At 34.8% G+C, this 72,089-nt stretch overlaps 6 protein-coding genes across 15 annotated transcripts in view; 1 reads left to right on the plus strand and 5 right to left on the minus strand.

Moving 5' to 3' along the window:
* Window positions 1-19,015: 19,015 nt before the first annotated feature.
* Window positions 19,016-22,461, minus strand: LOC118275520 (odorant receptor 46a-like). Its single transcript, XM_035593514.2, has 5 exons — window positions 21,689-22,461; window positions 21,507-21,606; window positions 21,339-21,440; window positions 20,767-20,922; window positions 19,016-19,171 (listed from the first exon to the last, which is right to left on the minus strand). Exons 1-5 carry the CDS (start codon window positions 22,459-22,461, stop codon window positions 19,115-19,117), a joined length of 1,188 nt encoding a protein of 395 aa, XP_035449407.2. The 3' UTR covers window positions 19,016-19,114.
* A 1,311-nt stretch (window positions 22,462-23,772) lies between these two features.
* LOC118275510 (odorant receptor Or1-like) lies at window positions 23,773-26,522 on the minus strand. Its single transcript, XM_035593502.2, has 5 exons — window positions 25,744-26,522; window positions 25,117-25,216; window positions 24,936-25,037; window positions 24,444-24,599; window positions 23,773-24,192 (listed from the first exon to the last, which is right to left on the minus strand). Exons 1-5 carry the CDS (start codon window positions 26,520-26,522, stop codon window positions 24,133-24,135), a joined length of 1,197 nt encoding a protein of 398 aa, XP_035449395.2. The 3' UTR covers window positions 23,773-24,132.
* Window positions 26,523-28,432: 1,910 nt separating this feature from the next.
* Window positions 28,433-31,078, minus strand: LOC126910622 (odorant receptor 2a-like). The gene is made up of 5 exons (XM_050699086.1): window positions 30,281-31,078; window positions 30,013-30,112; window positions 29,610-29,711; window positions 28,730-28,885; window positions 28,433-28,562 (listed from the first exon to the last, which is right to left on the minus strand). Exons 1-5 carry the CDS (start codon window positions 31,054-31,056, stop codon window positions 28,506-28,508), a joined length of 1,191 nt encoding a protein of 396 aa, XP_050555043.1. The 5' UTR covers window positions 31,057-31,078; the 3' UTR covers window positions 28,433-28,505.
* A 7,050-nt stretch (window positions 31,079-38,128) lies between these two features.
* On the minus strand, window positions 38,129-42,062 carry LOC118271014 (odorant receptor 67c-like). Its single transcript, XM_050698772.1, is given in 5 exon segments — window positions 38,129-38,242; window positions 39,547-39,702; window positions 40,403-40,504; window positions 40,594-40,693; window positions 41,069-42,062. Coding segments are annotated over 5 exon segments (1,230 nt in total). The 5' UTR covers window positions 41,827-42,062.
* Window positions 42,063-55,872: 13,810 nt separating this feature from the next.
* On the plus strand, window positions 55,873-66,208 carry LOC118276768 (queuine tRNA-ribosyltransferase accessory subunit 2). The gene is made up of 7 exons (XM_035595300.2): window positions 55,873-56,103; window positions 56,674-56,942; window positions 57,102-57,283; window positions 57,694-57,863; window positions 60,343-60,545; window positions 62,483-62,608; window positions 63,353-66,208. Exons 1-7 carry the CDS (start codon window positions 55,987-55,989, stop codon window positions 63,600-63,602), a joined length of 1,317 nt encoding a protein of 438 aa, XP_035451193.1. The 5' UTR covers window positions 55,873-55,986; the 3' UTR covers window positions 63,603-66,208.
* A 630-nt stretch (window positions 66,209-66,838) lies between these two features.
* Window positions 66,839-72,089, minus strand: part of LOC118276760 (low-density lipoprotein receptor-like) — a 186,582-nt gene continuing 181,331 nt past the window's right edge. For 8 of the 10 annotated variants that reach the window (XM_050699066.1, XM_050699064.1, XM_050699065.1 and 5 more), the window contains 3 exons: window positions 70,252-70,367; window positions 69,035-69,193; window positions 66,839-68,255 (listed from right to left, as the gene is read on the minus strand). In XM_050699066.1, the coding sequence (XP_050555023.1) occupies window positions 68,211-68,255; window positions 69,035-69,193; window positions 70,252-70,367 (320 nt within the window). In that variant the 3' untranslated portion in view covers window positions 66,839-68,210. Of the gene's footprint in view, window positions 68,256-68,401; window positions 69,194-70,251; window positions 70,368-71,794; window positions 71,989-72,089 lie in introns of those variants that run through there. The other 2 variants (XR_007706032.1, XM_050699068.1) reach the window with 2 other exon arrangements.

The raw sequence follows: 72,089 nt of genomic DNA on the forward strand, positions 1-72,089 counted from the left end.
TCTTAATTGAAGTTTTTAAATATTCGACATTGGGATTATTATTTGTTTATGGCTTTATATTCTTTTTATGCAACTGTAATAAAAATCGTTTTAAATGGATACCTTTTTCTTATCGCTTTTATCAAATATTATGCACAATACTAGTTGTATATTTAGCACTTCAACAGAAAACAGGTATAAACTCATATTACGAGCAATTTTAACATTTTATGTGAACATATTTTAATGGCGATTAGGTCGTAAATGGTGTTAATAACTAATACTATAACATCCATTAAGCATTTCAAGTGAGTACTTAAAAACTTAGTGTTCGATCCAATTCAGTTATTTCATTGGTTCAGAACCGTTCACACGCAACTTACATCGTAAAACCTTTCATAAAATGGCTGAAGTCATTAACAATTTTAACGTGATAATTATAAAAGTTAAATCGTAAACGATATTAATGTTAAAACTGATATAATTCTCAAATCGAATTTATATCGAAGAGGAATAATATTATTATTTTAATAAATGTATGACTGCTTTTATTGCGTGGGTGAGTAAACATGTATTACTTTAGAGGCATTATGAATTCTTAGTACGACTTTCACGAAAAGTGGAGATGAAGTTTGACGAGAAGACTTTCATGCTTATTCTACACATTTGTGCCACTTTTTTGAGGGAAGAAAATCTGATAAATTCTTCCGCCTTGGGCGAGGCGGGAGGGATGGTCAGACTCTAACTGACTGAAAACCACCCGTTTTCACTCTTGCTTTTCGAGCTGGAGCCCCGATAACTCGCTAAGCAGTCCGCTGCTCCGGGTCGGCATCAGCCCTACTGGGCCCCATATGTGGTGGTCTGATGGATCTTTGAGGCACGGATTGCGACTCTCCATTCCCTGCGGCTTTGCCTAGATGATCAAGTGAAAAGAGAAGTATATCCATATTATAAAATCATAATTGTGTAAATAAAGAAAAAATAAACAAAACCTTTAACACATTTTCATACAAAGTAAAGATAGTAAGGATTTAAGAACCGAAGCGTGTGAACGGCGAACTATTTTAATCAACCCCAATAGCTTAAGTGGTAATTCTTTAGGAAGCGCTCGTGTGCAGTCAGGTTATCTAGTGGCTAAAATAAAGTAGAATCACTGCAACTTGTTACACAGTTTCTCGCTTAAACGCTGAGCGTAACTTGAGGCAAGGATACACGTCAGTTAGACGGAGGAATATATGTTTAAAGCTTTAGTTGCCAACATAGTTATAATCAGGTTTACTTTTAGCTTGTGAGGACTTAGCTTTAGTAAGCTAAAAGTGAATTCAAGGAGGTTTGATTGTGTTCAGCTTAGCGGACTTTAGTTGGTGCATATTGATAATAATCTTTGCACTATGTTCAAATTCCAAAATTATGAGGATATAAGAAAGTAAACTTTTTCCGTCCTCTTTTTTTGAGAGAGAAAGTCATCCAATGACTTCTCGCGCCTTGAGCGAGGCGAAAGAGAGTCAGACTTATTGCTAATGCTTTGTTAAATTATGACTGTATACATTAAATCCAGATAAGATACAGAACTACCAAGTGTCCACTTATATTCATACCTAATGGAGTAGACAGAGACAAAAAATAACAGATAACATCCACCTGTTAAACTACCACTCATCTCACCTCACAGTCCTACAGAGAAGAAATTCCAGCGGCTTAGTAACAAACAGTTAAGCTGTAATTGAATGGATGTGCCAAACTGGTATTACATTAGAGGGTAATAACTGTCGCTTCAGATCGTGAGTGCACGCCTTATCTCTTGTCACCGTCGAATTGATGCCTTTAATAACGGAAACGCTTCTAAATGGATCCCTAAGAACTGGATGGGACAAAGTGATTGATATTTTAGTTTAGTTTGAAGACAGTCTCAGATTGCTACGATCAATTTCGTCAGAATGGACCGTGTTGCCGATCTTTTATCTGATTGTGGAAAGGATTAGGTAATCATATAACAACGTTTTCTATTTAAGAGTAGTCATGAAAACATTAGTACACACAATTTACTCATATTCATAATATGCATGCTACGAGACTATTGCTACGCATCGTCTACGAATAATAGTTCGTAGCGGCTACGAACATGTTGCCTACGAAAAATCGTAGCTCACTATTCCATTGTTTGTGTTCAGAAAACCAATCCTCAAAACATACAAAAATACCAACCGTGTACATAGCAACATACCTTTCAGGTTCTTCCTATTTATTTTGAATTAGATTTTCAAATCAGCACTCAGTCCCCTATAAAAACACAAACTGCCGTATTCAGCAAGATTTTATATCAACAAGCCACAGGCAGTAGCGAACTCTATTAGAATGCCTGCGGGGACGTAACAGTCTTCGAGCGATTCTTTAATGTCCCCAACAATCGACGTCGTTTGCCGTTCCCGATCTAATATGAAAAATCAAAAGTTATTACCTACCGGAATAGGGCCGTTTTCGATGACAATCGTTCTACTGCCTCCTATATGATTTTTCTGGACAATTTCAAAAGAGATCTTGCGTCACAAATGTTTCATAAATTTTAAAATTAGAATCACGTATTTTGTTTTAGACGTTTAAGAAAATTAAGGTCAAAAGTAGAATTTGTTATTTTTAAATTTCCAATTATTCGAATGCTGCTGTGTTAAAATGTGAAATGTCATTCTAAAATTGGACACCAAAATAGCTGGAAAAATCCACTATGTTAAATTAAATTGTGTAGTGTAGAGAAAAGTTCCAAAAATAAACATGTGTTTCAATATCAACAGTAGAAAATCGACGTGAAACAACGTTTGCGTTGTAATTCGTTATGTGAGTGAGGTTACTGAGGAAGAGGCCCAATTCCCAATACCCCTTCTCAACAACCTAGATAATGATTAACATGCTAAATTCCTTTACTCTTTACTGTGTCTCATTCACTTTGTTAACAAAACAAGGTTCCTCGCCTACAATATGGATAAAAGTTTAGTACCTACTTCGCGAAACAGAGCATGGAGATAGTGCTCATTGATTTTAAATCACCTTGCATACTGCACCTTGAACTTACCTCCTCCGAATACCCATAAAAATGTGCACTTCATTTACTTTAAAACGATTATATTCTGTTATATTGCGTTCCTGTGCGATGAAAGTATCTTATCACCTAAGTCAGCTCATACCCTGTCTATAAAGGTACCAAATATCATTAAAATCTGTTCAGTAATTTCAGCGTGACTGACGGACAAACATCCAAATATCTAAAGAAGCAGACTCATATTTAAAATAATAAGGTGATGTTCTCTTCAAACAATTAGTTCACAGATTTTAAAAATCACATAATCGTGTGAATATTGCTTTCTGAGACGCAACTTATAGTGTAGCTAACTTTTAGTATTTCGTGATAGAATAGTCTTTATTGCTTAATATATCCAAAATCCATATTCTGTGTTACCATTCGGAATATATTCAATGAAAAGCAGTATTCCTATTTTCATTCATAGAGCCATGCTTGGCACAAATGGAGCGGCTCGACCGGAGTGATACCACGGCCTCATAAAAAGCCGACGTGAAACAACTGTTGCGTTGTGTGAATGAGGTTATCAGAGGTACCCCTTCCCAATTCCCCAACAACCCTTAAATACAAACCAACACACAATCTCAGCCTTAACGGCACTGGTGTTTCAAGTGTCCATGGGCGGCGGCGATTACATACCATCAGGTGATCCGACTGCTCGTTTACCGGCTTATTGCATAAAAGAAAAACCAGATCTTGTGTGCAATCGTTACTCTTACCAGTAAATCATTTTATCTTTCGCTCTTTTTACGTTACATATGAATTAGATTTCTTCTTTATCTATGAGTGAAGTTGATGAGTTGTCGTCGGGGAGATGGGTGAGATAAAAATGGGTCAGTCTTCGACGCTTTGTCAACTTAATCTAAGCGACGATTTTTCAACTTTCCTATCAAACTTCTACGTCAGCGTAAGTGTTTTTAGAGATACGATTTGACCCTCTGATGGACTTTTGTTGATCTAATCACATATTGATGTGAAACGTTCTTTCCTTTTAATTTTGTCTCTTTTCATCGCGTTTAATTATAAAAGTCTTTTGACTTGTTAACTGTTCAAGCGTGAAATTAATTATGTTCGCAAATACAGGAACTCTCTTTTACCTTGAATGGGATAGCAATACGAGAGAGCTCAGTGTTTGTGTTGAAATATTTTTACAGTGAAATAAGACAAGACATCGTTCTTACCACTAAAACAAGAAGAGTAGAGGAACGAGAGAATAAGTTTTGGCTAGTATGTATCTTGCTTCTAGCAAAATTGTTTTCTTAACATTTTAACTATCATTTTAGAATCTACTAAAATTGCAATTGAAACCTAAAAACACACCACTACCCAAAACTAAACCATCCTAAAACATTTAAAGCAGAACTAGAGGCAAACATCTAAAAGGCGTAGCGAGCGAAATATAGCAAAAAACAAAAGGTCTCCACAATGAACCATTTCTCGGCGAGCGAACACTTAGCGGGTTGATATTTAGTGGTTCATTTCGATTCTACTTCCGAAGCTTTGTTTGGTGGCTCTTTTTTCCTAAAGGATGTTCGGTGAATTGCAAATCTGTTCGGTTCAGTCAACTTCAAGGGAATAGCTTGGCCCGAGGCTCTGTAAATATTTAATGCATATTTCATGGAGACCCGACGTTTACTTTGTAAGAGATCGGATAAAACAACTTCTCTGCTGTAATGCTAGCACTTAAGTGCTTCATTTGCTTGAAATTAGGCGATTGCCTTTAAGTTGTGGAAAATGTGAGCGGTAGTATTTATTCTTTGACTTTTGTAAATTAAATATCTGTGAGAATTGTATTAGGCAGGTGATGTTTTTCTGAACAGTAAGGAGGCTTACCGTAATAGGCAAATAAATATTTTATGCAGTAACTTTATATACTAGCTTCAAAGTCAGTTCATACCCTGTCTGTATGCTAAATTTTATCAAAATCTGTTCAGTAGTTTCAGCGTGTTTGACGGACAAACATTCAGACATCCAAACAATATTAGTGTAATGTATATTTACTGATCTGTCCATACGCACTAATATATCTCGCCGGAGAATAAAACTTGACTACAGTTAGTAACTAGACCAAGAGGTAATCATTTAATATTTACCAATAAATCGTCTAGCACTCTACAAGCTGTACTCAACACAAGAAATGAATACCTATAGTAGTAGAGTACCTGAGGCTAACAAATTCTTCGAAACTCCAATACCTGGCAAGAAAAAGTAGATTTAATTTTTTCTGACCCTCGATAGGTATGATGGATGAAATGAAGCTGACCGTTTTATTTTAGAGCTCCCAACGACGGCGGACGGTGCATTCTTAATAGACTGCAATCGCGGTATGCATATAAATTTGCTGGCAATGAATTAAATTTTTCACATAGCCGCGCGGTGATACCAAAGCCTCCCGGGGGCACTGTTACCCTGGTACCGGCCAGCTCCGAATAGATATGCTCTTGAATACTAATTTGACATTTAATCCTCTTACATTTTAGATAGAAACATTTCAGTCTAATTTACTCCAGTAACTCCACTCGTTTTTAAATAAACACGAATCATATGCAAATAAAATGTAAATATGTACACTTTTTTTTTTATTTTTCCAAGGTAAAGTTTTAAACGCTCACCTTTTTGAACGTCAAAACGAATACTTCATTGTTACGTAAATATTTTTAACTTAATTACTTTGAGTTTTCGACTCAACGTAAACAACGTTAACATAATAAGTGCCTATTTCGCTCAGCCGTGCATTAACGTGAAAAATTACTCGTGCTTCAGAGTTAAAAAAAAAACGCTCGTTTTAATCAACCCGTTAAAAAATCGCATTCTCGAAAATAATCGCGGAGCCCGTTACTGTGCGGAAAAGTTAACGAGTGTTATTTAAACCGGGCCGGTCGGTTCGTTTCGTGGAAAAATTGTTCCGCTTTGAAAAATTTGCCCAAATGACGTAAAACTCATATGTGAGCGGACGGTTTGAGCGACGAATAACTACAGCGGACCCCTGGATGTATTAAGCCCCTCCGTCAGTTGGAAAGCTCAGTAATTGCAGGATATTACGTATGAATATGAATCCACAGCATTTTTGGATGGATCGTCCACTTGCCTTGATAGGTACACGCTCGTAAGCGCTTTTATTGTGCGCCACATGGTCTACTGTCTAGACGCAATGTTATGAAAATGCAATCTGAATAATAAAATATAAGTACACAAGTGACTGCTTCTCTTGCTATAAATTAACTGCTGCGCTTATCTAAAACGTCCACAGCATCCGCGGGGCAGGGACGGGCTGCTTTATTATTTTCAATTTGTACGTTGCAGCCTCATAAAGTATTTATAATTATTGCCCTCGTAATCCTATTTTCCTTGGTATCGCAAAAAAGGTAAGTAGTGGCTTGTATAAGCTTGAATTATAGCTAAACATAACACTAAATCTAAATTTGGACAGAAGTGTGTGATATAAATCTATGAGATGTTATGCGTGACCCGCACGCTGCGCCTTTATGTACAATTTATTGTGGGGGAAAATATCGACGCTTGGCTGGGCATCGCTCGACTGAAAACCAATCCCATAGTCTGACTTAATACAATAAATATTTACGTTTGACAGAACAAAAATTGTCGAGCGGGCCAATAACTAAATAACGTCTGTGACCCAATTCAACGGTAGAATTACAATGTACAAACGTATTTTTACTACAAAAATGGAATAAATGTCATATTTTTGTATGAACGTGTAAAAGTGCAGTGCAATAGCGTCACTCAGATGAATAATATGAAATTCCATATTCGCATAATATACTAAAGTTTATGAAGTCGTCAAGTAGACTTTTAATATTTAAAGAGGGCGCCAAAACGCTAGTAAATGCTTCGAGTGTCCGTACCGTAATATATTTTTATGTCTTAATGTTGGGTTTTTATTTCGCGTTTTTATTAATATTTGTTTAAATAAAATCGAACTATTTATGCAGTAGGTACCGAAATATTTAATTCGGTCATATTTTAAAGTACAATGTCATAATACTTACTTAAATATATTTTTAAGTTTCTGTACTAATATAATTTAAAAGTGTGATGTAAAAAAATATCACTACCCAATAGGTAGTCATTATAATTCATAATCTTTTAGCATTCCAGCTTATGTACCTACCATGCCCTATATGTGTACCATGAAACAAGTACAAAGAGAAGATACCATAATGTGATTGTGCACTGTGACACAAAAAATCGATATTATAAGTAAAAATGTGTAGATAGTTTATAAGCACTCAGAAAGTAATATAATAAAATGTGGACTATGGCAACGTTTTTGTAGTATGGGGCAGCATGATGGAAAAAAGAGTGGGGCGTGATTTGTAACGTCTAGCGCTCCCCGTAAAGAATCACGCAATATGTTACAGGGAAACCCAGTATGAGATCTTTTATTTGTATTTGCTTCATAGTCTTCACCACTCTAAAGTAGACCGGCAAAGAATGCACTTGGCATTAAGTCCGTCTTTTTGGTATAATTATGTGCTAAAAGTATTAAATAAATAAACAGAGTAGATACTTTATTCTCATTTTTCTTTACTATTGTTTTATATCATGACAAATCTTTTTTTTATAATAACTATCGTTTAGCTAGCTTGGCTTGCTTAGCCTTCTGTACATAATAGGTTGTGCAACGTCGCCGCATCTTCGCACGCTGCCATGAGGAAGAGCCCCTTAGTGACACGAAACTAGTAGGTATAGCTTTTCTCAAGTAATTTCCGTGAGTAAACCATAACTTTTAGTTAACCTAAAAAATCTACCTCAAGACAGATAAATATACCAATACCATAATACCCAAAATCTTCTCCCAAAACACAGCTGGCATTACCACTACCCCTATCGTTCCCCACAAAATTAATTTCATGATAATTTTCAAGTAGCCAGCCAACATGGGCGCGTGTAGTCGTTTACCGCACCATTATCCATTGTAGATTCCCTAACGACTAGGTTCATGCTTCCTTTAGATAATGTGCTGTATTCCTCGGCCTAAACGATGACTCGTTTAGATCTGAGAATAAACATTTAGGTCTTGTAATACTGGCCTCGTTTATAGTTTTGGCTGTTTTGAACTAAGATTGAGTAAGGTTTAGTGTAAGACTGTTTGAACTGGCTTTAAGCTCTAAAGATTATTATTAGGTGATTAAAGACCAAAGTCTGTGGAACTGGTTTAGTCGTATTTGATACTTAGCTAGTTGACATAACCGTTGACTTGTAGGTACATTTTAGATGACTGCCTCGTTGGTCGAGTGGTCGCAATCGTTCTCGGATTCGATTCGTATTGCTGGGCATTTTTCGGCTTTACGAAAAGTTCTCAGTAGTAGCTCGGAGTCTGAAATTGTGTGCAATAGGCTCACATCCTATTTCATTGGACTTATAACACAAATGGTGAAAAGTGGGTGTACATTGAACAGTGGCATTACGACCTACGGATAAAAGGCGTGACAATGTTACTAGTTGGCATTATTATTCTTGACTTTTTGTTTAATCGAGTTTGTTAGGAAATCCCATCTGCATCTTTATACATACATTTTCCTCTACAAACAATACATTATGCATAAAAACAAAATAAAGATTTAAACAGATAGTAGTCTAGCAGATACTAAAACAAACATTTAGAAATTACCCACATAAACAGAACCAGGATAAATTATGAGTTTTCACTATTTTCGTATTTAGGTCATATAGCTTAACTGGATTAGTCTCGGGTTAGCTCAAAGTATTAAGAGCATGCGCTATTTTCAGAAACTTTAAACATGGTTTTTTTTATTTCGAAACATGCTAGTTACAAAAAATATAATGAGTAAAATATTTACAGTAAACTACGTTTCAAAAAACCAACCTCAACCTCCTCTTTTTGCAGTCGATTAATATACTAAAACAGAAAGAGATTTTCTGATGTACATACATCAGAGAATCTCCTTTTTAAAGTCGGTTAATAAACGTAAACTTAAAGCATGATCTAATAATGATATCTACCATAATCAATCATTGTAATTATTATAAAAGCAGTGGCAACGACTCATAATTTTATTATTAAAGACTCCACGAGTTAATTACGAGTCACTTCACCCTGTCTGTATACCAAATTTCATCACAATCCGTTCAGTAGTTTCAGCGTGTTTGACGGACAAACATCCAAACAAACAAACTTTCACATTTATAATATTACACATAGGTGTGATTAGTATGATAAATGCACTAATCAACAAAACAACTCTTCAAGCCCATATTCATATATTCCCATTTGATATCACATTTGCGACACCGCTAGATTTGTGCCGCATGCGTGAATAAATACGTAAATCGCATTCAGTTTTGTGCGAACCGAGCCAATCTAATTAAACTATGTCCGCTTTATATAAATCACTAACTAAAACTGGAATTGTTTGCACAACAAATTAGTTTGGTACCTATGTATTGATGTGGTTCAAAACTGAATTCAATGTCGTTTTGCTTTGAATTGTTCTGAGAAAAGGAATACTACCTGATGATTACCTATCCAGCTTTGGCGATACATAAAACAATTGGCAAATGACAAAATTGGCACATTGACGATTGAAGAACAAATCAACGGATAACGTCACAAGAATCTTACATCGCACATGTGAAGTTTACATGTGAATTAACACAGATAGCATATCCCAATGAGCAACTGTCGGGCAGAAAGCCCGCCAGGCGTGATCACCTCGCCTGGTTGGAGGATCCTACTTTTCTTAGGGAATTTTACTCTCTGTTTCCTAAACATATGTCATAGCTAGAAGTTATATTAATATTAAGGTTGAATCATCATCCGGTTTTTCCTAAAATAGGTATGATTTTGATGACTCATTCCACCCAATTTTCGCTATGTTACGTTATAAATCTTATGTAAATAATGTGAAAAGACCTACAACTCCATTAGCTTATTTTAAACTCGTCGTATGCCTTATAAATAGCTGTTTTTATTCTACATACATCTACATACAATTGCAACCCCTTAAGCAAAGCAAACCTTTGCTTACCTTAGTTAAATCAACAAAGAATAAGCAAGGAAACAAAAAATAAACAAAAGACTACTGCCTACCTCGTTACGAAGTCAGCACACAATTCCGATTTTTAAAAACGAATAATATTTTCATATCTCAGCTCGTTCTGGCAAGTTTTGTGACTTTTGTGAAGAGAAAGTAACATCAGGTGTGTTCCCGAACAATCGTGTTTCATTAGTGTAAACTCTTTAAGTTCTTGTCTTGCGATATTCCTTGTAACTTTTATATATTTCTTTCTTGATTTTGAGTTCAAGTTGTGAGGAAATAACCATGTGTTTTGTTTTTTATGGAATAAGCCGGTAAACGAGCTGACGGATCACCTGATGGTAAGCAATTGCCGCCGTCCATGGACACTTGAAACACTCGAGGCGTTACAAGTGCGTTGTCGGACTTTTGGAGGATAGGAATTTCAGGGTTGTTGGGGAATCAGTGATTGGGAGGATTGGGAAGGGGGGCAATTGTTATATCTAATTTGACATTCTTTGTAACTAAGACATAATTACAAAGACTGTAAAAGTGATAACGTCGAAACTATTAAGACTAGAATTCCATGGTCTGTTACTTTATTGGTATTTTATCATTTAGAACTCCTCGCTAAGCTTGAGGGCACGCATTTGCGTACTTACTTTAAGATTTAGACATTCAGGGTCCTATAGTATTACTAGTAATATTTTATTTTATATTAAAACTTAAGCTATAGTAATAACGACACTCCTGAACTCCTGATATCTGGTTGTTTACCGACTCTACTTAGATGTCTATTTAACTCTGTTTGTAAAACCAGAAACGGAGTATTCAACAATGACTCTTAGAAACAACAAAATAACGTATCAATTCCCATATCAGAAAACACAAATACAACTAAAATATACAGATTAGCAGTTACAACAACATAATCCGTGGCCCAGCCACAATTTTATTAGAACTAAATTGAAACAAACAGTGGCTCGTCCAATTAGTAATAGCGCGATGACAAAGCCGTTAATATATACGTTTACAAACTTGTTTGTACTGCATTTATTAGTATTTACTTAGTCTATTTCAGTACGTGCAGTATTTTGTTTAGACTTAGAGCTCTGTTACATTAGGATACTGTAGTCGCACGACAAGTCGCGCAAACAATAAAATGCTGCTACTTATTTTTTTTTTTTAAGGGGGAAAATCATCCATTGCCTTCTCACGCCTTGGGCGAGGCGAGAGGGAGTGTCAGACTCTTACTGACTAACTGCTACTAACAGTAGCAGTACCAGTAGCAGCGCAACAGTCGCCGCGTCGTCTGTGGAATACTGCTCATGAATATGATCGTCTAGCATGGCTTGAAATGAATCAAGTTCCTCGTCAAATAATTACGTGAGTAAGCTAAAAAACAAAATAGTTAATTTGCAGACTTGTATAAACTGAGGGCATTTTAGTAATGATAGATGCATACGAGTACTCCAACTTAGCTGGTGTGAACAAAATCAACTCTCTCATGTTTGTTTTGATATCTCTCGTTCGGTAGCTGTAGATACCTACCACGAGTAAGTGTCGTGCGACCATAATGTCCTAATGAGATAGGGTCCTTATATCGAGTTAGGCTCACGTTCCAATAATCTGCAATGATTGGGAGTTGGTACGCATTGTTTAATTAAAACATTGTCCTTTGTTTATTATTTGTAATTTATACTAACTTTAATCAGTGTAAATACGAAAATACGATTATTTGTTTGTTAAGCTCTTAATGTCTAAACTACTGAACTGAGTTTAGTGTATTTCGATAGAGAGATAGATGACTTATTAACTTGAAACATGAAAATAAACAAGCCATTTTCTTTTCTTAAAAATCAAAATAATTAATTATTAGATGCTCATATCCTATTATTATATATACTCATATATTATTATCCAGCTCCGCGTCGTATGTCGCCGAATGCTCTCTAGCATGGCTTGAAACTAGTCAAGTTCCTCGCCAATCGGTTACGTGAGTAAGCCGACAACAATTCATTAAGTATGTCTCACGAAAGTTATTACAAAATTAAAGCAAAATAATGCTGATGCTAATCAATAATTTTAAACTACAGCGTCAAAATATTCAATACTGACCCTAACCTAGTTGCGCACACAGGACAAAGAAGACCTCCCCCTAAGCTGCTTCTTTTGCTTCCAGTTACAAGTACGAAACACTTGACCTTTTTAAAAGAAAGCAGCAAGGAGGTCAGTCCTTGTAGGGCGTCCGCTCTTGAAGGAGTCTCCACTTGGCGGTCATTTGATAGATAAGTAGTGCTTAGTTTCACACGTCTCTGGTTAGATTGATTTTGAAGTATCACGTTAATTATAACTTTTAATAGAAGCAAAGTTTGGGGAATTGCACAAAATAATTCAAAATAAGATCCAACAGACAAACTAAGTATATAGTTTTGTTGGACTATTCTATAGATTATTAGTTGTACCGTGTACCTTTCTTAATATTTAAATGAATAATTATAAATGATAGAATCAATATCTATAATCTAAAATATCTCGGCAAGAATAGTAGATGTACCTACATTAATGTATCTGAATACAAATAGTCAATTATTATAATAACTACTACATCAGTAGTCTAGAAAGAAGTCAGTAGACAGAAAATTTGAGAGTGAAGCTATGTATTATATCAAATGCAACAAAATTCCCGTCTAGACGTCCACGCCAATATCCAAAAATAACTTCAATAAATTCTTCGCACTTCAACTCCATAACTCAAACAGTAAAATCATAGCCCCTAGTCGGTATAATACACTTTCTGTCTTGCGAGGGAGCAGTACTAGTGCGAGGCTACTCAGTACCGTGATGAATCACTCCCTAGGGTGATACGAATCGTATTTATCCAGTGAAAAACTAACGGCACAGGTCAACTAACTTGGGGCGAGTTTTTTCACCGATAAAATCGTGGCTATTTCTTTAAACATGAGTCGAGGGGTGTGTAGAAAAATGATCCGCTATTAAAATAATATAAAGCTATTAGCCTTGTTATTTACGTTGCAGCGCTGTAGCGCTTTAAACCGCTGAAGCTATTTTTTTTATACATTACCTGACCTCGTAAACACAGAGCAAATCGCACTTCAATTTTCCATGATAATGTTGTAAAGTAATTTTCTTTAAATAAGTGTAAATAACACAGAGGTAACAACCATTAAATAAAATTCTTTGACGTTTAAAACATTCAACAAAAAGCTAAACAGCTTACTCAATAATTATTTAATCATAATAAAGGCTGCCATAACGGCATAATTCACCGGATTCTATGTTAATAAATAAATCATAAGCCGGCTTTTAAAACAATTTCATTAGGGCGGCTAGTCCCTTTGAAATATAAATGAAAGTCACGGCTGTAAGAAAAGTAAATGCTGTGACATTGTCACGGAATGGAGATTTCCTCATACTAAATTAATTGTGAAGACAAAGCCGAACGGGGGACAGGCGAAATGGACTCTTAACAGGAAGAAATTAAACTTGCAATTTTCGTGGAAATTAAATTGACCTGAAATATTTGGACTGCGGACCCTTTTATTTCGACTGTAGTTACGTTGTGAATGCTAATAATGTGAAGGGCGTACGTTTGAATTTATGGAATAATTAAAGTTTATTTCGAGAGTAAATTATGCAAAGACATAATTTGTTTATTGTTGTAAGCATTTCAGATGTTTGGTAATCGCTTTACTGGTGTTATTTGTATTAATTTTATGCGAGAATTATTACATTCCGGCGCTTAAATAGTGATTAAGATAAAATATAACAATGCGAAATTAAACTTGTTCTGAAAAAGAAACAGTGCAAGTAATAGTATCGGGCGATTAGAAGTACCGCAAGACTTGCAACACATTACAGCAATTGGTGGCACAAAACAATCGATCTAATGCATCGGGCACAAAGAGTCCCCCGCTGAAAGGAGAACGCTGTATGTCGTGCCACAAAATGTTTGAACTGTTGTTGAAAACTTTTAGTTGAACGGATCAACTCAAAGCTTTTCTTCTACCCCGAACCAGTTTCAAGAGACCATGTGTTTTAAAAACATTGAATAAATGGACTTGTTCAATGGCTTTTGTGGGAATATGTTGAACGTCTCGACTTTTTATTACTATTTGCCCGCATATAAATAGTTCCGCAAGTTCACAACGATGTCTACTCTACTTTTCTAAACATGACTATGCTTTTAAATATTATGCAGAATTCTTGTTTCTTCTCTAAGTAATAGTAAAATTTAATTAGCTTATGAAAGTGACCCAGATATAACGTTTCTGGAGCGCTGCTTTCGAGGAATCGCGAGTCGATATCCGACGAACTTGAACTAATTTGCACTGGTCAGCGCTGACGTCAGTTTCGCGGTTTTAAATAAGCACTAATTTAATTAGGTAAAAATAAAAGACGTGAATTACTTATTACTTTTACTGACGTATTTTTTTAATAAAATTTGATGGTCAGCGCTTGGCTATTTTGCCTGCGATAGGCGATAATATATGACATTAGGGGTGTGTGTAAAATTAAGTTTTACTTATAATAAAAACACCAATTGATGACAGAAGTAATATGATTAGCCTAAGAACATATACATACAAAGTTACGGAAAGAGCTATCAACTAAACACGGACTAGCATCCTACATCCATCTAATCTGTCACCAATTTCCACTAGCAATCTTGATCACAGCGCAAACATGGCTCGCTCCTATCTAAACCAACCATTGCCGCAACTAACTAACCGACTGAGCTTAGTTGACTCTTTAGATAAATAGAAAACTCATTCCCTGCGACTGGACCAGCTTGCGATCACTGGACCCGGCAAATGTGACCATGAACGTAGAGATACTGGAAGCATGAACATAATTTTGAGGGAATACCTAATAAATAGAAGAAAAAAAAAGGAAAGTAGGTGCAGAGGATTTGAAATTAATCACTTTACTACCTGTATATATTACGTTATAATATTTTATAATAGCTTCAAAGTTGCTTTTCCACCAGAGTTAATTTACATTGGTACACATAGCATAGCACTTATGGAAACGGATTCAGTTAAGCTATGTTTTTTATACGAAAAGGTGCTTGGTATGGATGGCTTCCCTACTATCGATACATGGCATACTCAAGCTGCACATCTTCGTCGCACAGCTACATAGCTTAGGATCAGTGGAAACGGTCACATAGTTTCACAGCTTAGCTATTACATATTCCTTACACAGCACATTTCGGGTACATGGAAAATCACCCTAATAATTGTTTTAAGCTGAAGGTAAAATTTCAATAGAATTAAGTTGGTTGGTTATACTTTGTCATGTTTACTGTCCTTTTGTAAAAAAATAAATCACTACTTATTTTATCTGTTAAAGTTCCTCATGTCCAAAACGAAAAGGATGCATCTTCCATTAATTCTCAATTCCGGGGCAACAAACCGTGAGAGTGCAGCAATGTTGCAGCGGCCGCAACCGCAGCCATTCGCTACTAATCAGCGTCTGTACATGACGACGTTCAAACACAAATGTTTATTGTCATTATAAGGATTTGTCACTGATTTACGAGCTAACAAGGTAGCTTTGTTCTGTTTTGTTTCTTGTTTCACAGAGATCCGATTTTTGTAGTCGTAGTTTAAATAAGAACGTGTTTGTTTATAAACTTTGTTGACAGTGTATGTTCAGTTGATATTAAAACGATAGATTGCACGGTTGGGCAACTGGCTGCCACGCAATGTGTAGCAGGCTCGATTCCTGCACGGAGCAACTCTTTGTGTGATCCACAAATTGTTGTTTCGGGTCTGGGCGTCATGTGCATGTGAACTTGTATGTTTTTAAACGCACCTACGACACAGGATAAAATCCTAGTGTCGAACGAAAATTTATTTAAAAAAAAAATCGTAGATTACCTCGCCATGAGTGACAAATTTTATAGCCATACAAAGTTATAATAACAGAATTGGTACGGTAGCACAATGTCCAGGATCTAAATATATTTTTATATCTACAATACTCAATATACAAGACCATATTCCAACAATTACACCCAGTTAAAACCACACAGGTACTTCAGTACTAAATTCTAAGAACTTAATAACAAGACCTGATTGGTATGAGCCATTTTGTCAAGAAATACGCCTCAGTGATCCAAGAGACGGACTGAAGAAATTAACCACACAAGTGTTTAGACGGGCAAGTCACACGAATGACACAAACATTCAAACATACAGACGCTTTGAGCTTGCAGAATTAGTGAGGACCGAGGACTGAGGACTGAGGACATTGAAATTCTCGTGTCGTTCTATACCTAGTCTAAACATGTGTTTGTCTCGTGTATCTATTTGATGAATTGAGAAGTTTGTTAAGGAATAGTTTTGTTAGAGACTAAATTATGGGTGATTAGCTAATTGAGATGTTTTAATAGATGTTGAAAATTGGAAATTAAAAAGATGGGTGTTGAACATTCATACTTAATTTAACATCTATATGTTAAACACATTGATCGATACTATTAAATTATAAAGAGATTACTTTAAGTTAAATAATTAACAAATATTAAACTGATAAAACATAGGTACATTTATTTCAATTTTATTAAAATAATTTGAGAATACTTTATAAATAGCCCGTATTAATGAATGTTAAATAAATCTGTATGAATATTAATGATACATACATTTTACGCCTTTGGGTTAAAGTCGGTTCATTTGATATCGTTATACAACTTATTTCTGGCACCGGCTCAACACTGAACAACAATGCTTTAGTAATTTGTAACACAAACAAACATAAATTTCAGTTCACGAACAATGTTTTTTCTTAATTAGCCACAGTACGTAGATTAATTTAGAAAGCGAGCTTAATGTGTGCAAGTTTGCTAGTCTAATTTGCTCGGGTTTAGAGCAAAGACGTGTTTCCATATAGAGAGTGAAGATTCCCGGGGAGTTATTTAACTAATTTTACATGCGGGGCAAGTTTTAACCCCACTACCATATGTTTGCGTTGCCGCCGCGGGTACATCTCCCAGCAAGTGCCGACTACGCGACTCGCTAAGACAAACTGGTACGTACGCCCTTCGGAATTAGCTCGGCAAATTCAAACATCCAACTCCTCCACTTGTACGCCTGACAACTAGCGACGATCGCTGTTGTCAGAATTTTGAAAGCCACCAAGTTAACGTACGGTCTTGATTACCGCCTGCACTTCGCAAGAGAATCTTATGCATGAGGCTTTCTAAAGACATTCGTGCTGCGGAGCGCTAGTTCGGTTTACTTACTTTAACTAATTCTGTTACGCTCAACACAAAAAGGATTTAAAAATGTTACACATTACATAATCCCGTTTGGCTTACACTTAAAGCAAAATATAATAAAGTCAGAGGATTTATAGCCAAACGAATTTCTACAAAAGTATACAGACAATGTCATAAATAATCTTAGAGTAATAAAATCCGAAATAAGAGAGAGCTCCGCACAGAATAGTCGCAACAAGGAGCGTATTATTCAGTGTCACCGTCGGGACGTGTCCTGTAATATATGTTTTAATAAAAGGGTTTCAATTCTCACCCGAACATACATCACACGGAGATACCCGAAGTATCAATAATATCGAAAAAGATCTTCAATTTATTATTCATTGAAGTCGCTGGGCGGGGCGGGCCGCTCTATAAATCCAGGGATCGCCACTAAATCATCGTTTGCAGGCGGCGCGGCGGAAGGACGTGTGCGGGCGCAATTTTTATCCATTTTTCATCGATGGAAACAAATGGATACATTACTATTGTGTGCATAATTACAATTCAGATGCTCGCGACAAATATCAGAACAATTGTTACGAAATCCATACTAAATGTAACATTGTGCGACAATCGAAGTGGAACAAGGTTTTGTAAGCTCTATACGTACATTTACTCGTACAATGTGGAGACCTAAACAAAGAAAGCAGGTGGACCGGCTGGTGCTGTACCCAGTGAAAGAATCCATAAAAACTGTAATGGTACCCTCGTCACGTGCGGACATCTTATTTATCTAGTCACGAGCAAAATCATTGTTTCCTTTTTCGTTGTGTGTTCGGGCAAAAACACGCCTTATTACCACCACCGGCTAACAGATGAACTGCTGAACGGGACCATTGTCCCCAAGCCTTGTGTGTGACGTTTGTTCCTGGCAGACGCGAAGAAAAAATTGTACTCCCTCGTCGAGAAGCGAGTATTTATTCATGTGTTCACTATATTTGTTTTGTTTGCTTCTCAAGTAAAATAAAGGAAAATTACGCGAGTTACGTATGTGGGTTAGTAAGTAGGAACTGGACGTTTTTGTACAAACTTTGTAGTAACGTTGTTTATTCTGAATACCAATTTATTCAAAAATGAAACTTAATAATTACTAGAGAGATCTACTTTTGCTTACAATCTAAAATGTTATGGGTATAATAAATTAAGCCTTATTAAGTATTTAAATACAAATTGATGGTGTTTATTTGTACCTACATTTCTAAAAGCTTGATTAATGGTAAATTAATTTTGGTACATAGATTTCCTCTACATTTACAACTGGCCTTTCTAAACAGCTAACAAATATTTCTAATTGCAAGCACATCATTGCAATTTAGGATGCTTTTCCACCAGAGATGTGCTATGTGGCTATGCTACGAAGATGTAATAGCTAAGCTGTGAAACTGACCGTTTCTACTGGTACAAAGATCTGTAGGTAGTTGTACGAGGAAGATGCATCCATAGCACGCATCTGTCCATATAAAAAACATAGCTTAGCTGAGTCCATTTCCACTAATGTCTATCTATGTGTATCAATGAATATGATTGGTGGAAGTCAAACGCATCCACAGCAATGTAGTATAGCACATCTCTGGTGGAAAAATACCTTGCCTTAATACATTTTTTTTTGTTGTAGGTTCAAATTGAACCTAAATCATAGTGGCTTATTCATTATAATTAATGATAGTAAAAATTACATGTTTTCTCATTTATCTTAGGACAAATTCTTAAAAAATAAATACAGTCACAATGGATACATTTCTTTACTCGATACAGACACTTGGCACCTCTTCAACGAGTCTGCACGTTACGTAGTAGAGCGAAGAACGAATACGAAGAATTCATTATCTGCAACAATAAAAAGAACATTTGGTTTGTGTTGTGTAAAGACAAATACATTATATACGATGCCAACGACTGATCCTCATTATGACATAATTTTACACCTTCATATGAATTTACTAAAGAGTTAAATATTTTAATTTGAATTATATTTGAATTTCGAATATTGCACCAGACACAACCGTTAAATTCGAATGCCTTTTTAAGGGGGGTAAATCATCCAATGACTTCTCCCGCTTTAGGCGAGGCGAGAGGGAGTGTCAGACTCTTACTGACTAAATACCACCCCGTTCCTACTCCTGCTCTGAATGCCTAGACAGTCGCTGTTGCCACCACTTGATCAACGAAGCAGACTACTCTAGTACTAACGAGATAAAAAAAAAGAAAAAAGTCTTAAAATCAAAATTTATTCTTAGTATTTTAGCTCAAGAAATCAATATTCCTAAGGATAAATGTTAGGATTGGATGATCAGACAATCCCTCAGTTCCAAGTACTGTCAATTCATCGGCATATGTCTACAAAGATTTCTAGAAAATTCCAAAAAGGTCAAGCTGAATAGGTTTTTGTTAGCGCCTTATATTTCTGAGTAAATTCACTTGCCGACTACACTGAATTGATTTGGCTATTACGAAATTTGACGTTGTTAGTTAAAGAACAACGTTTTAACAGTATGTTTAAGTGTGGGAGAGCCATGCTTCGGTATGAATGGGCTGGCTCGACCGGAGTGATACCACGGCCTCCAGGTTACCGGAGGCCTAATTACCCCCCTTCCCAATCTTCCCAATCCCCGATTCCCCAACAACCCTTAAATTCCTAACCCCAAAAGGTCGCACTTGTAACGCCTCTGGTGTTTTAAGTGTCCATGGGTGGCGGCGATTGCTTACCATCAGGTGATACGTCTGCTCAATAATCGGCTTGTTCCATAAAAAAAAAGAAAAAAGAAACTAGTTGATCATGTAGGCTACAAATAAGTAATGTTTTTGTATTTAAGAGTAAATCGTGAGTAAAATGTATTACGAAATTACTCACGTGTGTCTAGTAAAAACACCTTTTAAAACTAAAACACCCACAGTTTCCAAACATATTGTGAGTGGAGGTGTCATAAGATATCACCCACAGTATGAGAATTTTCTTTTTGATCCCACGTAGTGTAGGATGAGCCTATTACCACCTACATAATATGTTGTAAGATATAAATTTCAAATCAATCATTTATGTCTATTAGGTACTATAAGTTAAATGTTATATTATCAGCTACTCACGTAACTGTTTGACGCGGAACTCGACTAGTTTCAAGCCATGCTAGAGGCCATAGCAGCATGACTGCGACACACGACGCGACGATTGTCGCGCTGCTACTGATTGTTCTGAAAGACCTTATTAATTCATATCGTTATATTAAATTTCTATAATTAAGGTTTTGTTATGGTTTGAATCTAATCGTGATACCTCGTCAAATAGTTACTTAAAACGTGTTAAATATATTCCACGATAATTAAAATATCTACTAAAAAGATTACTTATTTTCCTTTTCAAAACTGTTATTAAACAATAATAGACTTTACTCAAATGAGAATAGATATATTTTTTTAATACATACCGCTGTAAAAGTAGCCAGTGAGAGTAGAAACATCTTGCCTCCTTTTATGATAATGGGTCTGTTTGCTCTCTCGACCAACAGTCGCAAATTGCTTTTAAATCTACGACATCTTGGCGTCCAGTCGCAGTCGTACACCGCAAATGTTATTTGACTACTCTGTTAAGAGAAAAAATATAGATAAAAATATAGAAAAAATATAAGATAAGAGAAAACTACTACTAAGTAAAAAGATAGAACTAAATAGGTCGCATAAATTTAATGTTAGTCATACTTCTATGTATGCAAAATTATATTATTAAAATGGAAGATTATTTAAGTATTTTTTTTTTTGTAATTTAGCAATGTAAATTAATTAGGTATACGCAACGTCACCCACTTTTAGCATTCGAAGCCCCTTCGGGGATAAAAGGCAGAGGTGCATATACGACACGTAATGCTGCTATACAATGTACACCCACGTTTCACCATTTGTTTTATAAGTTCCTATAATAGCGGGCGAGGCTATTGCCATATACTGGGCACAATTCTAGACAAAAATTTTTTGGAAAATCGAAAAAGGAAAGTCAATTTACCTTTTCTATGAGACGAGAACCAAACCAGCACGGCACCATTACTTGGAGTGTCATAACAACGATGTAAAGTGTTAGGAACACGAAATACTGAGTTTCTGCGGGCTAGTAAAACAAAATCAATTAATTTTAATGCTAAGAATAATTTACTCGAAAAAGAACAAACCTTACCATTGTAAATCGAAATAGGCACATGCATATCTTGCAAGAGCCAGAACTAAATAGCACAAACAATATCTCACTAAACGCTTCTTGAATTAGTTTGCAATACCTGAAAATAGCGCATGAAAATTAAAATCATCATCATTAAAGAAAGACTTTAAAATAAAAACATTAACAAACGAAGAACTCACTCGCAAACCGCGTCGTAATGTTTGATACATTTATTGATCTCCAAAACGGCATTCTGATCATCTATCATCTTATCAATAGATCCCCGAGGCGCATCGACATTCACACAAACATCCGTCACTTTCCTCAATTTCCTATCGAGAATATCCAACTGAGCCATAGCAAGAAACATCACTCCCAAAAGAAACGTATCGATGTTCACGTTGTACAACATATGAGAAGTGATCCCTATACTTTGATACAAGTACGCTGGGTACAAAAATATAGCCTCGTATTGCTCCGGTATAAAGGAGTATCTACACACGGGAAACTCCAGCTTAATTGAGAAAATTAAGTGCAGAACAAATGGTAGGAACACATTCACTGTGTTCGCCGACACAGACAATCCGAACGTAATCTTCCAATAAAACAAAGATTTCTCTTTGGCTTTTTCTATTAATTTCACTTCTTCAGGATTATCAGTTTGAAACATTTCGCTTTCTAACATATCTAACATTTTTTTCACTTTATCACGCAAAAAAATAAACGCTAATGCTTTAGACAGAGCGCCGACGTTAGTAAAATAGAATATTAGTTCTTCAGCGAAAATTTCCAATTGTTGAGGCAAGAAATAGAAGTTCATTGTGTATATAATAACGTACAGAACAGTGAATATAAACACAAAAATTCTGGAGAAATATATGTAACAAATACTTGGATTTTCCTCAGGCCAAACGCCAAGAACTCTGAGAATTGTCAAATGTATTTTAAAGCAATCTATTTGATTGTACCCCATTTTGACATCAGAACTAGCAGCCACACGTTTTCCCTGGTTTTTGTAACAAAAGTGAGTTACTACGGCTTATATAGTTTAAGCTGACAAAGGAATGAAACAGCTTGTAATTACGATATTCTTAATTAATAAGCAGAGGTGTGAAAATGCATCGCACGTTTTAGACGCCTTGAAATTTCTAATTTACACCCGTTAGTTCAAAGCAAATTAACAACCTCTAAGGATTAATTCGCAGGTACATTTCCAAGACGTATTGAAATATTTATGTGCAAAGTATATATGGGAGCTTTAATGGATGTAGGTTAATTGCTGGCGTCGTAGTTTTTAAATGAGATGCAATTAGTGAAGGTGACGCACGGCGAGCCATAAAATGATCCAGAAAATTCTTCAAGCAAGTTTTCGTTTACAAATTCTGCTGTAGACTTTCCTAGAGGTAATTTAATGAAGTAATGTCTGCGCACGTTCTAAGTACAAATAAAAGTATTTTGGGCACTTTTCTTTTTAGGAGAATATATGAAATTGTACAGAAGCGGCTTCCTCACAATTGTGTTTTGTTTTTTACCCGACTGCGCCAGAAGGAGGGTTATGTTTTTCGAGTGTATGTATGTATGTATGTATGTATGTATGTATGTATGTATGTATAATTGTTTGGCACGCTCTGCAGCCTACAATTGTGTTTTGGTTTTTTTCCGTCATAAAGTTTATGTTGACTATCTATGTTGGTGAACTGTAATCAACACGTAATAAGCGAGTGTGTTAGTTGCTGATCGTATCTTCACTTGCATTTTATTATACCTTTTTGCTTTAATACGCCATAGATACCTAATGCATATTTTAGTGACATATTATAATGTTTTGAATTTAGGACGTGTTTCATTTCAGCCACTCTTCAAAAACAAGTTTGAATTGAAAATATCAAAAACAAATATTCTTTAATAAATAAATTAGCCTAACTAGAGAATCCAATACAGAATTTACAAAAAACAAACTTTCTTAGCAAAGCTCTACCAGTTTCAAGTCACAGAGGGACTCTTCCTCATGAGCAGCGCCCACGGCTTTCTTGACAAAAAATTTGATTTATTCACGTACAAGCAAACCTCTACTAGTCGTCATAGTCACAGAGGGACTCTTTCATGTAGCAGCGTCCCGCGAAAAATTGGTCGCATAGCCTACTCAGTATATTTACGTGGGATTTTCAGTATACGTCTCACAATAGTTATTATACCTTTCTATAATTTCAAAGAACACTACTGCATCAATAAAAATCAAGTCACTTAACAAAAAAAAGATTTTATTTCAATTAATATTCAGAACTAAAAATTAAGTATTCAGATCATAAATGAAACATTGTGTACATTTGCCTTAATTAAGTTATTCGGTATGAAAGGTAATCAATCTTAAACATAAACTAATTTTAATATCAAACGACGTCAATCTAAATACACAGCAGGCTATGCCTAATGTCTCTAACTTTGAGAACGACTGGGTAATTTAAATTATAATTAATGAACCTAAGGTGCATTATGGTAAAACATGTCATTGAACGTTCTATGAGTCAACATTTTATATACAAAGAAGAAGAAAAAGGGATGACTTTATCCTAGTGATATTCGTCATCATCATCATCATTAGAAGCGAAGATATTGGTTTTGTTTTCTAAGTAGAGACAAAAAGTTATTTTTCTTTTTGAAAGTGCTGGAGAAGAGTAAAGAATGAATAAGCTGAGTTTATAATCTGAAAAAATAATAAAAAAGTAAATTAGTAAGTAAATCAAATTTCAACTGAATTATTACTACTTTACTTCATTAAAACACAATATGATACCTACAAGACACGGGTTCTACAATTTGTTGGCCTTTCTAGAATCTTTAAAATTTTTGGAGACCTTATTATTATCCCTAATTCATCTGCCAATGGCCAACCATTACTACACTGATTAATAAGGAGGAAAACCATAATTATGAATAACATTTTCTAAGACTTACAGAAGTAAACGTGTCCAATGATAACTTGAACATTTTGCCGCCAGTAATAGAGAGAGGTTTGTTAGCCCTGTCCACAAAGAAACGCATGTTGCTCTTGAACTGCCGCGATCGAGATGTCCAGTCGCAATTGTAAACAGAGAATGCAAGCAGCTGACTCTGAAATAAGACGAACACAATTTATATTATTAAATTTCCAAATTGCAAGTTTATAAGCATTCCTTATATTATAAGTTTCGGGAAACATAATTAATTCTTATATTTTTCGGCTAACTCACGTAATTATATGACGAAGCACTCGACTAGTTTAGACATGACTTCGCCGCGACAGTCGCCGCGTCTTGTGTTGCAGAATTCTGCTCATGAATATGAGCCTCTAGCACGGCTTTAAACTAGTCGAGTTCCTCGTCAAATAATTACATGAGCTTGAAACTAGTCGAGTAATTTATTAGTAATTTATAAGCATTAGCAATAAATTTATAAAAATATAAGTACCTTAACCATAATACGAGTACCAAGCCAACAAGGTGCCATTATTTGTAAAATCATCACGGACATGTAAGTACCCAAAAATATGTAATAGCCCATTGGTGCAGGCTGAAACCAGCAAACACATTACAAATTATTTTAAAATGTTTATCCGATTTCAAATGTATTTTAAAGAAAATAAAGTTACCATAGTAAATCTCAACAAGCACACGCATATAATGCATGAAGCTGCACCGAATTGCACAAATAGTGTCACACTGAATACATCTTTAACGAGCTCACAAAATCTGAAAATAAAGAAAACTGTATTACTGCCGTACTTGAAGACATTTAATGATTACTTAAACTATTCCTTAATAACGATTTTGTTTCGGAAACAATTGCTAAGAACCAGTCCTTAGTCAGAGTGACTCTGAGTACGGAGTTACGGAATAGCAGTTACTTCCTTCACTTTGGACATTAGGACGTCAAGTGTATATAGGAATGCTGCGGAATACCTGACGGGCTTACTGGGGCTTCGGTTTGAAAAGCAGGAGTAGGAACGGGGTGGTTTTTAGTAAGTAAGTCTGATACTCCCTCTCGCCTCGCCCAAGGCGGGAGAAGTCATTGGATGATTTTCCCACCTCAAAAAAAAGTGTATACAGGAATAAGGATTACTATCCATACTCAGTGTCAGAGGTTACATAACCAACTGTTTGTCATCGATCAAATTCATCCTAGTTCTGTTAGTCTGTCTGTTCTGGTGTCGATCTCTTCAGCCCCTAGTTAAACAACTGGTCCTATGACCATAGTGTCGAATAAATAAGTATCTTACCTGCACACTTTAATAAAATGTATGATGCATTGATTCATTTTCATGACGTCTTCTTTATTTCTACTATCCGTCCGTAGCCTTGAAACATCTGCGTCAGCTTCTTCAATTTTATAGTCATCTGTAACTTTCCTTAACTTTGTGTCAAGGATATCTAACTGTGCTATAGCCAGCACCATCAAGCCGAGAAAGAATGAGTCTACATTCACATTGTACAACATATGAAAATGTATAGATGCACTTTGATACAGATAAATAGGATAAATGAACATCAATCTGTACTCATCAGAGATGAAAGCGTAACGACAGACAGGCAACAGCAATTCTACGTTCAAAATTAAATGGCTGATCAATGGAGACAGAATGTGTACCAAGCTAGAAAGGTACGAAACGCTCATGACAATCTTCCAATAAGACTTGTTAAACTTCTTAGCTTTTTCCAAAATAATCGAACCTTCATCGTCGTCTGGTTGAAAAACTTCGCATTCGAGTACATCTAAGATCTCAATTATTTGGTCATGCATTAAAACGAAGGTCAAAACTTTAGATGTTACAGCGAGGTCAGTGAAATAAAATATCATTTCTTCAATAAAAATATCCAATTGTCTAGGTAGAAAATAAAAGTTAATGGAAAACAGTAAATAGAAGATAATAACAAAGAACATAATGAATGCTTTACTATAGTAGTTGTAATAACGGCACGGATTGTTACCCGGCCAAATGGCAAGGAATTTGAAAAACCTCATGTTTATATTAAAACAGTCTATTTGATGGAATTTCATGATTCGTTTGTAAATGAATGAGTGAAATTTATTGTAGGTAAGTCTTCTTTCTGTTTTGTGATCGGCTGTGCTATTGACTACTGACCACAAAAAAAGAATACCTGCGGTGAATTGCAGAACATGAATTGAGTAGAGTATCGTTTGTATTATAAAATTTTGTTTGATGAAAACCTGTCATTGATTGCAAAGTATGGAAAAAATATGTGTGTACGACATGTGTTTAGTGACAGGAAAATGCAATTTATTGACGCCTTACTTGAAGAAATTCACTAAGAGCAACTCATGTGGAAAATCACGATAGATTAGAAATTCCATAATTTTTCCATCGTGGTACGGTAACAAAATTGGTCTCAAAATGTAACCGACCGGTATTCTACCGTATTTAGTTTTAATGTATGAGTAAAATTTTGAATTTTGTGGTATGATTTACCTAATCCGCAAAAAATTGAGCAACTAAACAACTCCATACTTTTTAATAGTATTAATCCTTTAAAGGTGTCCAGCTTGTCATTAGAACCTAACTACAAAAATGCATTTCATTGTCTAATTAAAGACTATATACACACTAGTAAAGAAAGTAAATGCTTTCAAAGTGAATAGTGGACCTTTTTTCATGGGAATTTATCAAAGGGGAATAATTACAATAAGTGCCGTTTCTATTACAACAGGGGCCGTTGGGAAAAGGATGTAGGTTAATTGCTGGTTCCGTATTTTTAAATGAGATGCAATTAGCAAAGGTGACGTTCGTCCATCTACGAAACGGAACTAGGGATCCGTCCTAATTAACAGTTTTAAGTGACACAAAAACTCGTGAAAATTTATTTATAAAGGCCTCTCGAAAAGTCTTTGTTGTAGTAATAAGTTAAAGACAAAGGATTATTATAATTAAATCTGTTATTTTAAGATTGAGTTTAAATTGTAGTATTTAAATGTCAATTAATTTGATTATTTATTGGGTCTCTTTTCTATACACTCGTTGTAAGACTGTCTCGTTGGTCGAGTGCTTGCAAGCGCGACTGCCAGACAAAAGGTCTCGGGATAGATTCCCTGGTCAGGCGAAGAATTACCGGGCTTTTTTTGGTTTTTCAAAAATTTCTCAGTAGCAGCAAGGAGTCTGGAATAGGCTCATCCCTATTACATAGGTCTTATAACACAAATGGTAAAGTGGATTTATTTTGTATTTTATAGCAGCATTGGGTGCCGTAATGTGCGCCTCTGCCTACCCCTTTGGGAATAAAAGGAGTGACGTTGCATTGTTTTACTATAATATAATAATATGTAACTAGTCGTTTTTCTTTTTAATAAATGTATCATTTAAATACTTTATGATTCATCTCTGATCGGGCTCTAGGACTAATTCCGATATATTTTTGCTCACCGTCCTTTAAAGGGGATCGGGCATTTTAGGGTGAACTTTAGCTCAATGGCATTTTTTCTGGAAATGAAGTTTGTGGCTTCATGGTAAAGATAGTCATAATGTTGTCCTGTAATTTAAGGGCCTACCCCTTACAATGCAGGACAACATTATGTCCACATTTAGAAAACAATTTTCGAAAGAAATACGAAATATTAAAATTATTGTATTGTTGTGCAGTAGCTACTTCCATACATAAACACACTATACTCGTACGCACACACACATAACACTCGCATTCACACACTCACACAACACGCGCTCACATATACACACTCACATTTATTCACTCTCACATACACATACTATCGTATTGGATATACGTTTAACTAAAATAAATAGTAGACTGGCGTAGGTTTTATTTATTTATTTAAAATACAACACAATCATAATATTTTATAGTGTACATACTTTTATTTTAGTGAAAATAACAATATTACGATATATTTATTATTAAACATTATTTGCTTATTATAGATTTTGTGTGTACCTATGTAACTTATTACTAGAGGAGAGTATGGTAGCTTAAAAGTATTCCAAAGCTTTTCTATTACAAAAAAAAAACAATTTTACTCTTTTTGAAAGTGCTGGAGAAGAGTGAAGAATGAATAAGCCGAGTTCATAATCTGAAACGTAAACAGAACAAAATTAATGTTTTTAAAATTAAACTTTTTGCAATAATATAACCACAAACCAAGTACCAAACAACAGTACTTATATAGTCATATAGAACAAAGTAGTTATATTATAACAAAGAACATAAGCAGTTTTAAATCTCTATAAAAGAGCTTACAGAAGTAAACGTATCCAATGATAACTTGAACATTTTGCCGCCAGTAATAGAGAGAGGTTTGTTAGCCCTGTCTACAAAGAAACGCATGTTGCTCTTGAACTGACGCGATCGTGATATCCAGTCGCAATTGTAGACCGAAAATGCGAGAAGTTGGCTCTGAAATAAGAAAAAAGATAGATATAGATATCACGAAGGAGAGCAATAATGCTTCGGTATGAATGGGCTGGCTCGGCCAGAATGATACGTTGGCTTCACAGAACGTGAAACAACGTATACCTATATCACCAATTCGATGCACATAGGTATTACTGAGGGACATAAATGATGAGGTTTACGACAAATTATGAAAGCCAAGTTCTTAGGTACTACTACACTTTTTTTAACAAAATCGGTTGCTTGCTCGTTTTATCGTTCGTGATTTTTTATCGTTGTCTCTTGAGACGATTTTGCATATTTTCCCACATACATTTTGTAAGACACGTGCTTCCCTCCTAAGGGTCGTAAAGCGGTGTTAGATAGCCTATAACATTGCCACTCACTAAGATTTACTTTTTATGCTGAGAGTGCTTTACAAAAAACGAATTCTAAATCTGACCTAGATTTCGCGTTACCTAATAGCAATACTTACCTGTCAGTCTGTAAGTTATTCAAAAAAATAATATTTTTAACAGAACCATACCAACCCAGTTACGATCTTTAAGAAGAATAAACAATAATAAAGCAGATAATAATAAGCTTTCTCTATATTATAAGGAATCCGAAAATAAAAAACACTCACACTCTTTAAAAATACTTTTACCGACGATACTAAGAAATACTTCAGAACTTCACAATTAGGCACATCTAGATGTAATTAATTTGTTTTATAAATAACTAATACCTTATCCATAAGACGAGTACCAAGCCAACAAGGAGCCATCATCTGTAGAATCATCAAGGACATGTAGGAAGCCAAAAATACGATATAACCCATTTCTGCAGGCTAAAACCAAAAAAAATATATTGTAAAATACTATTCAAAGTTGTCAACCATTAAAATATTTACTAAGTATATTATTATAACTAAAACATCACGGTTTACTCACGTATATTAATGGACAAAAGCTCTACTAATTTCGATTCACAGAGGGACTCTTCATCACGAGCAGCGCAAACGCGGCGACGTTGGCGCGTCTGCGCCAACGTAGAGTTTTCTCCATAAATATACGTGAGTAAAGCGTGATTTTTTAGTTAATTTAGTATGTTTCACGATAGTTATTGCTTATAAAGAATGTTATTATTACCATTGTAAATCTGGACAGACAAACGCATATAATACAAGACGCTGCACTGTATTGTACAAATAATGTCGCACTGAATACTTCTTCGATCAGCTCACAAAACCTGGAAACAATGAAAACTCTATTAATTTATGTATAAAGTAGATGTTAAACTGGAATTAAACTTTGAATTAATTTCTTCATCTTTTTGTTGCCCCTATTCCACGTTTCTTTTCCAGTCAATCCTCCAATCAGCTGAATTAATTAAATTCTCAACGAAGGCTTATCTTACCTGCATACTTTAATGAAATGTATGATACATTGATTTATTTTCATGACGTCTTTCTTATTTTCGTCTATCGGTGTCCTTGATACCTCTCCATCAGTATCTTCATTCTTTTTTTCTTCTGTGACTTTCCTCAACTTTTTATCAAGTATATCTAACTGTGCTATTGCTAGCACCATCAGACCAAAGAAGAATATATCTACATTCACATTGTACAACACATGGAAATGTATGGATACACTCTGATACAGATAAATAGGATAAATGAACATCAATCTGTACTCATCAGAAATGAAAGCGTAACGACAGATCGGCAGCAATAACTCTACGCCAAAAACAAGATGGTTGATCAACGGAGACAGAATATGTAACGTACTAGATAAATACGAAACAGTCATAATAATCTTACAATAAGTCTTGTTAAACTTCTTAGCTTTTTCCAGAATAATCATTCCTTCATCATCTTCGGGTTGAAACAAGTCACATTCAAGTATGTCTAAAATCTCAGTTATTTCTTCATTCATAAATACAAAGGTAAGAACTTTAGACGTCACTGCTAGGTCAGTGAAGTAAATGATTGTTTCTTCTATAAAAATATCCAATTGTCTAGGTAGGAAATAAAAGTTGATGGAAAACAGTAAAATGAAAATAATAACAAAGGCCATAATGAATGCTTTACTATAGTAGTTGTAAAAGCGCCACGGATTGTTACCCGGCCAAACACCGAGAAATTTGAAAAACCTCATGTTGATGTTAAAACAGTCTATTTGATGGAATTCCATTACTAGTCTGTGAATGAACGAATGCGTCGTAGTAAGTGTTCTCTTTCTATTAGTCAGTTATTAATATCGACTGCAGAACATAGTTCAGTAGAGTGTCGTTTATATTAGACATTTTTATTCACGTCATAAATACACGTTTTGTCCAATTATACGATATTTTTTTTCAAACTATGGATATGCGTCCTGCGGACAACCTAGGGGGATTACCGGGGCTCTGGTTTAAAGTAAGAGTAGGAACGGGGAAGTTTTCAGTCAGTAAGAGTCTGACACTCCACCTCTCGCGCACCTGGGCAGGAGAACTCAATTGAAGTGATGTGGCCTACTCAAAAAAAAATGGGGTAGGTATGCATACATTTCAGTTCTGAGGTATCTAGGAAAAATGGTTTCGAATCCTATAATATATGGACGGGACCATTCTTTGTCTAATATAGAAATTGTTGTGATGTGAAGGTTATGTGAAATTATGTATTTGTGAACATATCCACATAATCGGAGAATATCCTAGTGTGGAATTAAGGAAAAAAACAATACACGCAGAACAACAAGCAACTCCACAATTCTTAAAGTATTGATCCTATACAAGTGTCTAGTTTGTCATTAGTACTGAACTAGAAAAAATGCATTTAATTTTTAATCTAATTAAAGACTGTATACACTAGCAAAGAACATTAAAACTTCAAAGTGAAAAGTTTCCAAAGACAAAATTACAATAAATGCCATTCTATTAGAATCTATTGGAAAATGATGTAGGATAATCGCGCACAAACATACGTACATATAGGTCAAATTAAGAACCTCCTTTTGTTTTGAAGTCGGTTAAAAATCTTTATGTAAGTTTTTCAAACTTTTTAATGAAACAGTTGGAAAAATCATTATCAAAAACTGTTCAAAAAGATTGTTCGTAACTTGTTAGCTTGCATAATAAAATGTCAACTAAACTCATAACATGGTTGTGATTTCAATCAAAAGTTAGTTTTCAAATTAAAATACTCTAATTGTCTTTTAAAACTATTAAATGACTTAATCGAATGAATTAAAATCTCTTTTACAAGTCATAATCAAGTAATGTTTAGCATAATAATCACCTGTAGTAAACAAAATTTTAATTGCATATAGTAAAACTCAAGCGCAATGACTGCTCCCGCCTAGAGTGAAGCGAGAGGGAGTGTCAGACTTATACTGACTAAAAACCACCCCGTTACTACTCCTGTTCTCCAAGCCGACTTTTTCCCAAAAATGTTGAATACCTCAGAAACTAGCCACTTTCTGACCAAGGACCAAATTTTGTAGGAATTTAGTTATTTATTTTATTTATTTAACTTTTTGCAACATAATGTACAATGGTGGGCTTAATGCCATAGGCATTCTTGCTAGCCAACCTTTAGATGATGCAGTGAGAATGTGGTCGGTGCAACAAAGTGGTAGATAAGAATAAAATAGGTAACAAATGATATATTATTATTTGTATTATACATATAATATAATACATACATAATACAATATATACAATATAAACATACAAATATATATATACATATATCGCCCTCCGAGGCAACAAAGTTTTTTTGCCTTGATTATACATATTATTATAGGATTTTCTTCATAAAATAATTAAAAAATATTTATTCACTTATCCAAAGATTTTAAAAAATATGTCAACAGTATTAATTTAAAATATCCGACTCGTCTCCTACGAACAACCATGACCCAACATACAAAATTTTATTTCATACAAGTTCGTTTTAAAAAACTGAAATGAATTTTATTTTATTGAGCCCTCGGGCCACTCCGGTCTACGGGGATATTGGGATATCCTTATTGTATCCCAGTTTTTGTATGTTTGTTCTTTTTATTCAATATTCATGAACGCGGTAAGTAAACTTTGTGAATTTAATATTACAACTTTCTTTGCAAATTGGATAAATAAATGCAAATAATAACATGTACATATTGTAATTGTGTAAGTTAATTAACGACATCTGCGTAAAGGTTTCGCTTTTTGGATTGGAACCTGGGCCTTTTTTAACGTCCGTATATTATGTTGATGAACAGACACATATCATAGGGTAGATGACTAAGTTTCATTTGAATGTCCGTCTTGTAGATTATTTTAAAATATTAGATGCGTTTTTTTTTCTTACTTGATTTGAAATGTTGCTTGCCGTCATTTCTTGGTACATTTTATACGTGGAAATTGCGTTTTTCCTTTGTTTTAACTTTGATTTCTTTTATCTAAGTATTGTTATCTTATATGACAAAATATGTGTCTAATATTTTTTCATTATCTAACTGACGGACTAAACAGATTTTTAATTTTCATACCCCGTCATCATCCCTATTTGATACTATAAATATCTAAGCATTGGCCAAAACATGAACAGCAATTTTCCTAAAAGCGTAACAGCTATGTACATAATATGGCAAAATGGCAATTTATCACATTTCCCTCTATGCATAATAAAGGTGAAAACTGTTGTCCCGTTGGCAAAGTTGGAAAGTTCCAGTGTTGTTTTCACGTATGATAAACTTCTGCCTCAACAGGTAACTTTCGGCGTCGAACGAAAATTATTGTTTGAAATCTAGTGATGCTCAGTTCTAGGTGGTTGGAACACTCTCAATTATGAAAAACTTTTATATGAGAACAAAAATGAGAGTAGTTTTTGGTATTAACTTGTTAGTTTCATGCATGTCGTTATGAAAGTGTGCAGTTTTATGGAACGGGTGGTTTTATAATTAGCAACGTCACGCCTTTTTATCCCCGAAGGGGTAGGCAGAGGTGCATATTACGGCAGTAATGCCGCTATACAATGTACACCCACTTTTCACCATTTGTGTTATAAGTCCCATGTAATAGGGGTGAGCCTATTGCCACATTTTATAATTAAATACCTTGATTTATTTAAGAAGATACTAATTTGTATTTTCTTTACAGAAAAAGTGCTAATAACGTCAAAATAAATAACCACGAAAGCAATGATTTTTTTCCTCGCATTTCTTTCCTTTCAACAATGCATTATTACTAAACACGAAATCCTGAGCTACCTAGGTTAAGTACGAGTACAACACATATTAATCCTACACAAACACAAACATTAAGAACTAAACATAAGCCGAAACACATTACCATTGCCCGCAGAAAGCAAACCTAGATAGATTTTTATTTTTCTGTCAAGGAAAATGTATAGCGCCCAAAGGCAGACGCGTTTACAGGTAGTATCAACTGATTGTGTACGTACTGTGTTATTTTTATTCAGAGGATAAAGCATGCCTCGAGGGGTTCGTTACGTGAGCACATCATCCCGGCCCGATGGAAGCTCTTTACCTTCTATTGTTTTGCTTGAGACTCTAGCTACCTGGTGTGAAGTGTTTTGCGTCGCGTTGCGTTCCTCAGATAAGTGTGAAGCCATTGTTATAGGTTACATAAAATATCTGAGTTGCAAAGCGCTAATGATGCGAGGAAAATATTTGAATAGATTTTTGTGGTGTAATGAAAGGTTATTAGGTACTTATACATATTTCTAGGACTCACTCGATTTCTTCTTGATTCAGTTGACGATAAGTAAACTTCTTAAGATAATTATCACTAATCACAAGTCACAAGTACTTATACAATATTTTATAGGTAACCACATATGACAAAACAGCGGGAAATTCTATCACTGCGCCATTATAATCATAGCGTGGAAAATTGTTGTGAATAAAGAGCCCTGATTGGCTGAAACAAATCGACATGATATTTAAAAAAAAAACAGATATATTTTTAAATTTTTGAATATGGAACGAATGTTCTGATAAAACATTGCTGGTGCAATTTTATTTTTGAACAATTAAATTATGATACATAATATTTAATAACTACTAGATTTATTATTATTTAATAAATAAAAAAATAAAAAAAGTTGTTATGATTATTCAATTACATTGAGAATGTTTAATAAAACACGTAAAACATTTTCTACCCGATATTATTAAATACTCAATTCATCTTACACCAAAATTATATTCAGCTATAAATAAACCGCTCCTGAACAAAATCTGCAAGTAAAACCAAGTCTAAGGATCTAAAATTTTAAATATTAATTCTCGTTTTCCGACCGAATTCGGAAAGTAGCCACGTAGAATGGATAATTTGAATTTTTAAATAGAGAGTGATTAATCTCGGCCCGTCGGGAATCTCGCTGTAATGTTTAAATTAAACTTGAAAGCCGGGATGCGACTTGTGATTTTACAAATTAATTGGTTAGGTAAACTATTTTTGCAATGGTTTTATTTAAAGGAAGAATAAATGTAGTGCAAATACTAGGCGAAGAGTAGCTGTTTGAAAATGGAATTGGAACGTTTAGAGTTTGTTTTGTGCTCTGGTTTTTGTTTATTATTAGATATTATTTATACTGTCAACATGCGATGTTATCTCTATTTTTTTAAATTCAACTGTACAATTGTATAATGCCTATACGTACGATATTATCTTTACCAAAAAAAATGAATCCTAATCATTTGCTATTGATTATCGATAACATTATCAAAAAAAAAAATTGCTACAATACAAGAAAATATTTTTATTTATTTTAAACAAAAATTTAGTGAAGTAAAATTTAATTTGCAATTTTGTTGTCGCTTATAAAACGCTTGCATTATCTGTGACAACACGCTGGGCCGTAGTTATGCTCCATTACACGTCAGCTTTTATGATTTCTTAGACCGTTGCTCCTGTTTATTCTGGGAAGGTGTTTAAGTTTCCTTGCGAAACTTGTTTCCGGGGCACGCACGCTCGGTAATGACCAAGCTCATTAACACTAACTGGAGAGCCCTTGTCTAGCCCCCATACAATATTATATATACCTACATGTAAGGGACATGTTTAAAAAAACGAAGGTAAAATAAGTTTTTGTTACCAGGGACACATGAAATTGAAATCGCAAAAGAATTAATCGCAAAAAAATGTCTCAACAATAATACTTTCTTAAAATAAAAATATATTTTTATTTTTATTAAAACGGATTCAATATTAAATTCAATTTCATATTTTTTCGGTTCGAATATCTTGATAAAAAAATATATAAAACGTGGTGACGCGACGGCCAGTGACAGGACTGTTTGGCGCGTTTTTTTAAATAAAAAATAATAATAGTTCTTTTTTTATTTAATTGTGTTTACTCTTTGATTGTTCGATTCTATTTTTGAACTTTAGTTTGATACCGTTTTCTTTATAATGGTGAACAATGTACCTAATATAGTTGGAAAATTCTAGTACTTAGACTTACTTATATCTGGTGGAAGTTGTTTAATGAGCCGAGTCATTAGCAGTGCTCCCCAGTGACGGCCTGAGCGTTACATGATAACTATGTAAATAGACAAAGTTTACACATTGTTCCCAGTCTTTTGTACAACTCCTTTAGCATGACGTTGTTTTACAAATGTGGATTACTTAATACCTTGTGTGTGCAGCTTTGGTCATCTTTTTGTTTTCGTTGGGAACATTTTGTAAGAATCTACCTGCTTGGTACTGAGATTTTCTGTTGTTATTTGGAAATAGACCAGTTTTCCCAAATGCAGAGAAATTAAATACGTACCTAAGCAATATTGTTGATTTTAAATAAAAAAGAATGTTCATTAAAACATTTAATAACAAGGAATACTAAAACTTTCTTAGTAAGTTTTCACATATCTATATGCTAGTTATTTCGTCGACTGTACGAGAAAACGATAACTCGAAAACGATTAACGAATAAGATTTCACGTATCGCTAATAGGTGGCGCCACCTGCGCTAAACTCATTAGTGACGAAACTTGAAATTGTCGTCAATTAAAATTTACTAACACGGTTATTGTAACAAAGCGAGTCACGTTGATTTTGGCACGTGATATTTGCTTACATTACAGGTAATGTAAAATTAAATTGTGTTACGTAATGGTTTGGATACGATAAGAGGAGAAAGGTGCCTATAGGCTTATTCTGTAACTGTCATAATCAGCGACTATGATATAATATTTTAATTATTAAGTCCTTATTAAACTATTCTTTTGTAACGATTTAGTTCTAAAGAATTTAAGAACTACAAAAGCTCATGCTAACTCATAAATTCAGTACACTTACTTTTATAAGTTGTTATAATTTTATGACATAACTTAAAAGACTTCTATTTACACATCCTGTGCAAAAGAAAAACATTCATTTTTTAAAGGAACGAAAATACTGGCCGGTTTTACTCGTAAAACATTCGAAACGAAAGTATTCCAAATTCAAAGCATATCTATAAAAAAAAAGTTAGGCAATATCTTTGCCGCGCTCGAACGATAAACCAAAAGCTTCGTTGGATGCAATGGCCGTTACCGCAATGCCAATGAGCGTCAACTTCCATGAATAAATTAATATTTTTATTCGATTAAATTCATTTTATTACTTTCATTTCACTTTGACTGCGCTCAAACTGCTATTACAAATTTTATTTGTCGTATAAAATATATTTTTTTAATTTTAATTCGGCTCAGCGTTTTAATGATTTTTGGCAAATAAAAACGACCGTTTATGGTTTCAATGAATAAAAATGCTGATACTGCAAATATGATTTATTTTAAAGTATAAATTAGCATAAATATAATGGGTTTAACTTTGGTCATCCTACGGGAAATATAGGTAATTTAGTTCTGTTTATGAATGTGAACTTAAAAGTACTATTATTAAAACACGTAAATGTTAATATTATTATTTTTTTAACTTTATTCTAATTTTCTGAATAAGTACGTAAATTTTAAAGCAATAACAAAGACGATTTTTAACACTCAGTAACAATTTCAACTTTTTACTAACGCTCTCAGAGCCATTTAATGATTACTTAAACTATTCCTAGGCAACGATTTTATATCGAAAACAATTTCTAAGGACTGGGTTAAGTAACCATTAAATGACTCTGATTACGGCGGCTTTTATTTTATTTTATTCTTTTGAGGTGACGAATTCATCCAATGACTTCTCGCACCTTGGGCGAGGCGAGAGAGTGTTAAACTCTTACTGACTAAAAACCACCCCGTTCCTATTCCTGCTTTTCTAGTAGGAGCCCCGGTAAACCCGCTAGGTAGTCCGCAGCTCCGGAGAGGACGGCGGTAAAGCATTAATTTTTCATTCCTCCTATGCTTCTTGAACGTTTCTAATTAGTGTAAAGAAAGAGTAAGCGGTCTTCATAATCTGAAACAGGGCGGTAAAATATGATACACTTTAATTGCTGAACGACGACATTTATGCGGTATCTTGCCCTTTTTACACAGCAGAGGTTAATTAAAACTATCTACTTAGTATTTAACATTATTTCTATAAAATTATCTGAGAAATAAGGAAGTAGACACAGGGCTTGAAATGATTTTTTCAACTTTTGCCCACACTTCGATTTTCTCCTGTTTGCAAGTATACAAGTTGACATATACATGACACCTAGACCAGAAACAACAATATGTGGATCACATAAAGAGTTGCTCCGTGCGGGAATCGAACCCGCTACACGTTGCACGGCAGCCAACTTTGTCTAAAATCGAATTAGTCCGTCAAAAATAAAAGACACGTATTTTGTCATATTACGTTACAACACTCAGATAAAACCTAGTTAAGTTCAGGAGTGGGAGATCATTACGTCACGTTACCCCATAAAATGTAGTGAGCGAATTGTGACGTCATACTATATTTCAAAACAATGTATCGTCGAAGGTATATAATTTTGTAAGAGCAGAAAAATTACGTGTCTCGTGTTTTAAAATAATCTACAAGACACGGATATAAAAACAAATTGGGATACTACCAACTTGTTAATTTTGGCATCTATTGTGCATCCCTACCTAGAACTACCTACATGTTATCTTGTCAGGATTTGCCCACGTACATTATTCGTAAGGGTCTTAGAGCAAAGTCGAGGGTCTTAGGTAGTCTATAAGCTTCTAGGAATTGGTGTACTCAATATTGCAGACACTCATAACAAAGCCTTGCCAAATAATAGGAGTTTGTCATCGGTTTGGGGAAATGGTTATTTGGGTATTTCGAATTAGAATTTTTCTTGGTGAGGCGGAGATTTAAGACGCCATTATGACGCCAACTTCTCATGCATGAGAAGCGGGTTCGAAATCTAGCAACGGCAAGTACCAAGGTGACTTTTTCCGAGTTATATGTACTTCCCCATATTATTTAGACACCACTGACAAACGGTGAAGGAAAACATCGTGAGGAAACCTGAGCTTATAATTTCTAATTATAAGTTTGAAATCGCGAACCCGCATTGAGCAAGCGTGGCGAATAATGCTCAAACCTTCTTCGTGTGAGAAGAGGCTTTTGGTCAGCAGTGAGAAGAGGGTTTTGGCTTTATTTATAGGCTGTTGATGATGATGTGATGTGAATTAGAATGTTCTAATGTCCTTTTTTTTCTAATCATACATTTGTTTGTCCCTATACGAAATAATATTCTCCCTATGATATCTTTTAAAAGAAAAAAATTAATAGGTACTTACTGAAGTAAAAGTGATGAGTGATAGGGGAAACATCTTCAACCCTGAGATGACCATCGGTCTGCCAGCTCGTTCCCTGAAGAGCTTCAAACTACTTTTGAACGATTCAGATCTGGGAAGCCATTCACTGCTATATGCTGCTGTGACTAACCTTTCGCTCTAGAAAACCAATTGTTAGTTAGTGTTATAGTACTAATATTTCGAGATAGTTGTCTAAGATTTGTATCTAATATCATTATAAGACAGTAACTGTTAGTATTCACTAGTCATTGCATGTCATGTTGTACGCACATACTTGTGGAAACATGGTCTGCTATGTATTGTTGTATATTGCTTACTTTGTTGCGTATTATGCTGTGTATCTGTTTTATGTACCTATGTAATAGATAAATGAAGATTACGTTAAACCGACGCTCCACAGTTGTCATATTAAAATATCTATTTGCCTATCAATAACAATCATTATGGGTGGTTAATCCAGTTCAGTCTAAACAGTATTTTGTTGGTTATATATTATATGGTCAGATTCAGATAGGAGTTTTTCATTACCAGCCTATGTCAAATGACATAGACTTTCTTCGAACCAGAAAAAAGTATAGTATTTTTTTAAAGAAAATATATAAATAGATACGTTGAAAAACACTCGAACTTTCCAATCAAAATCAAAAGTTAATTATTTTCCGTCTATAATAATTAATTCGGCACATTATCGCAGAGTTCTTCGGGGAACTCATTACGTATAATATTCCAAATACCGGCCTTATGTTTAAATAAATATTTATGATAACGAGTAAACAGGAAAACATAAGTTATGTATTAAGTATATTTCGTATTTATTGTATGAAAAAATTGTACTCACTCCGTATGTTAGTTGTGTTCCTAGATACCCTGGCACAAATATTTGCAGCGTCATTGTTAGTAGGTACATAACGAGGAACACCCTTGTTTCGGTAGATGATGGCTGAACAACATAAGAAAAGAAAAAGGTTAATTTATATTTAGAGTATATATGCAATATAAAAAATGTGAGTGATATGTTCTAATACTTACTAAAAGAAGACCGCACATCACGACGCATATAATGATAGATGCGACGCTAAATTGAAAAAACAATGTGACGCTCAATGTATCCTGAACCGTTTCACAGTAACTGAAACAAACAATAAGCAATAATGTTTATAATAACTATCGTGAGACATACTAAATTAACTAAAATCACGGTTGAAAATCACACTGACGTACATTAATAGAGAAAAGCTCTACTAGTTTTGAGTTACAGAGGGACTCTTCATCATAAGGAGCGTGGCGGCGTCGCACAGCCTACTGTCATGCGCAGTCGTAGAGCTGCAGTGGATGTGGTGGTGGCAGATCTTTTCTCCATTAGTGTACGTTGGTAAACCGTTATTTTTAGCTAATTTAGTATGTCTCACGATTGCTATTATAAAAATAATTAATAATTGCTATTATAAGAAATTAATAAGCACAATACTACCACAATCTTACATTTAGAAATGTTGCAACTTACTTCACAATAACTTCGTAATGTCTTAACAGTTTGTTGAGTTTCCTTATTTGAATCTTGTCTTGAGAATCTTTCGGCAATTTACTTTCTTCGTCGGACAATTTGAAATTTGTTAGATTATTACTCAGTAACTTTAATTGAGCTATAGCTATCAGCAAAAGGCCTGCGATGATTGAATCGATGTTCACGTTATACATCATATGCCCATACATGCCAAAAGATTGATACATAAACCAAAAAAGGAAATGGGACTCCCGATCTTCATCACTCAGAAAGTAATATTTACATATCGGCAATTCCGACTTGGTCCCTCGTAAGATATCTAAGAATATAGGCGCGACAACTTGACTCGAATAAGCAATATTCGATAGAACCAAGTATGATTTCCATCCCAATTTAAAGCCCATGTTCGTCTTGAAAAGTATACCCTCCTTATTTTCATAGTCACCTACAAACTCATCGCAATCAATTAAATTAAGTGCTTCAATAATTTTATCACGCATAAAGAGAATCGTTAAAATTTTCGTCGCAACTGTAATTTCCGTGAAGTAAAATATCACTTCGCGGAGTAATAATTCAATTTTCCGGGGCGTATAAAGTAAATTTAAAGTAAGAAGTAAATTGTAACACACAAATGTCACAAAAAGGTAAATGAAAGAGTAGAATTTGTAGTATCTGGATGGTTTGAACCCGGGCCAAATGCCGAAAATTTTTGCTATTCTGAAACTATTGTCAAACATTTTCGATTGATCCGACGGCATGGTTCGGTTCGTTCGAATTCCCGGAAAATATTACTCAACTTTTACACACGTAACGTCTTTATATAATACTGCAAAGCGTTAATTTTCTTCTACCTGAATTAAAAATTGAACATGCGGAGACGTATCATTATGTATTTTACCCCTATTACGCCTTTCTTATAATCCAATTCTTTCACTTATATCATATGTATGAAGTAATTACACACCTATTCTGTACGGAAAATGTGGATAAATGGCTTGACACGGTATTTTGCAATAAGGGGTGTTCACAACTTGTGATATTTATTTTATTCCTTAACTAGATAAACTTTTATGAACGGTTTACGAATAATTAGGAATGCATATCAAGATTTTCGTACATCTGTGTTTTTGTTACTCCCTTAATACCATCATAATAATTATTAAGCAGAAAAAATACAGAACCATATAAAAATAAGTTGATGTATCTTGTAAACTCATCTTGCTTGAAACGATTACTGCTGTAAGTATGTACCTATCAAATATTTAATTCTACCGTAACTGTCAGTACAAAAGCATGAAATTAATATTTCAATCAAGTATACATCGGTGGATTCCGCACCAGTGAAACCGACCAGCTAATGGAGAGCCCTCCTATGGGACCTCATTGTTCATGAGTGTTGAGGACAAGGAGGTCAAAGCAAACTAGGAGTCCTTATTCCAGGATCCTGCGAGAGGAGTAGATTAAAACAATGGACGTGTTTGCAATTTGGAAAGCGGTGCAACCCTTCGGGTGCGTTTTAATTGCAGGGGTTGTACCGTGGGGGAGAGCCGCTGGCACGAAAATCTTCAGCGTTTAATTCTTGGAAGCCTCGGATACCGCACACGGCTCATTTAATGCATACTGATATTATAACTTTTGATAGGGTACCCGACTTGATGGCTATCAATTACGTCGCTGCGTTGACGACGTTCTTACGTTTTAATTTTATTTTATGGGATAGTTTGTTTGTCTTTATATTCAAATATGAAAACGCGTCCATTCTTTTTATTTTTTATATCATCTTGTTTATAAAGCTTTAGTAAACACTGTGTGTAATAATTACTAGAAACATAATATTGAAACTAACGGCTACCTAAATAATTGAGATAACCGTATTTTCACAAAACAGCTACCAAATAAAATCTAGAGAGCTAAATAACAATAAGAAATAATTTTATATCCATAATGAAGTTTCTATTATAGGATCATTACAGCAGATAATTTTGATTTCAATTTAATATTGCTGTGAGTACGTCTGGTCTACCCTCGAAATTCCTTTAAGCAATAACAATTAAAGGGGAACATCGCGGTTTAAGTACAAATATACTTAAAGGCATCTTGGCTTTCGCTAATTACTTGACGCTTAATTTACTTTTCTAAAATTAGTTTTCCTTAAACATTAATTTTGATCTTACTGCTTCGTAGGTCCACTAGTTGTTACCAACACTGCTGATCTTGAGTCCAGTTGATAAATGTATTACTGGACAAGTAGGTACTTTGATTTAAAATAATACGTACTTCGAGTCTGTGGCAAACATATAAGATAGTTTTTTCATCGTGTGTATATTGGTTATTCTTTTTCAGGGCCAGTATCTACTACCACGTCCCCGCTACGACGTAGCCGTCGCTACGAATTTGCTACGCGTCATTTCTTGCGTGCACGTGATCGAATGATGGGTAAATATTTAATTCCAAATTAACTGGATTGATTAATTAAAAATATTATAAAAAACAACAATCAATTATAATAAGTAATGTTCAATCATAAAAAAGCAACAATCAAAATCTTGATGGCGATAAAAAATGAAAAATACAACACTCACTTAACCTTAATTTTCATCTTCTAATTATCGAAAAAAAAGTAATTAATCGCTCCACTTCGAACTGTGGTCGGCTCATTAATCATTTATTTACTAGTCGACACGCTACGGAAGGTACAACTTTTTACTTTAGCCAAACTTTAGGCGAACTTGAGTCTCAGAACATTTACTAGATCAATACAATTAGGAAGTTAAATAACAAGCTTTTTCAGTGTTTGCCTTGACTACACTAGCAACTGTGAAATATACACAACACTAGTTTTTAAGAGAACTTTGACAAATTGCGGTTTTGTTTGTAGTCCACACTGAGTGTTATTAGGGTTCTTCGTGACATACATTTTGTTACTCTCATAACGTCACGAATTGTTGTCCAGATTAAACTTTATGTCAGTTCCTAGTACAACTAGGTCAACATATTTACTGTCCTTGATATTTTTATGGTATAAGCCGGTAAACGAGCGCACGGATCGCTTGATAGTAAACAATCGCCGCCGCCCATGGACACCCGAAATATCAGAGGCGTTTGTTATAAGTGAGTTACCGGCCTTTTGGGGGTTAGGAATTTAAGAATTGTTGAGGAATCAGGGATTGGAAAGGTGTGTAATTGGGCCTCCAGTAATCTCACACAACGCAAACGTTGTTTCACGTTGGTTTTCTGTGAGGCCGTACGTGGTATCACTCCTGTCAATGAAGCATGAAAATTAAACATTTTCTCAGAATAGACAGAAGTCTAGTGGTTTAGAAAAACCACGTACAAATAAAGCTCTGTTCTATTTCACTGAACATAGAAAACAACAGCTATTTCTTTCTCTAACAAAAACTTGGCTAATGTTTATTAACAGAAGTATCAGGAGTCGACTACCGAATGTACGCGGAAAAGTTCGCGAAGTGGAAATAGGGATGAAAGAAGCGACGCGAGCGGCGCATACACACCTTAATGATGGCTGCGGGCGTCGGCTGGCGTCGGCTCATTGTACCGAACCAGCTCGTGGACGCCGGAAAATTATAGTAACTAAACTTGCTAGAAATTTCATGCGCGTCGACTGGCAACGAGCAATTTAGTTTTTCACACGCTGCAAACTTCGAGCCGACGCGCGAATATTTTTTACATAGAAAATTGTAAATTATTTTTAACGATTCCCCCTCTCTCAAGTGAACTCATACCAGCACACTTGACGTTACATAGCTTGTTATAAACTAAATTTCCGCAATGCGCCGCGGAAATATTCCGCCTATTGTGCTGTGAGCTAAATTCTGGCGGGGAACGCGGTGACTGTAATAACAGGTTAACGTGACTAAATATTACGAATAGTATTTCACTATTTGCGGGTCGGGTTCGGGATCACGTTTCATAAAATAGATAATGACACGAGAACTTCTCTTGATACTATTATGAACGTACATATAAATGCTAATGTTTAATGTATATTCCGATTTAAGTACAGGTTAACTTAAAGTAGTTCTTGTTTGTATTGCAGTACAGAAAATATTGCCTTAAATTTACTTCAAAAACGTCTTCACACGGTCTCGCATACACACAAATGCAGAAGCGGTATTTCTCAGCAATTTTTCTCTGCCGCGCGCCGGCTTCCTCTTTTTTAATTAAGTGAAACTAAGAGGCCCTTTTGTTTCCTTGGCCTACCCACTCGCTAATTGCCCGCCAGTCAGTCACTTGTCATCAACAACGCTTTATTTACCCACTTGAGTTTATAAAACGAAATCTAAGCAAAAACAAAATAACAGAACATTATTTGCCTTTAATTAATTTAATTATGTGAAGTTTGAAACACCGCTTTAATTATTAAGTGGGTTTGTTGGCTGAAATTATTGTAAAGTCTGGATTATGAAGATCATAACATATTATGATGTTAAATAAATGCTTACTTCGTTAGTTGACAGTAAATTAAATTGCGCTTCGTCGTCGCTCTAAGTAAATATTTTAATGAAAATGTATCCTACTTTCCACCATAGTAAATAAGTACAAAGTAAATTTTATTGTGAAAGACATGAAGTATTTAAAATAGACTTATATTAAGTTAACTAATAATGTGTCAAAACCCAAAAAAAAAGTACCTACTCGTGTTGACTTACTGACTTTAAAATTCTTCTCGATCGCATCACTAAAATTGAAAAACTTTAAAACGGGACGTACGACGCGATTATACTGGAAAGTAAATTATCTGGAAATCGTCTGTGTGTGCCCTGTTTAGTATGCATTAATCACAAGCTCTCGGCCACCGGCGTGATTGAAACTAAATCCCTTCGGACGCCGCTTACTGCCGACTGATTACTGTCCGCCACTACAACGAGGCTTAGGATATTTAAATTGGAACAACCGATACATGAGGATTTTCCTTTTAAAAGTGAGTAGGTATGTGTTGGCAAACGCACACATCACCGTCTTTGTCCAATTGAGCCTTTGTGTGCCGTGATTAGTTCATCATGGCTGTGTGAATATTTTATGTGAATTGAGTTCGCCTTTAATTAAAAGGAGTAGAGTAGAAAGAGATTTCTACAACAGTGAAGATTCCATATGACGTGTTTATATACAATGTGATAGGGGCGAGACTTCTAACCCGTTAAGGCTGAGTTCTACACCTAATTTTATCGACAAAAGTCGGGGGTCGAAGTGGTCGAATCCCCTCCCCCTAAAAGTTATGGCTATTTTAATATTTTTTTTACTTTTTTTGATATCAAAGGTTGTATGCGTCGTAGAAACAAAAAAAAACAACAAACGGTAGCTAATAACCTTGGCTAACTAATTCATTACTTTTTTCATATGTTTGATAATGTTTTGGTGAGAAAAAAAATCATTTGTGAATTATTTTTACCGAAAAAATCACTATTTTTCAATATTTTCAATTAGGGGTTCAACCCCCCTATATTATTTTTTTTGTCGATAAAATTAGATGTAGAACTCAGCCTTAACGGGTTAGAAGTCTCGCCCCTATCACATTGTATAATAGAGGGAACAATACGTACGGTATAAGTTTATTGTAGTATTTTTCTAAACTGAAAAACCAATATTGAAAATTTGATTGGACTACTAAAAATTCATATGCCGCTACGTTATTATGCCATAAAATGCATCTTCGTAATAGATAATATCATCCTGCGATTAATTCCGCAATGAGAAAGAAATATATATCGAATTGCAGTTGTAATATTTCATACATCGAGCGCGTTCGACGTAAAATATATGTTGCAATTTTCCAACTACAAACAATAAACAATCCGCTTCTGCACAATAAGAGTAATTACGAGTACACCTGAACGGTGCAGAGTAATAAATCCATTTACCGCTGAAGGGGCCGCTGATTCCTCCGACAAAAACCGAAGCGGCAATGGTCGTGAACCAATTTAAACTTCTCACTCGCATGCAGCTGTCCGTAACCTCATTAACTGGAAATTAGTTTGACTACACAATTTGTGAATTTGGTTCTGGTTAGAGCTAATTTTTCTTTACAATGCCAACAAATCGAGTTACAATTGCCGCTACCAACTTTACCGTCTACCGATTTTAACTTGTAAATGAAACTAATTACTTGTTTAGCCTGCTCGTAATTTGAGTTTTCAGTTCAATTAATAAGTTTTGACTTTCTAATGAAAATATTTGTTAATTTCTGAGACAAGACAAAATACGCGACACAAAAGTAAATCTTGCAAAGTTCTCTTAGGGGTTCTATTTGTCCAGTAAGAGACGTAAAACGGCAGTAAATACCTACATACATAAAAGCAAACTAGCCATCTGAGACACACGCGTACGAGCACTCAGCCTACGTAATCAGTGTCCGGCGTCCTAACATATTAAACTTTTTTCTACTCACCGCTTTACTGAAAGAGAAAACGAAGAGTTCTTTTTGTGCCTCTGAAAAAGTGGTGTAATTTATTTTCCCTTGGTGCAATATTTAGTGCTGTCCATTACTACAGTTCGCGACCGAACATTATTCACGGACATCCATCTTTTTTTTTCTCGGCCGCACGCGCGTGCGGTCCTCCATATTAACTTTTTCATTCATATTCTTCACAATCTTTCCGATATTACAAGTGGTTTTGTTACTAAGAAATATTAATTGCGTAAGCTCGTTTTCACATTATTTTTGCCCTTGGATTTTATAAGAATGATGAATGTTTGGTTCGAGTCTCATGATATCGTGAGAGACAAAAAAGCGATGTAAACTTCGTTCATGAAGGAGCAGCTGCTTGGAATATGTTGGCATGGAAATAAACCGTTTAAAAAATTCGGTCATTTTTGCGTCTAGACACTTTGAAGAGCAAACGGTTCTGCACATTTCCGTTTTGTACAAACAAACGTTGTTGTCAAATAGCCAAAGGCTTGCATTATGTTTACATTACATTATGGCCGCGAAGTGACGTCGCGCGACCGCTGCGGCGCGCGGGGCGGATGTCCGCCGGCGTCGCATCGCTAATGCGTCGCGCACTTAGCTCAATCACTACCTAATGCACTCCTAAACGTGCTGTATGACAAGATAAGTGAACTACCGCTACCGCCTTACGAGTGTCGCAAATATTTTGACGTATTGTAATGTGCAGATGGTCCCACAGTCCCACCCTGTCTGGTTCTGAGGTCGTTGAAGTTCGAGGAGAGGTAGCTAAAGTTCATTTTTGTTATTAGTATACTAACAGTACACAAACGTCATCATTTTATCCGATTCTAATTTACAAAACTTCTTCAAACTTCAAGGAACATTCTAAGCCAAATCAAATCAGTCATTATGCTTTTTGTGCTAAACAACATATCTTATTAAAACAGCCTTTTTTCGTAAATCACATACAAATTCAATCATTTCACATAGTCACAATATCATAACAATATACTCTCGCAAGTTATCTCTTGAATAATAGAAAAACACATAATCAGGAAACTGTACGACAACCCAACACTAACAAATAAAGTAGGTCAAAGCAATTCAATGATTAATGTGGTTATGTAAAGTTATAAATCGCACGTACGTCGTAATCGAGTACTTTCGCATTGACAGATGGCTCGGATATAACCTCTTGGTTAGGTTGTCGTGTTCCCAGCCCTTTATCACGGGCCGTATTAATTTATTGGGCGTGTGTATAAATGTCGATGGTACAAAGTTTCATGATGTAGCCCGTGACAAATGATCGGACTCGGTAACTTATTGGGAACATTGATTGATGCTCGTTTGTTTACTTTATACATGATGTGTTTTAAAACAAGTCTCGTTTTTTTATTATGATGATGAAGGGATGTTCTGATTATGTTTGTTTGATGTTTTATAACGTTATTTAAGCTGGAAAAACTTTTCTTCTGAGTAAATTTTCTATCTAAATTACAGTATAGAATTCTGAGAATTGTCTTCGAAACTTTTTTGAAAATTCGTTTATTTTACCTCGATATGGTTTCCTAGAAATATAAACATAACAAAATAAGTATAATATCATGAAAGATAATAAGATAAAGGCTCGCTGAAACGACGGAGTAAAGCTCTCTCTATATAATACGAGTGCGAGTACAATAATGAAATAAAAACATCAAGTGATTATTTTCCGGGAGGATTGTGGAATTATGTGATGGAGTCACTTACTTACTGCCATGTTTAATGGACTTGTTAGCTCCGAGCTGAACTTTTATACTCATGTATTTCCCGTATTAACTTTTTAATCCTTTACTCTTCACAGATTTTATGTTTTGCTAGCAGTTTTTTTTTATGCTATGAGCTAGTAAACGAGCCGATAGATCACCTGATGGTAAGTCATATCGCCGCCGCCCATAGACACCCGAAACACCAGAGGCGTTACAAACTTACAAGTGCGTTGGGTATTTAAGATTTGTAGAGAAACTGTTGAAGATGAAATTCTGGTTTCGAACGAAGTTATTCTTCTGTTGTAACAAAGTCAAAGCAATTCTTACCATCAACAAAACAAATCAAACCACAATATACATCAACATCACTATAAATCCTAGGCACATCATTATCACACACTACACAGAATCCAAGCGATAGTTGTACTTAATTACGGCGGCTCCACTATCAGATTTATTTCCATCGACACAGCGGTCTAATGTTATCTATGGGCCCAAACAGACATGACCCACGCCGCCCGTAATGTCGACACACATTACGCCCAATCTAGATTTATTCACAAATCCTGACCCACTTACAAAACCGCCATTTACCTTTTTATACCGGCTCTCCTCGTTAGAGATATTTATCAATACGAATATCGATATCATTGGATGATAGATAAGCTTTCAAAAGATGGCCGTTAACGCGTTTAGGGTTTATCTGATTTATAGAGATTAATGTTAGGCTGGAAAGTAGTTTTGACTTTGTATAGAGGATTTGAAGGTATATTTTTATATTTGAAACTAGCTGTTGAATAATGATTTCTAATAGATTTTTTCTATAATAAAAGTCCTGTCAAAATCGGTCCAGCCATTTCACAGATTAGCCGGAACAAACAGACAGACAGACAAAAATTGTAAAAAATGTTATATGTATCGTATTCGAAAATATACTTATACATTTATCCAGATTACTTCATTATTTTCGGACTAAAATACAACAAACATAGCCACAATATACCGGACACAAATGTTGGACTATAAAGCGACAGAGCAGCCATTATTTATGTACAGCATATGAGGAAAATAAAGAGAGCACCATTTTAAATGTATATTACTATGTTCATTTACTTAGAACGATTCCAGAGAATAGCCTCGCAGTAACAAAAGACATTTGGCACATTTCCTAGGCATATGAAATGAGTACATAAAGTATATTAGGTTTGTATACGCATTCGACGCCAACCTCTTAGAGAAATTGGCTTTCTTTGTACGTACTGGACTGTAATCCTATATTTTAACGTATTTTATTACGGGAAGAGATGAGTTTTTATATTCTAGCTGTATTTTTTACATACAATGTACTAGTGTAGTAAATCTTGTCTAGGAAATTAATATGTGACCCGTTTAGTCGCAAATAAATAAGCGAGTAGAAGCGCAATAACGTTTAAACGTATTTCACTGAAATGAAATAAGAACGCAAATGCTACATAGAAAATATTACTTACTTATACATTCAGCTTTGCTAAGTGCCTTTTTCTTGGGATTATTGTAATATTGAAGACTAGAAAGTTTTATCTGAAATCGTACTTAGCTATAAAGTTTGAGCATAAAAACGGGTACACTTACTTTTGCTTTATATATCCAGTGTGAGTGGCTTACGCGAGTTTTACATGATTTATCTCCGATATCGGCATCCCGAGTTGTGTCGACTGCCGCCCCGTCACATCACGTGTCTCCTATGTATTACACATTGAAGCTTTTTCTGACGTTTATGGAACACGCACGCTGATAAATGGGAATAAAATATTTAGTCAAGGTTGGTTTTGCCCGCAGACATATTTTTTATCGCGTAAATTTTTAATAATAATGTTGTTTCGACCTCCGTTTTATGGGAACGAATTTTGCTCCATTGTCGGATTCGAGCCCGTAACTTTTTATTTCGGCCTTTCCGTTTCGTATATTTGTTAGACTTACACAGTTTTACGGCCACTTTTAGCTTAATATAAGCGTAGATATAGTTGGAATTATATAGAAAATAGTAATAAAAGTAGTTTCTATGAAAACTTTATGCTGCTGTACAAATCTAGCTTGCATTAATAAAAATGCAATAAAAATTGTAGATGGAATATCTCAGTACCTATGTATTTTCTAGTACTTATTACAAGTACCTTGGAATGAGCTCTTTACATTCCGTTTCTGAATAAAGTATGCTCAGTTTATTCTAAGTGAAATCTTTGTAGACTATAAAACTAACTCCAACATTTTTTAAAGTACCGTTCGTTGATAGGTAGGTAGGTACTCTGGATTTGTTTAATATTTTAGTTTCTTTACATATTTCGGTCGACTCTACAATTGTTATGAGCTTACGAAGAAAATCGCTCGACGCTAAGTATATCATGATAACCAAAAAATAAGTTCTTAAACTGCTATTGGCAAGATAAAAATTAAAAACTATAAATCAATTATCTTTTGTGCTCTACCCAGAAATATTTACTTTCATTTGAAAAGTTTCATTGCTTACATTAACAATGCGAATAAGCTCAATTTACGTAGGTATGTACCGCTCAAACCTTCTCAGTGTGAGAAGAGGTTTTGTTCAGCATTGGGTGCTTAGTAATGATGATGACTTATATAGGTCTGTAGGTACCTATGAACAATATGTACAACATAAAACGTATATTCAGATTATATAACTTACTAACATACCCTTGTTTGAGGAGGTTACTCGACTATTTTCAGGGCACGACATGGGCTCATAGTCATGAATAGCATTTACGACGACATACGTATTACCTAAATAATTGTTGGTAGTGCCTATAAGTATTACGTAATTAATTACGAGTAAATATGTCTCACGATAGTTATTACTTAGTGTTGCGCTTCCGTTAGTAACTGTCACAGTAATACGTCTACAACTATGTTGTTCAGTGTAGTTGAATTAATGAGACGAGAGTTACACGGATGTTTGAAACTGGGTGTCACTCAGTGTTTGTTTGGTACCTAAATTCTAAATTGTAACAATAGCTGTAGAACTGCGGACTGCCTAGCGGGTTACCGGAGCTCCGGCTCGAAAAGCAGGAGTAGGAACGGGGTGGTTTTTAGTCAGTAAGTGTCTGACACTCCTTCTCGCCTCACCCAAGGCGGGAGAAGTCATTGGATGAAAGCTGTAGAACTTAGTGTGTATTTAGCTTGTTAAATCGTGTTAAGCGACATGTGGCTAGGAAGCACTCATAGGCTTTAATCTAGGTAGAAGGAAGTAATTATAATAGGCATTAGGTAAATATCAAAACAAACATTGAGCTTAACATACATGTATGTTTCATGTCTGAACATAATCTAAATAGGATCCACATAACGATACGAAACTAATTTATTTTAACGACAAACGTTATACAAATTGGGATCCCTCAACGTGGTTATCTTCTTAATGCAATCTGGATGCTCGCATCTTACGTAAGTAAGTAAATAAACGCATTTTTCTCAAAGATTCGCGAAGTAGGTCGTGTAAACGCGACTTAATACGAAAGTATTAACATTAATGCTGAGTCAAGCCGACCGTGTTGGTTAAGTTAAAGAAATTACAAGATGTGAGCGAGCATTAAGTGAAATTTTGCCTCTTAACCTCAGCTAAACGTAATCCCGCTTTGAGAGAAGTAATTTAAATATGGCGTTTGAGCCAGTCTCGTGGGAAACGTTGAATATTACATTTGTAAATAAGACGACAACTTAACATGTTGATAAAGTTACATACATTACCTGAGGGGCCTGTTGTCTAGCCAACCTATGAAATATCAAGCAATGTTGGTCTTGAACTGAGTTGTGCGAAGATTAATGTGTATAGAAGGGTCACATGGGACTATTTGGCATATGCCCTAAAGAAATTAGTAGTTAGTGTTTCATAGTCCCTAACTTATTATGTAAAGCAGACTGTACCTACGGTGTCCTCAGGGAGGGTCGTACGGTACTCATTGTTCAAACACATAGGTACGGTTGGCCCAGACAGTGGTGTATTTGGTGTTCAGCAATTACTACACTAAGTCTCCCTTGCTAATTCGGTTAGTAGGTAGGTAAGAGTAAACTCGTGTGATTGTTACAATTGATTGCTTATATACTGATGATACCTACCTACTTCTGATTTTCTAGATCATACATTGGATGACTACGACGACATCGAACTAATCTCATTCCTCAGTCGTATCTACCTACATATTAACTTACTATGTTCATGGTAAACACATGCAACTTAAAATAAAAAAAAAGAATACAAAATCCACGTGCACGCACACATAATAAAAAAGCAAGTGTAAACACAAATAAAGGCGAGTACACATATGCTGTAAGTGGCCCTAGATTCCACCGAGGCACAAAGGCTTTTAGACTTTTAGCCAGCAGCTGCCGAGAGCACCGACTTTAGGTAAGCTGATGCAGATGTGACAGACATTTGCATTCGGTGAGGAAAGCGCAGAAATTACCCACTGCCACATTCCACGTTGTTGATATAGGTGCATAGCGCAAATCCTGTGTGTTGTCGTAGGTATTTGACTTGCTAGCTAAGTGCACCAAAGCTCTTCATTTGTTAATGTATACCTACATGTGTGACATAGGTGTGTTTTATTAGTAAGATTGAACTTCTGGATTTCTTCATAAGAATTCTAAGTAGCAAGATGAATAAAATTAGATCCAAACCTTTTAATTTAAGGCTTTATATTGCCCATAACATCTTATCATACCCGCAAAAAGGTAATACGAACGCAGGCAAAAACACATTTACGCATAATCCATCACTTATTCTTTGCAGACTCGTTATGGACACGAGTGGGCCCGCGTGCAAGCTAGCATTAAGTTGTAAGGCATTAATGCACCGCCGCGCGGGGGCGCATGACCACGCCTGCTCATACGAGAAACTTATTATGCTAACTTTTTACCAGCTTTCCTGTAGTAAACTAGGTTTTTCCACTCCCACCAACATTAAAATCTGAGCGTGACTCACAAATTAGCCCGTGTGCATTAATATTAGGGTTTCAGAGAAATTCTCGTGTCTCGAAAAAAGTGTACCCAGTCGCTTTGATGCAGCTCGCTCAAGTTTTTATTAAACTAAATTTCAGCTCTTTGCATGACCTCACATTTAATAGCAGGAGCTGCCAAGTGCCACGATTAACTTGCACAGGTTAAACAAAATTTTACAACGCCATCGAAATGCTCATAAAACACTGAATCTCATAACGTTTTGGTATTAAAGTTTACCTTAACAACCAGACCTTGGTATTTAACAACGCTTTTGCACAGCACAGGCACATCAAGCTATGTAGATTGTAGATATTTAAGTACTTACTTAAGACCTACTTATTTTACTCCACGTACCTAAGGCATGCTTATGAATAAATGTATGGAAGATTTTTTTATTTCATGACATAAACAATTTTTACAAAAGGTACCTACCGCCCTATTATACCTATACAGCTGCTAGTCGGTTGGCAGGTAAGTAGGAACGAGGTACTTAGATACATCTGTTGTAAAATAAATACCTACATATTACTTTTATAGAGTTGGTAAAGCCAACAATCACTTCTGAAATATACGAGTATTATAATCATATTGTTTTGAATGCAAATAAGTTGCCATTCGGCTATAACTACAAACATTATTCACTCTTCCCCTTCTGAGCACAGTGGGGTTCAAATGATATGAAAATTAATAAATGATGAAATGCCCAAAGGCATGGAATACGAAATGATACGGACTGCAGTTTCGCATGGCTTTCTTAAAAATAAACTTCCTGCCCCGTAGCCTACCCACTTATTCAAAGGGGCTTTTCAGTTATAATTAATGCTACAAAGTACAGTATTCGTCGTAAATGAGCAAACTTAATTAATATATCCATTAGATCTCGCAACATTCTTTGAAACAATGAGATGTAAAAGGGAGGGCACCCTTCTGTTGAGACCACCCCTACCTACCAAGGGTAGGTAAGTAGGTACTAATAAAACGTTATGGAAAAGTCACCATAATCGACGCGACGTTATGAAATAATTAACTCCGTTTTTAAACCCACGTGGAGTACGATATACCGGTAGGTACCTAATAAATATAAATCTTTATTAGACCCACGGATTACGATGTTCGGGTTGCGGGTATGATTAGTTGGAAATAGGTAAGCCGTAACCGGTAGCCGATTAGTTGTGGGCGTAAACCATGTAAAATATTTATAATTCACCTTTAAGCCCTTTTCACTCTTAGGTACCAAGTATAAAATCAGTTAAGCAAGTTTCCATGAACTTGATTTTGAAAGTGTATAAAAATCCGCAACGTGTAAACACTGGCGCCGTCGGTGTCGTGTACGTGAACAAAAAACTGATATTCGTCAAATGAAGAATATGTACTAAAAATATAGGTACTCCTGAGCCGGAGGCTTTTGCTTGGGTCATTATTTCAGCTTTACTCTGTTGCGAAATTGTAGGTCCATACAATCTACACACCTTACTTAACTTTACAGTTCACTGTATAGTTAAACTGCTCAGTTAATTCGCACGGTGTGTAGGTAACCACGCTTAGGGCCGCGTGCATTAAACAGATGAAGCACTCCGAATTTTTCTATTCGACATTTTAATGAATGAGTTAAGAAATATCAACTGACAACACTTTTTCCTTTTCAAAGCTGGCAACTCAAGTCGGCAACCTTCAAATTTCAACTTTGAGGTTAACATAACAGCACGAAGCGCGTAAATAATTTGTAAATAAAGTTACCAAGATTATTGAATAATCTTAAAAAATCCTTCAAAATGCGTTTTTCTATTAAACATGCAACTCTCGGTAGTGAGCGTATTGGTACATTAACAGGATTTGTGAAATCTCCGGGCACTGTTATTGAAACTCCGACGGCAGCTCTATTTACTCAGGTAGTTTACAAAATATTGATCAACTTTTATTTCTAGTGACTCATCAGGAACATCTATACGGAAAAATGCGTGGGTTGTACCCTTACATGCATAGCAATCAGAGAATAAGTCACGTTTTAACAACGTAATTATGAAAGAATGGCGGTTAAACAATTTTCCGCCGCATTTTCCTTAAATTTTCCACGTCATAATTATTCTGCATACCTGGATACAGCCTCAATACTTAGTAACTTAATTTTCACCAACAGTATTGGTCCAATAGGACTGCTCCATTTAGCCTAAATGTCTGCTAAAATCATTCGACATTTTTGTGACATTGGATTTTCCCCTCGATGTTATGTTTCGATGATATAAGCAAAACTGAACTAATTATTGCCATGCGTTAGCATATTACGTATTTGGTTCTATGAATAAATGATTTTAATTTTTGTGTTCTAATTTTTTTGTCAAAACACACAAACTTGTTTTGATAACATTCCTAGTAGGATTCTTATCAATCAAACCATATTTGTACATAATAAGATATAGTACAAATAACTTGCTAATCATACATAAAATATATATTTTCAGGGAGGCAGTGTACTGCATCTAACTGCAGAAGTGTTAGCCAAAGTATTTTCAACTCCGCAATTGTTATGGGTGCCTGTTTCAAACTCTTTACAACTAGAAGCTGGCATGAAGGCTCAAGGGGAAGGTGTGGCTAAGTTTGCTGGACTACCAGAACACCTAACTTGTGTGGCTCCACACAACATGAGTGAAGTAACTCCTTCTGGACATTTTGAACTTGATAGAGTACCTCTATGGACCAAGAATGGGAAGAAAATGGTTAATGCGGACAGGTGAGGTTTCAAATAAATCATATGATAGAAATATACCTACTAATCCTTTATTGTTAATTTAAATTAAATTAAAATAAGTATTATTAATTAGTCTTAGATGATTAAGTAATAAACATAAGAATATTTTGCTTATTATTTTCCAAATAAAAAATATTTCAGATATATGGATTTGATGGAAGTATACAAACCAGAAATAATTTTGGCGATTGCAGATGGCCGGACAGCACTTAATGAGGGTTATAAGAGAATCATGAAGTCCCTGGATAGAAGCTGTAACATGCTGGATACTTGTGTGTATCGATATAAGGCCTCAAAGCAGCTTCGACATAGTGCCCTAATTGGTTAGTTTACATTATTTCTTGCCAATAGTAAATGTAGAAAATAATGTTGGTGTGATTTGTACTCATTACTCACAAAAGTTAAATGGGCTTTGATGAAATTGAACACATTGTAACGAATATGTTTAAGTAAACTTCATGAACATTATAAACAACAGTTTGTACGAAATATTACTGGTTTACTGGTTGTTTGTATAGCATTTCAAAATGTTCCTCAATAAGAGTATTGTCTTTGTAACAATACATTGAATACTCACAAAGAAACACACAAAGACTCTATACTCTTAAATATACAGAAATACTCTAATAAGTACCAATTAAAAAACTTGGAAAATAGGAATTTCACTCAAGAAAAGACTTTTTATATTCACATTTATTTCTTATTCTAAAATATATTAATTTCTCATTTCCAGGTGTAGTAGTAGCCACAGGAATGCCAAAGAAATCTAATGAAAGCATAGAACATGTACTGAAATACAAAGATGATCTTACCGGAGTTGCTTTAGCTGGTGTAACTGATGCAACAGATGAATCAAACAAATTAGCCTTGGAGAAGATAGAAAGTATTTTTAAAACAGTTAGTGTAAGTATGTGAATGTTTTATTTATTGAGTTGCAACAGTTCATACTTATACTTTGTACACAAAAATATGGAGTTAATACTAACAGAATTTTATCTGTACCATTAAAACAGTCTTTGAGTCATGCAGAGATGTATGTTTTGAATGGTAAGCTGCAAAACGAGAAGTAGAGAGAGGATTAATAAATATATCTAACAGGCTGCTTAAAATTATTTTAAGTTATTGGCATTATAGAAGAATTAGTTTTTATCAGCAGCTATGCACACATTCCCGTGGGATAAAAAGTTGCCTATGTGTTAATAATCTACCCCTGTTTTAAATTTAATCCTGAATCCTTCAGCCGTTTTGACGCGATGGAGTAACAAAGAAACATACAGTATAATTATTTTCATGATATTAGTAATCTTATTGAGAAGCAATGACCATTTTTTGTTATTGTGTGACTAGCAGATTAACATTTGGAACAGTCATCTGATTCAAACAGGATACTGATTCATCAGCAGTTTTTGTGACTTTGTCATTTCCTGTGTTGAATGCAAAATAATGTGCTAACCTCTGTTTATAAACAGATTATTTAGATTTAATATGAGTACTGATGGATCTGTATTTGGTTTGCAATTTGTTTTGCTTTTCTTAGTTCCTGAATTTTGTAGGCAAAAACAAATCGAAAATTAAACACCTAGTCATTTAACTAGGCTACTGGAATAACTTGGTTGCCTAAAAACAAGCTGGGATTTCTGGGTTATGTAAATTAGTAGAGATTATCAGTTTGCAAAATCTCATATATACTGACCTAATATGTACTGAGTTTAGTACTGTGTTCTCAGTAAAATACTCATAACATAACTGATAAAAACTGGATGTTACATTGTTTGTTTACATACACATGTACATAAGTTTCTAACCCATCACGGATTAATAGGCGTAAAGGCTCGATGAAGTTCCATTTAAAACACGCACCCTACGATTTAACTGTGTAGTTTTACTGTTCAATTGGACTATACATATAAATCTTAGGTCCATACAGGTCAATAGAATTTAAATTTAAAGAGCAAACTGCACAGTTTCATCTGTTCTTGATTCGATTCACTTATAACTGTACAGTTCAACTATTTGCTTTACTTAGTGCAGTTTTAACTATAGAGTTAAATAAATAAGGTGTGTAGCCGCTATAATTCACATGCTGTTTTTATCATTACAAACAATGTGTTTTGTGATGTGACGACAGACATATGGTTGAAGATGTTTATACCACAACACCACCTACATTCTCTTATGATGACGCAATATACTTGTTCTTGCTGACATCAGAATGTCGTGTGTTAATCTCACGCCTTCGATTAGTCAAGTTTAACATTACGGTTTTGCCTAAGATAAATATTATAAGGTAACATTAATTTATCTGCACGTTATTGTGGGAATTTTATGAATTGCATCTTCATAAGTTTTGTATCTTTTTACAGTTATAGGGTGTATGTGTCTGTTCTTTACTGGTACTCAGATTTTCGATTTACACTTACTATATTCTACATTGGTATGTATTTATCCTGAAAATTGAAAACAGTAGGGCCTTGTTTATGACTGTACTTTTATGCAAACTTTGAGCTGTTCTGGAGAGGTAGGTTATATAGGCCTAACCTACATAATTATAATGTTCATAAAAGGTATGGATGATAAAAAACTAAATTTTGTAATACTTCCAATGGAATATTACACTTAATTATAACTGAGCGGTTAAAGTAAACATCTAAATATAACAGGTAGAGAACCTTGAACGAGATACACAATCCCATTACAAACATTTCCATAACAATCTATCATTGAATAGATACTGCGACGCACATTTTTTCACATAATTAAGCTAACATATGTACGTACGTACGTAAGTAAATTATTGTATACGCAGGTACGGTTAACAAAGATTACGTAAGACCAAATCCGTCATTTTTTCGCCTTGAAGTGTGAACATTACCGTACATTACGTATTACAAAATAAATATTTGAATTTTGAACGTTTTACGCTAGTTTTTAGGATTAGTTTCGCATAAAGGTGGCGTATACTTGGAAACTGCATGAAAATATTAACAGATTAGAAGATAAGAGTGTTCTGTACATGTTCGAGTATGTTTATCAGCTCGTAAACTTTCATGGTTTGATATTGGAACATTTATATTGTAGGTTTTATTACTTTTATCGTCCAAAGGTGCATATAGGAATGAAAGCTATGAGTATGTTAGATAGGAAATCTATTAGATATTAAATGATACCTCTTTTCACTGTTGCAGAACAACTATTTGTTTAATTTGTTTCTATAATTTCAAGACCAATAAAGTCACTTAAACTTGTTTACTTACTGCCTTACTAGATGGCGCTAGTGGTTTGAAAATAACTACTTTTATGAGAAATCTCGAACACGGTAATTGTTAGTTAATAAAATCGAGAAAAGATGTTGCAATAATCATAATAATTTTCTTTATTCCAGGATAAATTACCAAAAGACTTATTACGAGTAGTAGAAGGCTGTTGGAACCCAGCAGTCATAGTAGCAGCGATAGAGCAAGGATGGGACCTGTTCGATGGGTCCTACCCCACGAAACTGAGCAACGCGGGCCAAGCATTGGCGCTGAACTTCGATACGAGTCGACAAACTACAGAGCCATGTATCTTAGATCTGAATGACGAAAGGTACGTTTGATCTTTAACCTATCACCTGATCTAACAGATTTACATCGTAATTATTTTAAATGTTTTCCTCCATTTTTTATTGAAGTCAAAGGTTCTGTTTTCTTATTACTCGTTCATCATGACTCGGTAGTTTTTCATCTAAATGTATGCGTAAATATTGGGCCTGATTTTTGCAAGCCTGTTCTTGTCACTGCCTCCGGCCAAAGTGCGAATTTTGATCGCGACGGCAGACGAAGGTTGTATACCAATTTGCATTTTTATACGGCTTTTTTGGACTTTGGACCAGTCCAAATAACCAGTTACATACTTCAATCATCTTATTTTTAGAAACTTGTTCTTTCTGTCTACATCACAGGCCCAAAGTACAAATTTTGATGGAATCCCATAATGACTGCTCGTTTTTGAAGACTGATGATACGCCTCGTTGCAAAAAGTAAATAACTAGGTTCTGAGGTTAAAATTTGCAGTTGTCAGTATGTCTCGTAGCCTTGACTTCAATTGTTTCAAGTTCATTGCACAAAACACGTGTGTATCGTCATTTTGTTTTATTTTATTTTTTTTACGATGAATTTTTATAACAATAAATATGTTTTGTTATAAAAATTCTAAATACATATGAGCATAACCTACTATTAAGATGTTGTAGTGTGCTCTAAGCTACAACTTAGATATCAGTTTTACGGCCAGAACCACCCCTAAACAATTTCTCAACTAAACGTAGCACCAAAACTAACCCCCTACTTGTACTGTTAGTGAAATCCAGCTTGTCTTAGCTTAGGGCGTTCCTTAATATTCAGGGAAGGTTGGTGAAACGGGACATAGACTTCCAACTTAGATTATTTAGTTAGCCCATTAGTTACCTTATAATTTCATCATCGTACTGTTGGTATATACGCATCGAATTATCAAACAGCATGCATACACGATCAGGCCTACAGTTTGCAGATAAAATTACCCGCAGTGGCGTGATACAGTTTAACTTAAATTTATTATCAGTTCAATGTATCATACATATACATCATCCGATTTTAATGATTATTACGATACGATTAACTGCGGGTTATTTTTTGATAAGTTATACTAAATATCCGCATCGAATGTCGGGTGATTTTGATAAGACAGTTATTTCGTTTCAATTAAAAATAACATTGCGTCATCGTTGAAGTTAGACAATGCGCCTGTTTTGTAATAAAAATTAATGTTTTACCATTAAGTTTTTGTGGGCAACTGATTTGATGTTTTTTTTTGCGTAATTTGGCAACTTATCTGCTATATTTTGTATGTTACTGAATAAGCATGAGCTTGTAACTTACAATTCTGTATTAAGATGTTGACAACATGACAAACTGTATTTGAATTAAAGATAGACAAATTAGTCTTGTGCGAAGAATTCATATTATAATTCTTTGTTGAAAAAGGTTTGGCGACTTGCAAATCTTTGTTATTGTACATATTTTTTATTCTTTTACATTGATAAATGACTGCTGTGCATTTTACATGCAAATTCTTGTTATCCTTCATAATAAGGAATTTTTATTTTTGGTTTTTATTTCCGCGTTTATTAGATGGCTCTAGTGAGGTGTATAGTCTTCATGCACCTTGATTTCCTACATTATAGTTTGTTGAGGTCTGCTTAGTTTAATCCTTAGTTGTACTAAGTTGACTGGTTTATGACATTAGCAAATGTTTTATAGATCAATACACCTCATGCTATACTAGCTAGGTTAGTGGTTTCTCCAGAGCTGTGGCCTACCTAGCGGGTTTGCCGGGGCTCTGGCTCAAAGCAGGAGTAGGAACGCGGTGGTTTTTAGTCAGTAACAGTCTGACACACCCTCTCGCCTCGCCAAAAGCGGGAGAAGCCATTGAATGATAATCCCCTCAAATAGGGTTCCTATTATCATAAGAATTATTTATTTATTGCCTCAATTTATTTCCAGGTATATAGAAGATTTTACTCCAGTATTAGAAGGGTGTGATTGTTTAACCTGTAAGAAACATACAAAGGCGTATATCCGCCATCTTCTGAATACAAGGGAGATGCTTTCTTCAGTTTTATTGAGCATGTAAGTATTTTCAATGGACCTAACCTAACCTAATGAGTTGTTGATAGACGCTTTATCACATCAAATCAACAGCCTATAAGTGGCCACTGCTGACCAATGTTTGAGCATTAATCACTACACTTGCTCAATGCGGGTTGGCAATTTCAAACTTATACCTAATGTGATGTCTAAATTATCTTAGAAAGTATATATAACTTGGAAAAAGTCACATTTCTACTTGGCGTTGGTAGGTTTTGAAGTCGCACTTTCATGCATTTCTCATGCGTCCTAAACCTCCAGGCCATCACGTTTTTTTGATGGAAGACATTTTATGTTAGAACTAAATGGGTAGGTACAGGAAAGCGTTAGTTTGGCTTATAGGGGTGTGCTAAAGGGATTATCATAAACTCTATGGGAATAAGTGCAATGCTTAAATGCGGGTGTGAAGTACTGGGCGAAAGTTAAGTTAATATATTTTGATAGGATAATGTGTCCTTACATTTTTCATCCATTTAGAAAAATGTTTTAAACAATTTGTGAATTAAAGTCTGACTAGGAAGTTGTACTTGAAGACTGCTTAGTCGATAAAAATATTTCATACAATTTCTATAATCCAACCTATTCATCATCGAATGTGCCAGTAATACTGACTTATACTTGTAATCCAATGTAATCATCACTTTTATCAGATTTACTACTAATACTTACTTCCTTGTACTATATACTTACTTATGTACTTGTATTATACAAACCTTTATCTTCCAGTCACAACCTTCACCACTTCGATCAGCTGTTTGTCCACGCCCGGCAGCATATCGCAGCGAACACATTCCAAACATACAAAGCCCACATAACCAAACAATACGAAGCATACAAACTACCTCAAACAACCAATGGTTTAACCGACATCAAAGAAAGTGATATTAAAATGAACGGTACTGCGAACATTAAGAAAAGATTGCGCGTGAGTGACGATGAGATTACTAGTCCAGTAGTTAATGGTAGTGTATATTAGCATTTTGTTAGAATAAATTAGTTCTAGAACATTCGACGTAGTACCTCGTTTTTCCAGTGTAATTACACACCCGTGTGTTTTTAATGGCCCGCGAATATGATTATGCGATAATTAAAATAATACTTTGTAATGAAACGAAATTACAGACTATTTTTAAATGAATAACATTTTGATTAATTATACAATTTTATTTGTTTGTTTAAGTCAATTATTTTCGTTTTTTAAGCGCTAAAAATGCACGGTTTTTGCTTTGTTACTATTAAATATCATGATTGATGATTTTGAATGACGTCATTTTTTAATCATGTTACTCAAAAGGGATGTTGGGTCTGTCAAAAACGTTTGATACACACCTATACTAAAACTACTGCATTTATAAAAGTTTTTAATCAAAGGACCATTTTTCTAACATTGAATTTTGACTGAAACAACATCCCTTTTCTACAAAACAAGGTAATAATAATTATTATTTCAATAATACTGCTTCATTGGTGGTCGCAAATGCGACTGCGGACAAGGGGTCTCGGGTTCGATTCCTGGGTCGGGTAAAGTATTACTGGGCTTTTTTTTTTTAGGTTTTCGAAAATTTCTCAGTAGTATCACGGAGTTTGGAATTGTGCCCTGTATATGGCAATAGGTTCACTCCCTATTACATGGGACTTATAACACAAATGGTGAAAATTAGGTGTACATTGTATAGCGGCATTACGTGCCGTAATGTGCACCTCTGCTTACCCCTTCTGGGATAAAAAGTGTGACGTTGCATATATATTTTAATAATAATAATAATGTAGTATAAATCTGTAACCCTAGTTAGCAAATAAGACTAGTACGTTATACGAATTTGAAGTTGTGATTTAAGTTATTAGTTATTTAATTTTATTTTAAACAATGTGATGCACAACCAAAAACTAACAGATTAATTGTGATCTTACAACAATGTTGGCTTTAAAATCTTATTTTCCTTTTTCGTTGAAAAAAAAAATCATTTTTTGTGATTGTTCTTCATCGATTTTGGTTATTTAGTATGTGATTATTTTTTCCTATAAGGGGCCATCCATAAATTGCGTCACACAAATTTCATGATTTTTGACCCCCTTCCCCGTCCTTGTCACATTTGTGAGACCTCTCCCTCCCTAGTGTGATGTCTTATTTCATAATTTTATATCTAGTATTTTTTGAGTTTTTCGATAGTAGTTCCAAGTTCATGTTAACAGTTAGATTATAATAATTGAAATGTGACGTCAAGAAATTTAATACCCCCTCCCGCCCCCTTGTCACATAAAGTCACACTTCGTCAATCCCCTTCCCCCCTTAACGTGTGACGTCTTTAATGGATGGCCCCTAATGGTATTGTTTGTATATCTCGGTCCTTGGGATTTTTGCTTTGTTTTCGTTGATAATTAAAGGATTTAGTCTTAAGGAAGTCCCTAACAAGTGATTATGCCTCGATAGTAATACGGAACTAATATTCATCATAAGATATAGTGCATTATGCTTATCATAGCCTTGGTATATTGATTGCAAAAGATATAAAATTGATATGAACGTTGATAGTAATTGACAAACTGATTGCAAATGTACCTGCTCAAGTATTTACTAAACATATAGTACAATGTATTCACAACGCAATTATGTATTCAAACTAATCATTGTCTACTTCTATAGTTGAATTTTCCTAAGAATTAGGTACTTAAAATAGTTATGTTAATTCTAGTTTTATACGATTTTTTTTTTGTTTTCCGTATAGCCTCGGTAGTTTTAAGGTTGATTGTTGCTTGGCAATTTCGTGTTAGACGTTAGTTAGACAGTTTACTTAGGTACCCTATATTGGCATTTAACGTGTTGAAGTTTGTTATTTTAAACTGCATGTACCGAATATTTAGAGCTTCAGTATCACGCAATGCGATACTGTCGTTTAGACAATTTTACACTCTATTAACATATAGGTAATGTTCATAATAATTGGTTTAATTTAGTTTAATTACTGCGTAATTCGTCGTGAATGTGACTGGCCATGACCACGAAATGTTTGCTTTCAATTCCCGGTTCACTATTGGATTTCTTTCATTATGGAATTCATTAATTTCATTTGATTGTTTGCATATGGCACTAAATTAGACAATTCGTTAGTTTTTCGTCTGTTAAATCTAAACCATCAGAGACGAATAGGTGTTATTATAATAATATACTTACTATTAAATAATTTCACATATAATAATTATAATACAAATCAGTGTGCAACCTAGCATTAGTAACTTATATAATTTATTAATATATTTATAAGATATGAAACCTCCTTGTAATATTAAGCAGGGTAAAAATTATGGTTGTATGAGGAACAGAATAGTTACCAATATATCCTGACATCTCATTACATGGGACCACTGTACATAGCAAGGTCAGTTGTGACTGGACTACTAACACGACTACTTCATATATTTTTACATAAGGTTTTGTCAGCCATACAGCCCGTGATTTCTTACCCTGCAATGGACAACGCGTGATTTTTATATACCTATATATATATAAATATTCATGTTATATATTTTCCGCCTGTTTACTTTATGTAGCTTGTAATAGTACAATAAAAATATTAATTATTATTTTATTTTGTATCTGTTGATGAAACATTACTTAATTTAACCCTTTGGCATTGACACACTGACTATTTTCCGCTAAATATTCTTGTTTTTAAGAGTTGTCACGTGGGAGGATTATTTTGTTGTGTTGTTGGTTTATTTACAAACATAGATCATATAAACACGTGTGTCGGTGTGTTTACTGTTCTATTTAAGGATGTTTCAACTAATTTATTGCGAGAATCGAACTCACAAAAATCTCAAGAGTCTAATGATTACCTAATCCAGTCCTTAGCAATTGTTTTCGGAACAAAATCATTACTATGAAATAGTTGAAGTAATCATTAAATGTCACTAAGTGCGACAGTAATAGCCAACGTGGAAAGTTTTTTTAACTAATTGTGGTTACTAAATGATTGACTTGAACATTCGTTCTTTGCTTTCATAAGTGGTTGTCATTTTCTAAATGTTATATGTTTTGCTTTGATTTTATTAAAGTGTCTTTCACTGTGATCATCATCATCAACAGCCTATTAATGGCTACTGCTGACCAAAGCGTCTCTAACACGAAGAAGGTTTGAGCATTAATCACCACGCTTGCTGAATGTGGCTTGGCTCACTTTTACTGTACTCGAAATAAAATAAAAGACATAGTATTAACACCTTTTACATATATTTTACTGACAATATTTACACAATAATTTATTTTAGTGACCACACTTATTGAGCTAGGCATATTGTATGAAATGTGCATCAAGTAGGTATTTAATGTAATTCAATTACATTACAAATAGAGTAATCATTTATATTTAAAGGATTTGGCAGGATTTTGCTTGACAAAGTCACATTCCAAATACTATGCGTTCATTGCTATTAAATATATAAATACATAAAAATATTCGATGGTAAAACTCAACTGGTACATAAAATATAAAATTCATATTAAAACTGTACTATGCTAATAACAATTTCATATAGTACAAATAAATTATCGACGCAACAAATATAGTGTATGAGAATTCATCTACTACCAAGTATTGTACAATATAATTTGGCGACACAATTGTAAATTTTACTAAGATTGGCACATTATACTGTTGATATTAGCCTACATTTCCTAGTGTGTTGTACAAATAAATAAATCATAATATTTATCAGAAAAACATGTCCGAGTAAAGTACTCAGACGATCATATTCAAATATGCAGAATCAGTTCAATTATTTAAAATATTTAGGAAATCATGAGAAATTACTAACTAAGTACATTTCATTATGAAACATGAGCTTTTCATTCTCTCTGAATGCGGAAGTCTAGAGTTTTAGGATTGCTGTAAACGTGTATAATATTAAAATTATCAACTAAAGTGGAATAAAAAATTGTATACTCTATATAAATAATTACAATGCACCTGGCATTTGATAAAGCAATATTTAGAATGTTTATACTATTCACAGTGTTTAGAGAAAATTAGAGCAAACATGTCCCTTCTAACATCTAATAATGTGATACAAATAGTACAAAAAGCAATACCAAGATCTCTTTCTCATACAGGACACAGATATAGAAAAGGGCAGAAAGCATTGCTCACCAGCTCACCTCGAACGTCAACAGACATTCGATTAACGCTACAATAATAATATCATCAAAGATGCAAATCGTCTAACAAATTTAGATTTGCAACCATAATAGCTTCACATTTTTATAATTAAAGTAATAAAAATGCCTCGCTCCCTTCCACACCCGCCGTTCTCTGCATCTGTGTATGAATAACTGAGTGTTGTGATATGACAGCCGATGAAATAATCGTAATTTTGAGATCCATCTCGGCGCGAGGCATGACAGCAAACAGAACTTTGTTCCAATAAGCTTCACTTCACTGCACTAACGCTAACTATTTTTAGAGTTTACTACAAAAATGTTAGCTTAAGTCCCATTCACTGGATAACACTATTTTAAGTATCACATGTCCTTCTCTTTCTTTTCACATTCAATGATAATATACTGTATTTACTTCCAGCTTGTACACTATACAAAGTCATTTGTACCCGGTTTGTTGAGAGGTTCTTGGGCCTGGAAGAAAAAAAACAATGCATTAGTCTTGTTGAATCGAGAACTTGTTCAGCTAAACATCTAAGAATCAACGAAATGCAACTAAATCGCACTCTGACATACATTTATCTAACATCAATGCCTACGTTCAATCTACTAAAACTTACCATTATAATGCCCTCGCATGTTTACGCATGAAAAATAAATATTTCGGCAGTAAAATTAACATTATTATTAGTAAAGTCTATGTTAAGCATTAGGCAGATTACAAAAATCATATTTGCTATTTAAAAGGGACTATTTACAGCATTTTACACCTACCACTTAGAGCCAATAATTTGGCGACTATTAATTAATACTGACGCGGTAAAAATGTTGGCACATTATAAATTGCCACAATCTTTAAATCTAAACGAAAATATTTCCTATAAATCCTTAAAACAATCTCTAGTAAATATAATAACTCTAAATACATCAAGTTTAAAATGTCTTAGGCAGACCTTATAATAATCTTTACTATAGTAAAATAATGCTAGTTTTCATTGATATTTACAACACTTTTATCATTTTGGCCAAGTTACACGGGGTATAATATAATTCATTGTACACAAGAAGTCGGGAATGATGTTTTAAAACAATGTTCTTAGTTTACAATAAAAATGTATGAGAAGAAGTAGTGAGTTGTGCTATGAGACACGAACTCGTTAATTGGCTTGGCGGAGGGCAATGCGTCCTTGTGCGACTTATCTTAGACTGTTTTGTATGTTAAGCGTACACTCCATAGCTGTGAGTGCTCTCACCTCTTCGCCCACGGTACTGGGGTACAGCTTGCTGCCCGGTGCGTATCCATTCTTCTCCAGCGCGAATTGGTCCTCCGTAGTCTTGCGGTACACCGGGTTGTCGAAGTTCATAGATGTAACATTACGGTGTACGAAATGTCTGTACATAACCACTGCGATCTGAAAAGAGTAGTTATCGTTAATTTTACAAGTGAGTTTTACTAGACACGATACATCTGGGTTGGATTCGAGGTCGAAAGTTACATCATCAGAGAAATAAAACCAATTGGTGGTTATTAGAGCGGTTTCTAACAGATGCAATTTAAGACATTAACGAAGCAATTTATTCATTAGTGTCACCAAGAAATTTCCCCTTCGTCACGATATGACGGCTTGGTTAGCTATGTGTTTACCTACGTGTGATCGCGTATTACTCAACTCAATGCGTACCTACATTAATTATAATCAGATCTACATAACACCTGCGACACTACTGCGAGATAAGTCTAATGACCGATTAATATTTTCCTCGTGTAAGTATGTAGTTTTAGCCTCGGTATTTTTTAAACTTCCGCTTATTTGATTTGAATATCATAAAATTTGGCGCATGGTTCTAAAGTCAATATTTTTTATTTACTTATTTTTTCAAACCAAATGTCAGATAATAACCATGATTTATTTTTGTGAATTATCCGAGCGTTTGTAAACGTTTGAAACTTCAACATATTGTTTTGGAATTACGATCCTTGATTTTGATAACCACCCAGACAGGCAGAACTGAGTTCCATGAAACTCAGCACGCTGTCATCCATTATTTGTTTTTATATTAAACAAATCTGCACTCAGCAATAAATTAATAAAACAAAACTATCGTACGTATTGGAATGTCTGAGATAACGTAACTGACTACACGTGATTCTACGAACTGTGAACGAATTTACATAACTTGCAGATTCTGTTAAATTCATAATAATCGCTCGGGTGGCAACATGAGCTGTGTTGTATGTCTCTGATTGACGGATACATGATCTACGCTAAGAATAGTAAATATTGTAAACGTAGTAGATATTATTTCGGAGTCTCCTTACAAAAAAGCGCCGGCCTTGTAAGTTGTATACTAAAACAAATTCTAACGGTAACGGTGTCCTATTTCTACCTGCGCATCTATTTGTTTATCGTTCCGCTTCAATAACAATAGCTTCTTCCCAGTAATTTCTAGAAAGTTCTGGGTTGCTTACCAGTGCTCCCAATATGATAATTCCAGAGATAACAGCTACTACGACGCCTGCCACCATGCCGGCATCGCGGCCGCTGCTTGAGATTCCTGTTCCAGTCTTCGGTGTTTCAGGGACACCTAGAATTAAAAACAATACAATTAATACATTGTAAAACGACACGTTTTCAAGTTCTTTAAACCTCTGCAACGTGTACATTGATATGCAAGGCAATAAAAGAGAAAGCTAAGTAACAAATTAAATTGTAATTGTAAATGAACCATAAGTTGCAAATACAATTGCTTTTAAAATACTAAATGGGAACGTTAATTCGATTTTTAAGTTAATTGCCACAGTTGCATCGGTTTTGAACAAAACTCAACCTTCACCAAAAAGCAGAAGAGGTGGTGTGTGAATGTTAAAACTGAAAGCAACATAGAAACAAATGAAACAAAAACCAAGTGAGAAATGAAAAGAACTGAAATTGTTAGAACAAAGTAAAGGTGTGAGTTAATAAAATAAGTAAGTAAAAGAAATCAACTGTTTGGACTTCACATAGAGAACTGATACATAAGAATTGTATTTCCTGGTAGATCATGTAAGTACACACTATTGGACATCCGTCCTCATCGACAAGTTCATTGTCAACAAATCAATAAGAAACATTTGAAGAAGAATGACGACAATTGACCTATACACTGACGTATATCCACAATATACAGAGCGGTTGTGTTTGTTCAATTCTCTTACATCTAATTGTCAATTTAACTTTATATTTGTGTGGGTGCCTAACCCGAGTGCACTAGACATTCTATTTACAGCTAGTGTCAATGAAACGTGCCAACTAATACTCTACTTAACTAAAATATCGTAACCTACTTTCACATAACATATGACTCGTATCTTTTAACATTATGAGTAATGTTATAGTCAACGATTGTATCAATTTTTTATATAACAAAACAGGATGATTGTTCGTTTGCTATTACCATAACAAAACCCTGGCACCTGGTACTATCTATTCATCTCTATGCACAGTGACTCAGTGTAGTTTCAAATAACGCGTCAATACTTATTATAACATTCAGCTCTAATTAGTTATTGTAATCACAAGTAAAAACAAATTACTTTTATTTAAATTTAAAATAATTCAACCATTTAAAGGCTATTGCTGTCGAATTGTCTAGAATGTAATTGTTAGTAGCAAACAAGTTGGTTAGTGAGATAATCACAAACGGAAATTATGCGACATGCACCCAGCTCATAATGAATCTGTGTGTCTTCCCGTAATCCTAAATGTGGTGTTTCCGACTTTAGCACAAAATTAAATAAAGTTTATAATACGTTACCCTCAATATTTAAGTGTTTCAGGGCGTCTGGTAAATGTACCAAACTGATTTTTTCAAAATTATAATGAGATTCTTTGACGGGCTCTTCGGTGACGTCTGGTATCCTGTCCAAGGCGTCTCCTTTCAAAAACAGATCTATAAATGGCTGATTCCTTTTTCCCAGATCTCGTTTGTCAGTTTCCCAATAGGCCTTCATTGGCTCAGTTTCAGGTTCCACTGTTCCGGTAGTCGTTTCCTCAGTTTCCTCGGGTGCTTCCGTTGTATCTTCACTTTTCAGGAGGCCACGTCCAAGCTTCAAGAGAAGGCCAAGCCCTTCTCTTTTGTAATTCACCATAAGTGTCAGACTTTCTCAATAATCATTCGCATTCAAAATAGTAATACATCTGTTTGACAACTAGCAGATTGTCATGCCCTGCAAATCAGTCAAGGAATCCCAAGTTGAAGACACACAGATATTGATTGATCATTCACAATGAACTGTTGTTAGTTGATGGTCTGATGAGTATTAGTAGT

Source organism: Spodoptera frugiperda, chromosome 15, assembly GCF_023101765.2.
Source record: "Spodoptera frugiperda isolate SF20-4 chromosome 15, AGI-APGP_CSIRO_Sfru_2.0, whole genome shotgun sequence".
Classification (NCBI taxonomy): domain Eukaryota; kingdom Metazoa; phylum Arthropoda; class Insecta; order Lepidoptera; family Noctuidae; genus Spodoptera; species Spodoptera frugiperda.

Excerpts from the sequence above, each read along its gene's own strand:
- LOC118276768 (XM_035595300.2), top strand. The coding sequence starts at position 55,987 with ATGCGTTTTTCTATTAAACATGCAACTCTCGGTAGTGAGCGTATTGGT. Across the intron at positions 57,864-60,342 it reads GTATTTTTAAAACAGTTAGT|GATAAATTACCAAAAGACTT; the intron begins GTAAGTATGTGA and ends TCTTTATTCCAG. Across the intron at positions 60,546-62,482 it reads TTAGATCTGAATGACGAAAG|GTATATAGAAGATTTTACTC; the intron begins GTACGTTTGATC and ends ATTTATTTCCAG.
- LOC118275510 (XM_035593502.2), bottom strand. The coding sequence starts at position 26,522 with ATGAAATTCCATCAAATAGACTGTTTTAATATAAACATGAGGTTTTTC. Across the intron at positions 25,217-25,743 it reads CATTTTATTAAAGTGTGCAG|ATTTTGTGAGCTCGTTAAAG; the intron begins GTAAGATACTTA and ends CTTTATTTTCAG. Across the intron at positions 24,600-24,935 it reads GTACTCGTATTATGGTTAAG|AGTCAGCTGCTTGCATTCTC; the intron begins GTACTTATATTT and ends GTCTTATTTCAG.
- LOC118275520 (XM_035593514.2), bottom strand. The coding sequence starts at position 22,461 with ATGGGGTACAATCAAATAGATTGCTTTAAAATACATTTGACAATTCTC. Across the intron at positions 21,441-21,506 it reads GCCTATTTCGATTTACAATG|CCCGCAGAAACTCAGTATTT; the intron begins GTAAGGTTTGTT and ends TTGTTTTACTAG. Across the intron at positions 20,923-21,338 it reads GTTCTCGTCTCATAGAAAAG|AGTAGTCAAATAACATTTGC; the intron begins GTAAATTGACTT and ends TTCTCTTAACAG.
- LOC126910622 (XM_050699086.1), bottom strand. The coding sequence starts at position 31,056 with ATGGAATTCCATCAAATAGACTGTTTTAACATCAACATGAGGTTTTTC. Across the intron at positions 28,886-29,609 it reads GTACTCGTCTTATGGATAAG|AGCCAACTTCTCGCATTTTC; the intron begins GTATTAGTTATT and ends TTCTTATTTCAG. Across the intron at positions 28,563-28,729 it reads CATTGGATACGTTTACTTCT|ATTATGAACTCGGCTTATTC; the intron begins GTAAGCTCTTTT and ends TTTACGTTTCAG.